Source organism: Lytechinus pictus, chromosome 7, assembly GCF_037042905.1.
Source record: "Lytechinus pictus isolate F3 Inbred chromosome 7, Lp3.0, whole genome shotgun sequence".
In the NCBI taxonomy this organism is placed as follows: domain Eukaryota; kingdom Metazoa; phylum Echinodermata; class Echinoidea; order Temnopleuroida; family Toxopneustidae; genus Lytechinus; species Lytechinus pictus.
In genome coordinates this window covers 41993366-42065454 of record NC_087251.1, presented here as the reverse complement: position 1 = coordinate 42065454, position 72089 = coordinate 41993366, and the positions used below count along the sequence as shown (strand labels likewise).

At 35.9% G+C, this 72089-nt stretch overlaps 1 protein-coding gene across 5 annotated transcripts; it reads right to left on the bottom strand.

Annotated features, from left to right (window-relative positions):
• Positions 1-42570: 42570 nt before the first annotated feature.
• On the bottom strand, positions 42571-63617 carry LOC129264203 (prospero homeobox protein 1-like). 5 transcript variants are annotated; one of them, XM_064102718.1, is made up of 4 exons: positions 63251-63603; positions 55084-56683; positions 49012-49225; positions 42571-43138 (listed from the first exon to the last, which is right to left on the bottom strand). In XM_064102718.1, exons 2-4 carry the CDS (start codon positions 56535-56537, stop codon positions 42776-42778), a joined length of 2031 nt encoding a protein of 676 aa, XP_063958788.1. In that variant the 5' UTR covers positions 56538-56683; positions 63251-63603; the 3' UTR covers positions 42571-42775. The 5 variants fall into 5 exon arrangements, with proteins under 5 accessions (XP_063958788.1, XP_063958789.1, XP_063958790.1 ...); XM_064102719.1 differs by having other exon boundaries at positions 62779-63259; XM_064102720.1 differs by lacking the exon at positions 63251-63603 and adding an exon at positions 63007-63145.
• Positions 63618-72089: the final 8472 nt, after the last annotated feature.

The following is a 72089-nucleotide window of genomic DNA, read 5'->3' as shown; positions in this document are numbered from 1 at the left end:
ACGTAGATGCGTTATCTTTGCTATCATCAATGATCGTGATAAAAGATCGTTGATAAAGAATCGCTATCTTTATTTGCTGTGGTTTAGAGTTCCAATACGCCTTTAATGTTAGCTGAGTAGAAAGCACATTTTTGTGGCGGATTAATAAAGGTGCTTAATAAACGTTACGAAAATGAAACATGATTATTTGAAGTGTTGCTTTTTCGAAAAGTTATGCAATAACTTCACTTCATTAAGTGTTTGGAACAAGAACGTTCAGCATAACGCACTTCAATTTGGTATAAAGGCAAACAAGCAGAAATATCTGCATTGTGTTTCGAATGGGCACGAGGCTTGAAATGAATTGTAATCAACTGTGATTAAGTGGAAAGTTTATATTTACATGCGTAATAAACCTGTCTGTCATTTGTTGAAACTTCAAACCCTTAAGACAATGGGATCGTTACCGTAACAGACATATCGGGGGGGCAGGGGGGCGATCGCCCCACCAATGAAAATATTGGGGGGGCAAACATATCATTTTGCCCCCCCCCCCAATAATTCCGGATATGCATTAAAAAAAAACAAGATTGTAATGTTCAGCAAGCGAGATTGAGATACACAACTCGTTCTTTATTTAAAATCGTGCTCAAAATGTCCGCTTTTCAGATTGGAATATAAAAATTTTCAGCTCGCGCTTCGCGCTCGTTTCTGTAGCAAAAACCCATACTTTTCATGATTAAATTGGTGAATGTAAATGTCCCATTTTCAGTTCTAAGCCTCAAAAGAACTGCTTCAATTTGCAATCATCTTTTCTTGGATATATAGCTTGTTCTTTATCAAAAACGTCCAGTAAACTGTCATTTTTTCAGATCGAAATATCAAAATTTTCAGCTCGCGCTTCGCGCTCGCATCTATTCTCTTTTAGATACAAATCTTAATCATTGGTACCAAAAATGCTTAGAATATCAAGTTTTCAGCTCAGAATATAAAGAAATTTGAGCTCACTCTCGGCACTCGTACTATCTGTGTAGTGAGATACGTGTCTGTGTCTCATGAGTCATAAATATATATAGATATATATATATATATATATATATATATATATGTGTGTGTGTGTGTGTGTATATATAATATATATATATATGTATGTGTGTGTGTGTGTGTGTGTGTGTGTGTGTGTGTGCGTGGGTGGGTGTTTTGTACGATCGAGCGCCTTTGGAACGTTAATGATTTCGCCCCCCCAATCTGAAAAATGGATCGACGCCCCTGTTTGTACTTATCGGCCGATCAGAATCAAGGGAAGTTGTCAGACAGCAAAATGTTACGCGCTCTCCAGGAGACACAAATCATGTTTAGTAGGAGTTTCCCAAGTCCCTTTCAAGCATCCTATCGATTCCAACGCCAAAACGAATTAGAAACAACACCACCATCAAAGTCTACTCTCAAAACAATTCCTCTGTTTAAAGTGACACGATTCCAAAATAGCAACTCCCCCCTATTCATTGCAGTAGATATCTAGAATTGAAAGAAACGATGATATTGTAATAATCTACTTAACACAACATAATAAAATGTCCAGCACAATTGCGCCTCTTTTTTTTTGTTTTGTTGTTGTATAAAGGAACCTCTTGTGGTGCACCACAGGGCTCTGTTCTGGGACCAACTTTGTTTTTTTTACCAAGAGTATCAACATGATTATTTCGATCATTGATTATTTGTGAATGATTGCAATATTTTTGCATTCATCCTCCTTCAAATCAAAGAGAGGTAATTTTCGCCTGAACAACAGGCAAGTTACATTGTGCAACTAATAGGTGCGATGCTAATAAGTAGACAATCTGTACAAAAAAATGCAATTTCATGTAATTTTACGGTGAAAATACTGGGGGGGGGGGGGTCTTATATGGTATACCGTAATAATTATACGGTACAAAGTCGTGCAGCAATTCAGTTTCGTTATAATGTTTTAAATTGAACAAATTTTACCTTTCTTGGTCTATTACAATTATTTCACCCTATATACACGTAATGATCTTACTATGATTTTTGTTCTAGATATTTTTATGCTATATACCTTAGATATACTTAGATATATTCTCCTTATAATAATTATGGATTCCATTTTATAAAAACTAATATACAGAAGTAATTATTCACATTTTGATTTAAAGCCCATTGGCTTGTTGGTTTCATTCTTTAACACATGGATTTCAGGATTTTCTGAATAATTACTTAATTATTTAAATTTCTTTTCTTGCACGAATTTTGTAGTATATGCAGTGTCACATATCAAATTTATCACTATACCTTAAGACATCTGAAGACTTTATCCAGTGATTCTCTGATATTTAATTTCCATAATAGTCCTATCTTGCCTATACCACCCTCGAAGGATGTCCTCAATCCTTTCATAAACCACAATGATACACAAATGTTGAATTTATTATGTTCAAATATTTACTGTGTGTAATCACTAATCATAATCTTTTTGTGAAGTTGATTATGAAAATTTTTCACAAATCTGCTTTGATAGCAGTTTATGTTTAGACCTTGGTTATCATAATATGAATGCTGTGATTAATTCATCTTCTGTCATTTTACTTCTTGATTTCGTAATGTTTAGGATTTTATTTATGCGACCTTGCGAATCAGTTTTTATTCAAGCTCTTGGCTGCTAATTCACACATGTCAACTAAAGCATTTAAATAATCAGATAATATTATGGAAAATTTCGTGTAATAAGTGAACAAAAAGTGGACGTGTCTCAATCGCCAGATTTCTGAGTTGCATACCACATTAGATAGCCTGCATAATACCACTTCCTTATACAACCAGTTTCCTATACTTCACATGATCTTTTGGTAGATTATTTCTGTTAATTAAAATCGATGTTTGTATGACTTACACTCTTAAAAAGGATTGGTCAAAGTAAAGAAATATACTCTGTTGGTCGGTGTCATACCGCTCAAAATGGTCGATATCGACAAAAATTCTGGTAGATTTGTGACCAATGATTTTCGATTTTGATTATTTTTGTTGGTTGGACACTTTCGTGAAGGCATGTTTGACCATTTGATCAATCATTTTTAAAGTTTTGCCGTTATGGAATAGCAATAATGAAACCTACTTGAAATCTTCATTTCAATTTGGAACCGTAATTTTCCGGAAATAAATCTATTTGTCTTCCTATTTACATGTTATTCCGTGTTGTCATTCAATAATTGACCCCGGAAGGATTGGCCGTGGGCTTCGCAGGATGCAATCGTGCGTACATTGATATCCCATAAACATAAATAATGACTCATCTTATATTTGTATACAATGTGTTATTCATATAAGGGACTCCCCGTAACATACAAAACAATTTCAACCTACCACCACAAAACAAACAATTTCAACTGATAGCTTATATCCAACGCATATATATCAACATTCTCGATAAGGTTATAAAGTATGAAAGAAAAGTAAATCAATATCGAAAAACAGAATGGTAGAGTCTTTCTTAACAATGCAACTTAATTTTAAGAGGTTCAAGGACACAAAATGTAGAGATGTTACGTCAAGTTCTATTCTTTATATTCTATTTTCCATTTTATCTGTTTGTTGACGATGATAAGTACTATCTGCTGTTTGCATATATATTTTCGGAGTGTTGACTCTCTGAAGCCGCAGAAAGGGGATGTATCTTCATGGCGATGATCAGGAGACTGAACCACGATGACAACAGTTGGCGTCCGTGTTCGGCTGAGCATGAAGTAATATAGAATACACACTCATTGTACGCAGACGACACCCACCCTAGCTTTTCCCGCGCTCCGAGATGGCGCGCTAATTAAAGGATTCAAACCACCGAGTTTGTTTGTCGTCCCATTACCTTTATTTCATTGATAAATCTCCTGAGTAATTTACTCATCCTTGAAAGACACGAAGCAGCCGAAGAGCGCTCATGAAGTAGTCATCCCCCGCCTCTCTTGTTTGTTCTTTTGTCCTCCGTATCTCATATTTTATTGATACCTAATCATCTTGTCAGAGTATTATTACCACCAGGCGAAAGCTAATGACTTTTGATGCTGTTCAATATTCTTCCAACTTGTGGGTGTCTGAAAGAACGAATATCAATAATGCAGGGTTATCATAGAACACAAAGTAGTTTTTGAAATGAAGATTTGAAGACTCTGCATCTCATTTTTGCTATTACGCATCAATTTGTTATCAGCCCCCATCACATTTTCCTCCCTCCATTTTGGCGGGAGAAATTACGACATTCACTTAAAGAGCAATTGTACCGTCAGGTTTTCAGTGCTCCATACTCGCAGGCCACCACACTGACATGACTGAGATGCGCTCTAGCAATTATCGGCCAACGTTGATTCATAAATGTTTCATGTAGGCACGCGTAAAAGCAACACTAAAGAGCCCCATTAGGTAATTGGGCAGAAGTGTATCGAATCAAACTAAGGATCTCGACTTTCATCAGCTTACAAGTCGATCGGATAATCACCAATCATCAAAACGCGCTCTCGCCATTATTTTGGAGCTTAAGATATTGACACCATTTTGCGCTATCTGTGCCTGCATTTCCTGTCAAAATACCTTGTCTGTGGAGGCACCTTGAACGTGAAAGGCTTACAGAACGGATATGAAAATGACGTCTATCAACATAAAACCTCTTAATAATAATGAATGAAAGCGTATATTTATACATACTTCCAAACATTAAAAAAAAACAATTATAATTCACACTCAAGTATAACAATAAAAGATATACATTGTAGAAAATGGAATTCCCAAATATAGATTATGTTTTTAGAGTGTTTGACGATTGCGAAAACATACTGGCGAATCTCGTCAGTAAATTATTGTAACCGATCACAAACATTTTGAAGGAAATTACAAACCATCAGACGGCATTCGAAGTAGACAGTTCATGGCTTTAACCTATTTCTTTAAGTTAGAAATGGACAATAACGGCACGATGATCGTCTGCTCCCGCCATCCTACTTCTAACCATGCGATAATGAGCATTATCAATGGATTGTCATTACAATCTTCATAATGTCTGCAATTAATTTCACGAATATTTGCCGATTCTCTTTAATTGTCAATTCCTTCTTAAATCATGAATTTGCGATCGCATGTGTGGCTTAGCAGTGACGGCATTCTGTTTGAATATAATATAGCGGCATCAGCCTGATTCCGATTCAGAGAAGCCGGGTTTGCGGCCCGGTTTTCGGCTCGGAAACTAGTTTGACTGAAATAAAGATAAACTTGAGTCAAAGCAAGACTATTATGGGTCGGTGTACTTTCGGTGCGCGGTTTTCACTGATAAGAGCCTGAAGTTCTCTGCCAACATTACTGAACATGCCTGTTGAGTATCAGAGATAGAGAGAGAGAGAGAGAGGGTGGGGGCCGGGGGGGGGGGCTCACTCATTAGGACATAGTTTTGCACTTATAGACGCAATATAAACAGAAGCGAACTTGCAGAACAGAAACAAGCCAAGCATCGAGTAGTGAGGTTGTGGTATCATCTCAAGCCGATGCTGGCGAACAATGGGTAACAGACATGAAAGTCGGTACGCTTTTTGCACTATGACGCCGCGTTAAATGCCGCTCCGGGATCTTTCGCGCCCACCGCCATCGTCGATCGTATCGAGCGAATGATGGTCTCCCTAATAACGCATTAAATCCAGCTTTCTCCAAATGTTTCAATTAAAGGTAATCTCTCGACAGCGTTTAATAGTTATTGAAAGTCTGTAGTTACAGCACTTTCCCCCTTTATCAAAGTGATGGTTGGTTGCTCTTACCTCTTCTTTAAACGTGTTAATTGATATACAGTTGAAACCTTGGAGTCATTTTGGCTCTTGGTGAACTGTAAATGTTTTCTTGATTTTAATTCTCTCTGAATAAGCAAGTGCTATCTAATAATGGATAATTGAACCAAAATATTAATGTTGAAGTTCTCTTTGTTTTATGCCCCGCCCTACTAATGAAGCTTTCTATTTGACCAAATAATTCGGTACAAACAAAGTCAGTAGCGGTGATCATGGTATCCTAGATTCGCAATTTTCCAAAGCAAAGCATTTTTTTCCCTCTCAGTTTTAATAGCCCAAGGAATTAACGAAAACATTGGAGCAAAGGGCACACATGAGATTCCTCTTTACGACCAATTTGAATCATTATTCGTTAAAACATGGTCAAAACAGGGGCGTGGGCGTTTTATTTCTATCTTAAATCGTCCTCTGTCTCCCTCGAAAACAAGACTTTTTATTTCTCCTATTTCCCCCTGAACCGTCTTTATAATAAAGTTCAATTCTGGGTATAGCTTATGCCTCGTTACAAGAGAACCGGCAATCAGAATTTCCCGCCAAGTTCACCGTTCCCTCTCTGTGCGGTACCTAACTGCACTCTTTGCATGGTGCGCGTTCGAGATCTTCAAAGGAATCTCTTTTGGCCATATGTCGTCAAAGTACAACCTCTCAGGGTTCAGGCCATCACTCCATTTTTACTTCAAAAAAATAAGAGTGATCTCTTGCCTGCCATTTCCCCTAAAATATCTTCGAAGGGTAGAAGAGATGGTGAACGTCATTGCTTTCCAATACAAACTGTAATATTGTAAATCTTCGTGAAGGAATAGTTCATATCGTATCAAAAGATTGCGCCGCCTTCGGTGGGATTTAATTAATGAAAGAACCAATAACATATACCTTAAACATCGAACTTTTTTCCACTTCGACATTTGGATTTTATGAAAATGACGGTATCTTGCTACATAACTGAAATAAAAATTGTATTGGATTGTATTTCAAGATAACAAACTTACGAATTCTTTAACCGATTTCTCTACGTAGTTAAAGAGATCCTCCCTTCCATCTTGAACCCAAAAGATTCAAGGCCAAAATTAAACATGCAACAATAGTACATTAAGCTCACCTATTATTGAAAGATTTTAATTACTCACTTTCGGTTTATAATGAAGTAAACAGTTGGTCAAAGTCAAGGGAAATAGTTAACCACAGGAATGCCTCTAACGAATTTCCAGCAAATATTTCCTGTTCTGATTTGATTCTAAATTGTAATTAATGTGATTTGGGACAATATTCTTAGTCAAACCGTAAGTTTTTTTATAAATCAAAGGGGGCTTATTGTGTTTTCAGGATACTGAATATGAGTTATCAACATACGAGTTTTGAGAAAGAGAATTATAAATTGAACAGAAAAGAAATATTTTACACCACTTAGGAAAACTTAAATACGAATGAGATTACCTCAAAAAGTTTCCTTTAAAAGCTGAGCGCAGACATTAATTGTGATTAATATGAAATACAAAAAACACATTTTGACTTAAAAGATTCGCATTATGGACATCATTGAAATCAAGCAGTGTATTTTGGTAAACAAATACTTCGAATATAAACCCCAACTGGAGTTTAAAAGCGAGCGATCCAATGACAAAAGCTTCAGCTTATTTTATTTCTTTCTTTCAGATTTTGACCAAATTAAACAATATTATTCAATGTCTCCTGTCATGGTAATTTAACCATTGAACTGCCCTATTGTGTTGTTCTAATTTAGTTAACTAACTATTTTAATTAAGTTAGAATTAATATCTTTTGTTTATATTCAATGTGCTCGTTCTAAAACGGGTATATTACATAAATTAATTTGGACCACCAATGGTAAGAGAACAATGTTTGAATAACTGATGGAGCTAAAAGACCCATAACGGGAAACCAAATTCTCCCCAATTAAACTTTGCCCTAAATTCTTTATAAAGGATGACGGAGATATACATCTGTTTTCATGATAATTCATACAATGAAGATACATTCATTTCTGTAATAATAGACAAATAATTTCGGTGCATATATTCAATTCTCTCTTTGATCAGGATCAATCAATTTATCATTATACCGCTGCATATCTTGAATTATCACTTTCGATCAGTAAAGATTTATTTATCATGGAATTCGACCCAGTGAGTGAGTTTCTCCAGTCTCCCCACTTTGAGCCAAGAAGCGAAAGCTGAGGACAGGGGGAGAAACGGGGTCGATCTGTCATCGTCCCATTGCTATGGGAACTGGGGATGTCGTCCCGTCCCCGACAGCAAATCACATTACCCTTTGCGTGCAGCCCTGAAATTAGGAGATGTCACAAAGGTTGAGAAAGGTTTGTTTAAATCGGCGTAGGAAGCGTCACCACATACGATGGTTGGTGATACTTTACCCACCCCCCTCTCTCTCTCTGTCTCTCTCTGAAAAGCTAATGAAGGGATTAGGATATTGAAATACATGTATAAGGTTTGATAATGTTCTTCGAAGCAAGAAATAATGATGATCGATCTAATCGATTCTATATTAAATACAACGTTATCCAACCTTTTACCGTTAGCGTCCACGGTCCACTGCTATGGCATAATTTGAAAGCTAGGACAAACATCTTAATAAAGTTGACGAGACAATACCAATTATAGTAGTCATTTTTGTATGATGCATCGAGAATGGCTCGTTTCATTCACCAAAAAACAATAGTTTTCGATGAATTTACATTTACTAGTAGTAAAGTACACTTTACCTTTCCCATGGTATGATACTGCATTATTGTAGATCGCTATATAATTCTGATAAAGTAAGTGATAAACATTATTAGCAAGTAAAGTATTATGAGTACACGCCTTTGAATGGAAATATATTAGAAATTTTGAGAATATAATAATGATTTAAGATACTAAGGACAAATAATTACAAAGATTAAAATGAGCTTATAATGAAAAGCGATAAACAATCTGAACCCCCCCCCCCCACGCAGACGAGACAACGGAAAATGATTAATAAGATAAACGAGGATATTTAATATTTGGTTCTTACTGTGTTTTAATATTTTTTTGTTATCAACTTTTCAATTTCGTGATCTTTTGCCACATGAGTTAACATTTTATTCCATTCAGTTGGGCTTGAAAGTCTGAGTGAAGAAGAGATTTCTTAATGGGAGGAATAATAGCACATTATTCTGATACTTAGCAGTGATCATGGATAAGAGAATATAAAAGCTAATATATTACTATTGACCTCGACAACATGGCATAGCCTTCTTAATAAGCCCTTAAATGACAGAATGTAGTCAAACAGGCGAGTGACAGTTGGCATGATTCTGATGTATGTTCTTTACTTTGAATTATGAAGATTATTCTCTCTCTTTCTCTCCGCCCTTGTTCAGGGCCCACTGATTCCAAGCGTGTGATATGATAGACTGAAAGCGTGTTGTACACTCGAAAGATCTCGCCAAGATGAGCATAATATTTGATTCCTCGCTCAGATAATTGTAATTCGTGGAGGGAAACAAGAAAGAACATCAATCAAAGGCAATTCGTTCCTTGATGAGATCTTTACATATATCGTGACAATTGCCACAAAATAGCCGCCGAAATGGAGATGAAATCTTGGATGTCGTATTCCGAGTTTAATCAAAGAATCGAAAAGGGGAAGTGAAAAACGCGGGAAATTACGATGTTCGATCGTGCAATACTACACGCCACAGTGCATGCATGGTACACGTATCAATGTATTAGCTTTACTGTGTCGTTAATGAGAAAATGTGTAATGCAACAACAAAAGGCAGGGATAAAACGTGCTCTCTTGGCCTCCTATACCAATTCCACTCGTACCGTTAGACATACAAAATAAGATTCTGGTGGATAGTCGATGCTTACTTGATAAGTCTCTTGATTTATTTTATTGACTTTATTTCAATTTCCACGCCATTTCAATCAGTGTAGCTCATAAGGCTTAACAAGGCCTGACGTTGATCATCGAGTCAAGGAAATGAGAAGTTGCTTACTTTATTACGCTAGCAACAAGTCGACCACCTAATTCAGAAGCAATGGAAAAGAATGAAGATAGCAGAGCGTAACGGTCTATGCAACATCATTTGTTACATTACAAATAATTCATTCACTCTTAACCAATGAGAGAGGTGAAAGAAAATCATGATTATCAAAAGGTCGTAGTATAGGGCTATAGAGATATATTATAACGAGGCCTGTTTCAATAAGGTTTTCTGTTTCATAGCTCTAATTAGCCTTTCCTTAATCTCACACATAAGTCACTTTTTTAAGAAAAAAAAGTTATGAAATCGACTCATTAAGGGGGGGGGGGGCAACTGACATAATTTAACATCTCGACGTTTTTATACACTTCTTTGCCTATCAAAACCGACGCAGAACACCGCAGAAGAAGCTGTGTAGGGGGGATTATTCAAACTGAAATTTGTTTTACGGAATCTTCGTCTACAATTTGCAATGTTCGTGAGTTAAAACAATGTTTATGTTTTAGCCTAGGTCAGTCCTATAATCAAATTCTTTACAAATTTGGTATTTTGTGAAATTACTCTCTCAATGCCAAACCCCTTCTTAGGGTGAGACAAGGGACCGGTCATTTTGGAGTGGGATTTGCATCTTTTGAGAGTGCTTTAAAACTCCTTATGGAGTGAACTGTGCGTATTTACTTTTTACATGTTCACTCCAGAACGATCTATAATCCACTATCACACGATGCAAATCCCACTCCAAAATGTCTGGTCCCTTGTCTCACCGTCTCTGAAGGGTGTGTGATTTGGGACCAGATTAGCTCTTTAGCATTTAAAGTGTATAGCAGTTAAACATCTGAGAATTACAATTTTTGTTGTCGAGAGTAGACTAATCATTGACCATAGCAACCAACAGCTTCTCTAGCCCTGTTTTGAGACGGTCTGTAACTGTTTCGTACCAAGGAACCTGCCTTGATGATAGTGGGATAGCGACCTATATAGTCAGGCGCCATGCAGTGCGATATGACATGTGTGTATACGGTAGGTCTATATGCTTTGTAAAAAAGTTGGTGCCACCAATATCATGAATATAGTTCTGATTCAAATATCCAGTCTGTACGTTGTATACCTGAAAATCTTTCGAAAGCTCAAAGTAGGTCCTAATGCAGTGCAATATGGAGATCGTATAAAAACGACGCCGGCTTGTGCCGTAATACATTCCCTGGCCTGGATGCCTAAACCATCGGCAGCAGACAAATACCGTGTTTACACTTAATCGGCAATTGGTTCTGAACCAAATGCCGATGCAGAATCGGCATTTGGATTGCGTTTACACGTTGTTACAGCTCGCGGTTCAGAACCGCGAGCCGATGCAAAACCTGAAATGATACGCATACCTACAATATACGGTTCAGAACCTACTACTTTGGTGGTGCAAATTGCCGGTTCTGAACCGCGAGCCGATTCAAGTTGCTCGCGTTTACACGCTATGAAAAAGCCGATGCTGAATCGGCTCGCGGTTCAGAACCGCGAGCCGATTCAAATGCCGATTAAGTGTAAACACGGTATATAACGCAAGAAGTCAAAAGAAGGCATGGAGTTCCCAAACCATTTGGGGTAAAACAGTATAGGCTAGTCACATGAACGACCTACTACAGACCGATATTATGTTATTTCCAATGGCACACCGTCGATCGGTTTAGAGTCGGTATCGTTCACGTGAATGTAAAATAATCGAACCAACCAACTTCTCTCTTTCTCTCTCTCTCTCTCCTTGTCCCTCTTTTTATGTATTGTTTGTTCGGGAGGGGAGGGGTTGGGTAGTGAAGCGTGGCTGAGAGTGTGTATTCCCTCCCTCCCCACTTTTTTATAACTTCCTCAAATTATTTTGATTTAATGGTATTGCAAAGGAAAACTTCATGTTCAATTTGAGATTTATCTGTAGATTATAAGTATGTTTGTGTCTTATAATAATATTCAGAGAGATTTCTAGAACATGTAGAAAGTTTTATTCTGTATAACTATTCCCTTTGTGTTTATAAGTTGTTAAAAGAAATATGTACAGATTGATTCTAAGTTTGCCGTTGGAAAAAAATCAATTGAATTGTTTTTGTATGACTTCTGATTCAATAATGTTAATGATCTCGTGTTAATCATTATTTTCACAATGTTATATATAATGAGGAAGAAATCAAATATGAATAAAAAAAAAACGATACCAACAATGCTATAATCACACAAGCGAAACCGCCTCCAATCCAACTAATTATCTACCATTGATAGCAACATTTATCATGTTTATCGCTTAGGTCACCCTAGAGTCCGTTTGGTTGGTGTGCCCATGGGCCTATAGGTCCATTCTTAAACTCAATCATCAGTTCAATGATTTAAAGGGCAAGTCCACCCCAACAAAAATTTGGTTTGAATAAAAAGGGGAAAATCCAATAAGCATAACACTGAAAATGTCATCAAAATCGGATGCAAAATAAGGAAGTTATGACATTATAAAGTTTCGCTTAATTTCACAAAACAGTTATATGCACATCCTGGTCAGTATGCAAATGCGGAGACTGATGACATCATCCACTCACTATTTCTTTTGTATTTTATTATATGAAATATGAAAAATTATAATTTTCTCCTCATTGTCAAGTGAAACAATGATTAATTCCTCCCTGAACACATGGACTAGCATTGTTGAATACTATATGGATCAGTCAAGTTTGTCCTCATTGTCAAATCTGTAAAAAATGAAATATTTTATAATTCAAACAATAACAAAGAAAAGAAATAGTGAGTGATGGACATCATCGACTGACTCATCACTGTATTGTGAAAAATAGCGAAACTTTAAAATACCATAACTTTCTTATTTTACATCCGATTTTGAAGAAATTTTCAGCATTATGCTAGTTTGATTTTTCTCTATTTATTAAAAGCAACATTTTTCTGGGGTGGACTTGACCTTTAACTTGCATCCAAGCAGTATTTTCAGTATATTTATACGAGTCTGGATTTTCGTCATAATATATAGGATCGCCAATTTTAGAGGGTGACGACATTAATAATTCTCTGGTCACTGAAAGGCTTAGTAGAAGAGAAATCAGATAACGATCTGCATGCTCTTACTATATGAACATGATGAAAGGATGAAAGATTATAATCAATCAGAATTAGATTTCAGACAAAACTAAGTTTACTTTCATGATTTCTCTGACATACTGATGTCATCACTTTATGGACACTGCTATTATAATGAGAGGACAATACCCAGTGATTGTAATATGTTACAATAATTCTAATAGAATCAGAATCGACAAAAAAAAATCCTCCTCTTTTGACATAATGTCGCATCCTTTGTGTATGTCCAATAAAATGTTATGGTGATTGAGTATACCAGTCAATGAAAGTGTAAATGAAATGCCCGTATTAAGCAGAATAATGTTAATCCCAATTGAATAATTCTCTTTTTAGCTATATATTTTGTTCCAGAATATTATGATCGTTATCATTATTAAGTCCTAACAAAGAATACATCTTCAAATTATACAATTTAACATGCTTCTTTAAATAATAATTAAAATAAACACCAGTGATGTCTTCTTCATAAGATAAGTTTTCTAAATGCCCCATTTCTTATCATTTTCCCTCTTCACTATCATAATTTATGATACTAGAGACCGTGGGACTGGATACATTGATCACCTAATCATGTCTTACAAAGATCATCATGTATGAATATAGACTAGATTGCGTGCATAGAGTCTTATTTTCGACAGCTTCTTTTCTTTGATTTCAAAATCTCCGACAATGAATTTCAATAACTGCCGCTGCTCGAAGAAACCGACAGACCGTTAAACCATGCTGTAGCTCTGAAAAGAGATAAAGAAACTTGGCCTTCCAACTTCTCGTCGTAAACATATTCATCAAAACATCTTTTCATAAGCCGCCATTGAACTCTTATGATTAAGGCTTAACGACGAGGATTCTTGCATTCCAATATTTTCTAAAGATGTTCCGGCCTAGCTGGCCCCTCAGTTCGCAAAAGAGAGAGACGCTATTCACCCCACGCCTATTGTGAAAAACCTTGTTTCTTGCGGTTCGTTTCTCGCAAGAAATGCGGGCATGAACTTCCCTTTCAGTTCCAGAAAGATCATAAAATTTATTCTCAGATTGTTAATTTCTTGGTAAATGCCTCAATTTTTCTTTCCATTCTTAGGCCTGTGTCGGGTGGGTGCATACGCGGTCAGATTGGATCAGGTCCAATAATTTCCTGATACTGGTCCTATATTTTTAATGTTCCCTCAAAGAAATATACAGTCCAATTCAAGTTGTTTACCAAATTATTTTTCGCTTTGTTACTGAGATTGATGTTGGCTTAACGTCAGTTTATGGCTAGTCTTAATTTTTACTATACTATTTTTTAAATTTAATCGCATCGCTGTAATTTTCTTGATGTTTGTAATATCAAAATGATTTACTAAGTATGGACACAGTTATCAACATAAGGTTACATGCACATGATAATTTGCTCCTTCACATCCCCACTCATAATACAAAGATAACTTTGGGAGATCGTGCTTTTGCCTGTGCAGCCCCAAAATTATGGAATGGTTTGCCACAAGATCCTGTCCATCAGTATATAGAAACGTTCAAACTTAGACTAAAAACCTATCTGTTCAAATAATTCCCATACATGTACATTTCTTTTCCCCTTTCCCTCTTTTTCTAGATTTGTTCTCAAGCATTTCACACGCTCTTAATTGCAGCGCAGTAGAATATATGCACATAGTTTCTGCGCTTATAACTCAGTATATCACTATTATTATTAACCACATACGTCATGTAGCCAATAAACATGAATTTGGGACTTAGTATACAGAATTTACCAATATGATTACATCACCCATGCCGAATTAGCCAGAGATCTTCAGAAGGGGGGGGGGGTCTAGAGGAAGGAGCCAGTAAAACGATGCAAAAAAGGGAGGAAGATCATCTCCATGGGAAGATTAATTTAGACACGAAAAGTAAATGTAGGAGAGGCATGAACATTAAAGGTCAAGTCCACCCAAGGAAAATGCTGACTTGAATAAATAGAGAAAAATCAAATTAGCATAGTGCTGAAAATTTCATCAAAATCGGATATAAAATAAGAAAGTTATGACATTTTAAAGTTTCGCTTATTTTTCACACAGCAGTGATATGCACAACTAGGATAGTCAGTCGATGATGTCAATCACTCACTATTTCTTTTGTTTTTTATTGTTTGAATTATACAATATTTCATTTTTTACAGATTTGACAATAAGAACCGATTTGACTGAGCCATATAGTATTAAACAATGCTAATTCCACATGTTCAGGGAGGAATTAATCGTTGTATTACTTGACAATGAGGAGAAAATTAGAATATTTCACATTTCATATAATAAAATACAAAAGAAATAGTGAGTGGATGACGTCATAGTTTCATCATTTGCATACCAGCCAGGATGTGTAACTGTTTTGTGAAATTAAGCGAAACTTTAAAATTTCATAACTTTCTTATTTTACAACCAATTTTGATGAAATTTCTAGTGTTATGCTTGTTGGATTTTTCTCTTTTTATTCAAATAAGCTTTTTGTTGGGGTGGACTTTTCCTTTAACTATGCAAGGTAGCTTAGCAACAAAAAGAGAGAGTTAGAAAAAAAAATGTCAGCAGTTAAACTTGAAATTTTGAACTTACTGAAAGGATATAATTAAATTTTGGTAGCAAAGAGGCGATTGTGAGCGGAGAGACTTGCAGTGGGTAACTTTCACTGGTAAATTTCGCATTTTGAACCTACAGTATGTTCTTTGAAAACGACCCTGAAGATAAAGGGTATTTTTTGTATGTTTTCACTAAAGAATGAATAAAACTTACTATGTACTTGAATTAGGCCCATGATTGTATGAAACTTTACATGCAAAATCGGGGATATATATGGTTTAATGCTTTACGTCTGTGAAAAATACAAATAACATTCAATTCAGTTCACTTAAGACTGTCAGCACTGGCCAATATCATTATGAACAAAACCTGAAATGCACTTGTATCATTTAATAAAAAAATGTCTTACGTCGACTCTTATTATGTAAATAAAAAATGCAAATAATTTTTCAGTCACATTCATTTTAACATTTTGAACGAAAATAAAGAGAGTAATTTATATCCATGATATCAGTGCATTAGGTAAAGTTAAATGATGTTACTTGAACGCTACTAAATTATACAGCGACCAATAAAACAGGCAGTTTTGAAGACAATTCACGGTTCATATTGACAAAAAAATAATGCATCTGATGTATGGAAATAAAACAAGGATATTCATATTGTTCACTCCACTTTAAGTGGAAGTGGATTGCATGAATTAAGTTGAATTGATTAATGATTACGGCTTGAGTAAGCTGTATAAGTATACCCGTATATGTGAAGTAACACCTTGCATTTTGTTAATAAGCATCGCTTTGTTATATTGTCAGTGAATAGAATAAATTACAAATAAAATATAGCTGCATATTATATACTATACAGGGTACTAAACGATTTAGTTTTTCATCTGTATATGCTTGACCCGATCAAGGAGCATGAGCATGGCTAACATACGAAATATCTGAGAGGAAAAAGAAATTATGATTGAAAAACAAAATGAGCAGGGTAGCCTACACTGTTAGAAAATCATCCTTAAAATAAAAGAAGTTCCTGCAGCAGTATCGAGAACACCTGTAATCTTACCAGATTGCGCAATCTTACAGGAAATTGGTATTTGGTTTATGGAACCTTACAAATTTCTGTAATTCAAACACTTTTTCCCCCTTTTTAAACAGACCTGTTCTGTTAAATTGCAGAAAATCTCCTGCTTTATGAATTTACAGAATGATTCTGTTATTGCTTTCTGCAAAATCTTCTTTTATTTTTCTGTAAAATCAGGGGTTTTTGTAACAGTGTATGGGAAAGAGATAAAGAAAGGGGATGTATAATTATAATGGAAATGTGAGCAGGAGGGGGTATATATATTTTTTTTTTATGAAGGGGCGGGATATACGACCTAATGGCAATGCGGAGCTGATCACCGGGTAGGGGACGGGGGGGGGGGGATGGTGTCCCCCTTTCGGTGATATTTCTAACTCTCGTAATTAATGTGATGTTTTCGTGGTACTAGTATTACTCACTCAGTATTATGGAGACCACAAAAGCAGTTTATGATAATATCGTTTTAAATCAAGTTTTCCTATTATGCAATGATATGTTTACTTGGCAGCTACAAAGTGGGGTGGGGTGATCGAACAAAAGAGTAAAAAGCAGAAATAGCATATGGAAATAGAAAATGAGAGAATACAGAAAGAGAAAGGAATAAAAAGAGTGAATATGAGAGACAAAGAGGGAAAATGAGAAAGAGAGGGAAGGAAAGGGAAAGAGGGGGGGGGGGGGAGGGGAAGGAAGAAAGACAGTGTACATGGTGTAGGCCTGTGTGTGAACACTTGTTGGGCAATATACTGTCCACTTTGTTGGGTAATGTATGTTGGTAAAAAAAATTATATTTTGGCAATTATTATCAAATTGAGCAAATTTATTACCCAATTATTAGTTTTTATTACCCAATTTGGGCAAATTTCAACCAATAGTTGTGTGGACAGTATGTTGCCGAGGGTTGGTTAATAGTTGGGCATTTTTTTGCCCAACTATTTTGTTTGTGCAACCGAGAGAGAGGAAGAGAGAGAAAGAAAGGGAGAGAGAGAGGGGGAGAAACGCGCACATCCTGCACACACAGACATCCAGACAGAGCGAGTGTGCAGGTGGATTGGTGTCAAAAGACAGAAGATGGAGAATACAACAAATGATGGGGTACTGTATACAAGACGCATAAAACCAGAGCCGACCAATTTCCTTTGCCAAGTTCTCATTATCAGAATATTAACCGGATGAAATAATTAAAAAAAAAATATGGCGGACCAACCCGTGACCAACGATGCATTATATTTCATTTTCCAGAGAAAGTACATCTGGCGACAAGCAACAAGTGTTTGTATCTAGCTGTATTCCTATTCAATCTACCCCGATTCTCCGGGTTAGCAAGTTGCTTGATGCCATGGCTACCTGTAGAATATAATCATCAAGTCAAGGAGCGCTGCATGGAGGGAGATATCCATCCCCTCGTCGTGGTCGGCTGCGCATCCCGGAGAAGACCGCAGCTAATTTACCCTACCCAGGCCAAATCGTAACGCTGGCATTGTCCTACCGTCAATTTCCTTCATCCTTTCATTTCCCATATAGACTTAATGAAGTACGAAAAAGAAAGACCCACAGCGCGTCAGAATAATTTGAATTAATTTTCGCTTTGTGATATCCTTGATACATCTCAAATTATTGCTCGAATCCTAACGCAACGACTCCTTCTTATTTCCTGTTGCACTATACGGAGGTATCATGAATTCGTGTTTTTCATTATACCACTTATATATTTTCTTGTATAAATCGCCAAATTGGCATACACACCACAGAATGATTATTTATCACGGTTTGATTAATACGAGGATGAGATATCAGTGTCGAAAACTAAATATCCACAGTAAGCTGGGTTTTTTTTTTGGAAGATTTAATTTGAAAGCCAATGAATGTCATTGTACTTCGTATTCTAATGATTGATGGTAAAATAGAAACTTGAAATAGATTCATGAATCTAGTTTTGAATAGCTTTGCATTTGGTCAGTAATTATGTTTGCATCGATATGATTTCGACTTTTTGTTCCTTCTCTCTTTTTTCTTTCCTGTATTATACGGATATATATGAATAAGTCGACAATATTTTCTTCATTTCCAAGGGGGATCCACACTTGACAAGCTTTGCTTTTAGTGGACACCCCTCATTTCCATTTATGCTCAATATTATACTGTTTTTTGGTGTGTGTTTTTATACGAAGTAAGAATGCTCGTCTGTAAAATTGTACTTGATTTATATTACTTTGTATTATGTTTTGAATGGAAATGGAATAAAGAATTGAAATATACGTATAAATTTACTTGTTTGTAAATTAAAAAAAAAATAAATTAGTGAGTCATTCAGGTTACATAATAAGTGTACTGTATTATCGATTATATTGAATATGTATTGTTACTTTGATTATATTTTGAAAAAAATTGTTGAACGGAAATAAAATCTAAATCTAAATCTAAATCTACTAATCAATGCAGAAGTGCGCCAGGATATTACATCACAAATACGACTTAAGAATGTACTTGATTTTCCTTATACATGAGGAATAGTTTTCTGACTATTCTGAGCCTTCCGATTAAAAGTGAATTTCATAATTAACAAACCATCGAATGTGTTTTTTTTCTTCAAAATGCCAGAATCGAAATGGAAATAGTCACAATGACTTTCATTAAACAAAGCAACATGAAAACCATTTTTTTTCATTCTTAACAACTTTTTTCCTTTTTTACCCACGAACATTACCTCGCTCTCTATTACAATGCATTTATGTACTAATGTATGTGCTTATTTTGACGTCGCGACATTTTCTTGTACAATTTTCTTATACAAGATCCATCAGTCACAAATAATTGTCTTCTTTTCGTTTTCGTTTTCATTAGATATGTGACATAACAAATGTCATGTCAGAGATATGTTGAAATGAACTATCAAATGTTTAAAATGATAATCAAATGTCTTACAGTCTACACTGTAAGAACGATACGTTGCATCGTCATGATCGTTGCACCCTTAATAGTATTATTTTCCAAAATATCAGATTATCTTATTATTATGAAAGGTACAGACCAATGCAACACTGAGAACACCTTATAAGTTGTAACTGCATATTTTAGATAGGGGACTCACCTGTAAAAAGGTGCAATTTTGCATCCTTCGTTCTGTATGATGCAAAGTTGCGCCTCAACATGTGCTTCCAATGAGACATTGAAAGTGCAAAGTTGCACCATTAAATGTACTTCCATGAGATATAGAAGGTGCAAAGTTGCACCTTTGAATTGTGCTCCCAATGAGACATTCGTAAGGGTGCAAAGATGCGCCTATTTTCTTAGATAATATTATTCCTTACTTATGGCATTAGCAAATATTATTACAGGCCTATGCCTACAGCTCTATAGATTACTAATCACTATGAAATAGCTACATACATATGATTAATATTTCGCCGTGAGTTTGCAGATTTGTGTATGTTTGTGGTATTGAATGAAGTCCTTGGGTGATTCAATCTCGTGGAATCTCACCGACGATCAGAAGATTAAACAGCTAAAGACGTGATCAAGTATTGATAGCATTACTCAAGGAGAAATTATCCTTATGATTTGATTTCTTTCAAATTTCATTTTTCTTGATGTTCTGACGGCTGCAGAATGCGTCAGACGGATGTAACTGGATTAACGTGAGCTAAGGGGTTGATGGAAACATACCTGACCGATTAAAAACACATTGAAAGTAAGAAGGAAGGAAGAACGTGATCGCAATGTTGTTACCACATAATAAAATCATTAAGAAAGTATGCTCCGATGAATGTACTTTTGAGCTCACATTTGATTTTGTTACCACATAATAAAATCATTAAGAAAGAACGCTCCCATCATGAATGCACTCTAAATCACATTTATTTGCAAATCGCGTGAGTTTTACGCCCTGAAGTATTCATCACCACTCGACGATAAGGTAACGAATATATTCATATTGCCCCCTCCCCCCAAAAAATACCACGAGCCAGTATCATGTACTTATATAATGGAGACAAACTGGAGATACTTGATTATCATCTTTAAATCCGAATTTACTATCAAAACACATATATTGACCAATACTGTGCAATTGTGAAATGAAATCACACACAAATAAAGTAGTAAAAGAAAAAATGCGATTATATTACTATCATTTACAGCTACTTTTGTATTATTAAATTGAACGAAGTCAAATTCATAGAAAGAGCAATTATCTGGGATCAAGATCGGAATGCGGAATAGGGTTGACTCTTACCCGATACTATATTGCGCAACAAAAGGGTTTTTAAAAGAACTATGACGTCATAAAAGTTTTTGAAGTCATCACTAACTTTAAAGATTGTGAAAGAAGTACAAGCACCTTCCCCACGATAGATGCCTAAACGTATTTCCTATAAAGTTTACGGATCGCGTGCCGAAAATGATTCTGCCTTGGCAATTACTGGTAGTGTGGCCTTCCAGCCCATGTTTCATAAACAACAGATTACACATTCCGGCAGTAAACAATTACTCGGAGACCTTAAAAAGACCGAAACCAACCTTCCTTCCTCTCATCTTCTAAATTAAAATACCAAATGAGCTCTTTAACAAAATCTATTATTTTACTCCTCTTCTCGTTTTTTTGTTTTTTTTGTTTGCTACTCAGTTTGAAAGAAGAATGGATCTTCATATTCCGGTTGACACATAAAAACAGAATCATTAAAAACGAAGTGTAAAGAAACCTCAGTCAGATAAGCTACGATTGTTTTTGTGTCATTCTTGGTTTACATCCGATTGTAAGTTGTTAATCCTATATAAGACGAATAGCCAGATTAAGGGATTAATCTAAATCACTCAGTGATGAAACTTGATCGTGAAATACGATAATTGTGTGTGTTCTGCCGTTTTTGTCAGTCCCTACATGAAAAAGTACGCCATAAGAATCGAGTGTCGGGCAGTTGCATTTTCAGTTGATTTTTTTTTCTTTCCAAATTTTAAACCTGAGACATTGAAAGGAAGGCTGTGAAGAGTTGAGTTTCAGCCAGAGCAATTTCTTGAAACAGATATGACAATAATCAGAAGTTTTTTTCATGACAGATAAAGAAGCAATAGAATTAGTGTATTCTTCCTGTATGAGATGATTATCTTCTCGGTTATTCATTACGCAGTGAAGTATATGAATCATTCTAATAAACACACAATCAAACACCCATACGACCAGCGATATTCAATATACGAGAGAGGACGACTACATTATATCCTTGCTTGAATCTAAGGGACACTGTGAATTTTTGGGAAAAATAATTATTAAGATCTTATTAGCTCCCAAGGCAATGTATTAATACAGTCAAGTTCATCTTCATAAATGTCTCTACATTTAACATTGAAACTGTAAACCCACGCCGGAGCCGAGCGAACATTATTATTGCTCTTCTAAAAATGTGTGAATTTAATCATTATCGAGATAAATACGCCTGTGAATGTTTGAACTTTCGATTCCTATATAACTTCATCTATCATAATGCAGGGACTTTGGAAATTTTATTGGAGAAAAAGAAATAGAGATGGGAAGGTCAAATAATATTCGTCTTCAGCCATATTCTCTTTTACTATTTTGAAAATAAATATTTAAATTATTAAATGTATAATACTTTAAATCGATTCCATTATACAAACCATTCTCTTGGAAGCATGATTTCCGAACACCTCCTTGTGAGGAATTATTTGCGATTTAAATGTCAATTAATCACAGTGATTTATAGTTTTTTTTTAGACAACGATTGTATCTTAAGTGTTCGAATATATACTTATCAAACATATCAGCAGTATTAAGACATATTAACACCTTAAATATTTACCTAAAATCATTCATTCACACATCCATTTACTTTTCTAAGTATACTCCTCATTCGTATTAATTTTTTCACTTATCCACTCACTAAAACCGGTACACCTCTATCCCCGACGAACTCATTCATATACCAACTCAACAATCGATTCACACCCTCATTCACTCACTCATCCACAGTGTCATTACCTCGACCACTTTATCACCAACTTACTCACACGTTCACCCAATTAAACTCAGCACCCCATTCACTCATTCCCTACCTCATTCACCAATTAAATGCACTTCTCAAGCACTCACCCACTAACTCAACAACTTGTTCCCACCCTCACACACTCACCACTCACTCACTACCTCATTCACTCCATTCACTCACCCACTCACCCACTAACTCAACAACTTGTTCCCACCCTCATTACTCACTCACTCACTACCTCATTCACTCACACACTCACCCACTAACTCAACAACTTGTTCCCACCCTCGTTACTCACTCACTCATCAGTCATTCACTACCTCATTCACTCCATTCACTCACACACTCACCCACTAACTCAACAACTTGTTCTCACCCTCATTACTGACTCACTCACCAGTCACTCACTACCTTATTCAGTCACACACTCACCCACTAACTAAACTTGTTCCCACCCTCATCACTCACTCACTCACTCACTACCTCATTCACTTACCCACTAACTCAACAACTTGTTCCCACCCTCATTACTCACTCACTCACCAGTCACTCACTACCTCATTCACTCACGCACTCACCCACTAACTCAACAACTTGTTCCCACCCTCATTACTCACTCACTACCTCATTCACTCACGCACTCACCCACTAACTCAACAACTTGTTCCCACTCTCATTACTCACTCACTCACCAGTCACTCACTACCTCATTCACTCACCCATTAACTCAACAACTTGTTCCCACCCTCATTACTCACTCACTCACTCATCAGTCACTCACACACTCACCCACTGACTCAACGACTCAATCACACCCTCATTCACACACCCTCTCATTCACACTCTCACTAAATACTTAATTTGCTTAATCACCAACTCACTAACACGTTCACTCACTCCTCCATTCACTTACTCACTCACCCACCAACTTACTCACTACTTCATTCGCCAATTAAACTTACTTTTTAACTCACGCACTCACCTACTAAATCATTCATACACGAACTCAACAACTTGTTCATACCCTCACTCACTTATTCACTGATCCCTTCAACATAATGCATTCACCCACCCACGAACTCATTAGCTCTTCACCAATTAAACTAGCAACCCCATTTACTCACTCACCTACCCTCCAACTCGCACAATAACTCAACAACTCGGTCACACCCTCATTCCTTTACCAACTCATTGAAACACCTCGAGTGCCTTATTCACCAACTCACTAAATGTGTACTTTTATCACTCACCACCCTATCCACACACTCACCAATTAGATTCACTACCTCATTCATTCACTCACATATCAATTCAACAACTCATTCACATATTAACTAACTCACTACCTCATTCACCAAATTAAACACACTACACTATTCATTCTCTTGCTCAATTACATACTCATTCAAACAACTCATTAAGATTTACAACTCATTCCCATCCTCATCCACTCACTAATTCACACATTCACAAACTCACTTTATCCACTCACTTGCTCAAAGTAACTGACTCTACTGAACTCACTAACTGCCTATGTACTCGCCCATTCACTCCTACACATTCAAAAGCTAATTATATTTAGTATAATTTATTATTCACATCATATATGTATCAGTTGATCTCAGTGGGAGAATTCAAAATACTTTCACTCACTCGGTCAACCAACCAACCAATCAAAATTCACTCCATGAAACTAGGCAATACAGCAATACAATTTACGTTTTCTTACCATTTTATTTTCGGTATCCCTAGATGCCCAAATACACCATAAACGAAAGAAAATAAGAGAAAAAGGAAATAAAAATCAATACCATGAGATTCATCTGACATCATATATACATATTACAGCTACCATAAAAGTAGGGTATATCTAGAACAAATTGTACCTAAAATTCCTGACAAAACAAACAATGACATCAAGCCATTTATAGACCCGATAACACTCTAGATAATACATCATTATTTCATATTCTGCCTACAATAAATATCCATGTATCAAATATTATAATGTAAATACTCAAAAACAATTTATGTCAATCCAGTTAACAAGCATGTGAGCACACCTCCCATTGAAACCACACTTCTTTCTGTCTTACTGGCGATAAATAAATGAGACTAAAAATAACATGAGATGTGATAACCCAACCCCCAATACATTGCTTTTGTAAACAAAAAAGCTTTGCTATATATTACAGTAAAATATAAAATATGAGTTTCAAAATAATAGAACAATTTTGTTGGGGAGATGATTTAGAAGTGGTCATCATAGCTTTGCTACTTCATGAAAATTTGTGACAAGAATGCTGTATTTTGGCAAAAACAGTTTACGTTTCTCATGGCAAGCTTTTTTTTTTAAGAGTTGGTCAAATTAGAGTTTCAGTTATATTAATTTAAAACAAGTATACTTATGGAGATACACAAAAAAAATATGAAATATCCCAATTTCAATCATGAAATCGTAAAATCCCTTATTAGAAACCTAGAACAAACCAAAAATATAATAAAATTAAATATAGGATGGGAAGAAGTGCCAGAAAAGCATGCCTCTTTGAATATATGCCAACTCAGAAGGATCACTTTAATGCAAAACTAATTTCATTCTCAGTTTACATCATATGTCTATGCTAAGTCTTATTTAGAATACAAATATACAATCTAAATTTCACACAATATTAAAATTAGGTACTCATAAAAATGTTCACACATAATGAGGCACATTATTAAATCTTTCAGCCTAGTTTTGTACAAGAACACCATACACTGCCAATATTTAAGAGATCCTTTATGAAGTTATTTTGAAATAAAATGGACAGCCACTTTTATGAGCAATGTCAAATTACTGAATAAAAAAAATGTTTTTCAAACATTATAAAGAACAGTGAGTCATAATGCCACACATTTATGTACTTAGTCCCATTCCTGGACATAAAACACACCAAGAATCAATTCGAAATAGGATCGGTCAATCAGAGTTGAAAGAAAATCTATGCCCTTTCCTTATTGATTTGAATATTTTGAGGTAGACAAAATTTACATAGCTAGCGGATTCAATGTGAAGGAAAGAGTTACACTCTAAGAAAAATAGGGTTCAACTCTGCACCCTTATTGGGTGCAACCCAATGGTACACTGGGAGGACCTTATCCTGTTTATAGGTGCAACTTTGCCCCTTTTAGATCAGAGGGGTGTAAAATTGCACCTGTAAACAGTACTCCAAGTGTGACATTGCTAAATGAACCGGCAGAATTTTTTTTGCTTTGAAATAGTGAACATAGAGAAGAAAAGGAACATCAACCTTATCACACGATCTAGTATCTCAATCAATAAGTGGCAAGAGTCAATTAATATGTGGGCTGTAGCATGCTTCCATTATTATCCTCAAGATAAAATATGACACAAATTGTTTAGTACTGTTATAGATTCTCAACTAAACTAGGTGAAATAACCACAATCTGATTGATTGAAAAACCCTGTATATCCAAGCCAGTATCATTAGAAATTCAAACACAGCAAATTTCAACATCCTAGTGAGATCGGGTGTGCCCGCAGTCCAACAAAGAAATATAAAAGGAAGAACTTGGGCATTTTCTATATTAATTTCTTTCCAAGAAATTGTCATTTGTATTGACGGCATAGAAAAGATACTTGTGAAAATGATTTCAGTAAATTGGGTGACTTCAGAAGTTTGTCCATTAATTTGCTTCTACTTTAACATCATGATTAGATGAATAGCTTTTAGGTAAATTATTACCTATTGATTCATAGCAAATACTCAAATAAAAGACTGATTTAATGTGAATTGCTAATCCTAGCAAAACTCTATGCCCAGCTCTCCTCCTGATAAATATATAAAGGGATCGAGGCACTCATACTCAGAACAGTCTTGACTACAATAAATATTTCAATGCTGAAGAATCTACCTCTACATTCTACTGGAATGTCAAATACTATATTTTTTCAACAATTTTTGTTATCAATAGCTAGAAGAATGGAGTATAAAAAAAGAGGCACTGCCATGGAAAGAGTCCACACCACAGGCACTACAAGTATATAAAATACATTTGAATATTACTTTCAAATATACATCAAGAATGTTTACACGAGAGAGTTTGATGAAAATGTAAAATTACTTTGAGTGCTTGAGTTTAGACTACCAAAGGGTAGGAGAGAAAGGATAGGAATAAGATATACATGAATTAATAGAGAAGGATGAAGAAATAAGACGCAAGGATTGCAAAGTCCCAAAATGAAAAATAAAGAAAAAAACAAAAAATGAAAATAAAGTGATTTATTGCCGACCCTGCCTGAGTGGAAGTAATCCTATTTACAGATTGCAGTGACGGGGCAGAATCCTGATCAACATAATTTAAAACAATGATCATTATGATTATTTTAAAGGGATTGATGTTATTCTTTCCATCTATGACCAAAAAAAACCACACAAATAACTGGGTATTAAAGACCAGATCTAAAAGCAGTTCAGAGTACTCACAATTGCTTTATCATCAGCAAACAGGGCAGTTTCTAAAGATCATGATTTACAGTTTCATAAATTCACAATACAATCTATGATCTCCTTCTAATCTGCCATTCAAAAAAACAGTTAAATAAAAGCACTTCCAGTGAATGCATGTACACGGATCAGGGCAAATATACATCTTCATATCCCTTTTCCTAAAAAAAAAACATCACACATGATCTGATAATATATTTACAGCATATCACATATAATTTACCAGTCTTCAGCAAGTGTTAATCAAAGCATGGTTTAGTAAAAAAAAAAAGACTAATAGGGTAATATACAAGCAGTCTGAAGTGCAAGTACCCGAATGAGAGCTACTTCACTTCAGACGTGCAGACGAAAGCTCTCCGGTAGCTATCTTACGGGAGACTGACTTGAGTGCTAATTGCTCAGTACGTAAACTCTACTCGATCTTGGTGCTATGCACTCGGCTAATGTCTATACTAAGCAAAGCTTTGGTTTCTATACCTACCTACACTCATCACCTGGTAGACATATCAAAAAGCCAAGTAAACACAACTCAAATAAAAACACAACAGAAGTTCTTGAGAGCACGTATTTACCGACTTTTTGAGTTCCTATGATTTTCTTTGTCGCACAAAAGATGCAGCACGTTACCGGCTTTAAAATGTTTAATTGATAGGTGTCCCTTTCCATCAAATCACAAACTAATATTTCATATTGCAGCATACATTGATTTGATTATGATTGTCTGTGAATGACATTCTTCTCTAACCCCAATTGCTTTCTTCCTTAAGGTTTGCATGCATCTATCTCTGTGCTACATAGGCTACATTCAAATCCCTAAATCTCGAAGGATGAGCTCTAATCTGGAGAACTAGAAGGAAGTGTCTATGATATTCTCATGGCATCACTCATGTGAACTTTCCTTGCAACAAACTCTTTAACAGGCCAAGAAAATCTTCGTTTTCATTTTTTTTGTATAAATATTTCTTGGCATCCAGCAAAGAATGATGACACTTATTTTTTTGGCACAAGAGGTAACAGATTGAGCAGCATATGACATGACAGGTCTTCTTGTTTATGATTCAGTAAGAATCATCTCGTTATATCTAATACTTTGGTCAATTTCCTCTTCAAAATTTCTTGGTAAGGAAAAGAAAATTGACGAATTCAATAGCAAATGCTCTAATTCACTTTCAGATGCCATCCCCATTTCCTACACAGTAGATGGACTCTTTCACTTGCTCATACACTGATCTACATGATCTTAATAAAGTGTAATGAGATATACTATTAAAACAAATTGTTACTATTTCTATAATATAGTTTCTTTGTAAGAGGTTAGTTATTTGTCTAGTAATTATTCACCTTTTCTCAAAGAAATAAAATGTATCATGTGACCAAGAGTTGTGAGAAAAAAATGGCAAGTACAGTGGACTCATTAATCATTCTCTGCATGGTCTAATTCAATGCAAATATCATTAAATAAAATAACATTATCTACTGATTGCTTGACATAAAATACTAATTATCATCAGTGCATCCACAGATGTATGATGATAAAAGGTAACCATGGAATATCTTTCTTTTCTCTCTCTCTCTCTCTCTCTGAAACATTAAATTGATGAAGACAGCAGTGTGATCAATATCACGCCACACCTTAATACGCCAAAGAAAGCATCGCGGTGTTCTGATGTGGCAACTTGGAAAAAAATATTATTACGTCTTCCTCTTTGGCTTAACGAATCAGGCAAGCTGGTTCAGCATTGTGGGCCTGGTTCCATGGACTCGGGCCAGAGTCTACGCTGCTTATCAAATTGGCAAAGCAAATCAAAGCAAGGCATGATCCTGAAGTGGTTTCATGCAGAAAGCCTGGCTTCATGCTTACTTCAAAAGAGTTTCAAGGTGGGGATATAAGAGCATGGTCAACAATTAAAATAAATGTCATATGAATTTTTTCTTCAATCTCACTTTTGGCTCCGGGTAAGTGGCTATGACAGGGTCGTTTATATTTTAATTTCTTTCTCCCTCCTCCCCTTTTCTTTCTTTCTTTTTTTCTTTGTGAAGGTAGATTATGGATGACGACCTGGGTACTTGACATGGACAGCAGTTGGTTGGTGGGACATGGTTTGCAAATAGCCAAGGTGCGAATATTATTGGCTTCATTAATCATACTTTGTGTATTAGACATGTTGTTTTCATGACTGCTTCATCATCAATCTAATTCATACATGCTTCCTTTAGCACTTCAAAAGCTGCCTTGAGAGAGGGAGAGAAAAAAAGGGGGAGGGGACTTGTTGAATTTTATGATTAACTTCAATATGAAGCACTGAATCTTTTTATTCAAATCATAAAAGCAAATAACAATTTTATGAGATATGCTTATATAGAAAACACACCCAAACAAATATAATTTTTGTTGAGTGTTAAAATCTGAAAAGAAATCTTGAAAATAAATCTAAATGGTTTCTGCTTGATTAATTTTGGGACTTTATGTAAAATACAAATAAACGGGGAACAGATAATTCAATCTTTGTATAATGGTAACTTAGTGAATATGATGGTGGCTTTGTCTTGCTCTCAAAACTGAAAATGCTTTGGATTCATTTTATTTCTATTGTGGACATGATTTATTCAATAAAATGAGGAAGAATGATTTTGATATAGTTCATGCACACACATATCCATAGAAATATGAACTAATAATAAAGTAGTAATATATAGGATTATTTCTAGTTATCAAAGCACTGCATTTAAATGGCAAATGAAACTTTCAAAGACTATACTAGAACTATAAACTACAAAACTATTTTTTTTCTGAGAATCAATTCAGAATATGGCACAATATTCACAATTCTTTTTTTTGCAATCACAAACAATGCGACTGCTTCAGATCGAATCAGCATATAATATGGCAGGCTCTTGTATACATGGTTTCGTTCTCACAGCAGCGGAGGAAAATGGCAAGCCTAAGGTTTTAGGAAGCAAGAGGAGTGTTTGATATAAAAAAAATTGTCAGACAGTGTCATCAATCACGGTGGTCATAAACTTGTGTTTTGTGATTGAGATGAGTTTTAAATGGTGGGGATACATGAACAAAAGAGATGATAGCAGATGTACAATGGGGGCATGCTTTGCCGACTAAGGACTGTGGTCGGTATGAATAGGTTATTGCGGTCTGTTGGTCGATAAGAGCACATAATGCATTCAAGCCCCTATGGCGCAGGGAGGCTTCTCGCCCAGGGTCTGCATTGGGGGTGCAGGAGATAAATCAACTTTGTCTTCCAGCCTCTTTGACTTCATCAAACCATCTTTTGAATTCATGACAAATCATGAGGGAGCACACCATATATTCGACAGGGCTGCGTAAAATGATTACCGGTTCCTTCTAGGATTCAAGTATTATTCGCATTTCACGGAGAGCATCCTTTCTAGGAAGCGAGCAAGTTCGATTCTCGAGCAAACAATACAAGCAAGGGTGGAAAGAGTTAATTACTCTGTGTGAGATACAAAAAAAGTTTGGAAAATTGTCAAGCATAAGGCAGAAAGACATTCATCATGCAAAAATGCAAGGGGTTGTTTATCACTTAATCAAACTCCATACAACTCTGCAACTTCATTCAAAACCTTGACATTAAATATTTAGCAAAAAGGTGACAAATTCAATTCAAACCGGCCAGCCATCTGGGGCTTTGTTTGAAAAGAGCCCTCGTAAGTCACAGCTTTCATTATTATGCAGGGGGTAAGAATCAATTAGCTATCACAAAAAGATCTTTGCAGTAATGAAAGATATCTAGAGTGGAAAACTTGACGAGATCTACGTACATGAAAGACATGGTTTCTATTCACATTGCTATACACTTAGAGGAAGCAACATACCAAAAATGTATAGTTCATCTCTTATTGTACAATAGAATAAACAGGTGGTGTTCAGACAAGAAAGAACTACTGATCAAACACATCCACACAGGATAAATACATAGTAAGAATATAGAGAAGACTTTTTTTTCAAAATGGAATATAGAATTAGAAATAGGAAGGGGAATAAGTACAAATACAAAATATCAATTCACCAGAAAATTCATCACAATTGGCTTGCCTGTGGTGGAATTTGCCACAGTTTGTCTCTTCAATATCATTTCCTTCTCTCAGTCTCGATGCTCTTGCTTGAAGTATGATGTTGCTATTGAATTATCAAGCTTTAGTTTTCAGATGTTCCTGCTTTTATACGCAGTTCTATAAAAATTGCAAGATATTTCTGGATTCATTTTGAAAGAGATAAGTTTACATTTTCCAGACTGCTCTTGGTTGTCAGAGAGGCAGTAGATCAAGGCAGTTTGGATTCTTGAAGAACGGAGGAAGAGGTTCATCCAGTTTGCTAATCACCTTGTAGATAGTCTTCTTCCAGGAAGGTTCGGTGTCTTTGACGGACTTAATCGCTGTGAAGAACTCACGAAGCGTCGTGGTAGACACATGCAAGAAGCCTTCGGGTACCTGTAAAAACACACAAGATGTATGAAATCGTTAAAATGGTTGAGAAAAGAAAATGGGCATTGATTCTTTATCGATGAGATTGAAAGATGAAACATAATTTTGTGTGCGGTGTATACAAGGATGATCATCAGGGCAGGAAATGCATTAATGTCAAATACTTGATATATACATTTATAAAGAGGATGATATTAATCTTTATGTTTCCATAATACGGCCACGCATCTATTTCCAAACACATGGACATCAAGGTTTTCATTGGTAATCACTGATACAAATCAATATTCTGTTCTTTTTTTTACATAATTCCTTAAGTTATATTATCATGGAGAAACAGAAGACCAAAAAAAAAATTCTTTCATTTTCTTAGCATACATTATTCATTCATTGCTAAACCATCTTTGAGATCAAAGGAATTTTATCTGGAGAGAAGCACTAAGCTACTAGCCATCAAGAGGAGGCATGAGTCAAACATCAAAGATCAGCTATCTCACAAGATCATGGACTTGAAATCAGCATTATGAGATATTGGCTAAGCCAAGTTGATCATCAAAGATCACAACATGTTGAGTGAATACTAACAGGTGTGGACTCATAATGACCAAACAAACATATTTCACTCTTCAGATTCATTATTTGTTTATTAGAGAGTAGAAATGCCAAAGAAGTGTCACAGAATTTTCGTAAACAATTGAAGGTAATTAAAATTGAGAAAGTCCAAAAGAAGCATTCTCAATCAGTTAATGAGACACATTAAGTGATTAACAGTTAAATCATTCTTATTATGACTTAATGAAAGAATCAACAAAAATGACCTCAGTCACAATGAAACATAAGATGGTAACATCCTTCCTTGGATTTAGAAGCTACTTGCATGCCTAATATCTTCAAAATGTCTCATTATTTTAAGATCACACTGAAAAACATGGCATTTAAGTTGATATGAATTTGCTAAATTAGGAAGTTTTAACCATGGGCTTAAGTATGAACCTTGGTGAATGCAAAATGGTGCTCTTGGTAAAAAAAAGAAGAAGATGATGATGAAGATGGAATAATGACAAGAACATCAATAATGATGCTGAACACAACAAAAACAGCAATGAAAATACTTGCAAACAATTATTATAAGACATGGGTAATAACATCCAAAATCCTGTTGAATTGCATAGAGATGTTAACAGGATATGCACTGCTGTACTCAAGATAGAAATATCATTGTTATCAAAGTTTACATCACCAAAATATGATATGTTACCCCCATGCATGTCATTATTTTAGTCACCCTTGTGCCAAGAAGCACTTTTCTCATTCCTTTCCTATGCACAGGAATAAATATATTATTCTCAATTGCTTCAGGTGGACATTAAATTTCAATTTTAGTTAGTAAGATGGAAGTCATTCTTCAGCTCGATCTCCGTGTGTCGCTTTTCTGTCATAGTTGACAGGTGATTCATGATATTGTCAGTCATCACAATTCATGCTTCTCACAAAATTAGATTCAATTGGAAATAATCATCAAGGGAAGTGCAGATAAGAAGAGGCAGTTACTGAAAGAAACAAGAGATAGAGCAAAATAGAAAGAGACAGAGACAATGAGAGAAATATCAGAGAGAGGTTGATAGAGAATGAGGGAGGGAGAGGGGAGGGGAAAGGAGAGGGAGAGAGAGAGAGGATGAACCTAATCATAAAGACTAGTAGCTAGTGAAATAGAGGCTAATTTATTAATTATGTTCTATCATTTTATCCACATTCACCACAAGACAATAATTGCATTTTCATGTTTTATTTCAATCCATTTGCTAACAAAGCTTTCTTGACTACATATAAGGCTGCCCAGAAATTAACCTCTTAATTTTCAATAGATAGGCCCTAATTCATTAAGTCAACAAAGTTTTGTCATTTGGCCGGTGGATGCTTGATATTTCTAATAACTGTGATATTATAACCAAGCAAAAAAGATCTTACAGGATAAGGTAAATTGGCAACACGACGGCACTGCGGACAGTGAGAGATTTACATTGAATTTATTTCCTGGCATTTTTTCAATATCTCTTTTGTTGAGACTTTGCTGCATGGGTGTCGGTAAAGTAAATCAACTTAACCTTGTTCCGCCAAGCCAAGATATTAGAACGAAATGAGAAAAGAGCAGAAGGTGATCCGTATCATCATCTGTCATCAAGTCTACCACACCTTAATGACATGTGTGTAAGAACCTCAACAAGAGTTGACACAATATAGTAAATAATACCAGGCTGAAAACATGGAAGGCGTAAGAATTCATAACAGATGGTTAACATGATGAAGAGATATAAAGATGAGAGGCAACAGAATGAATACACATGACGAGATACATGCCAACATGAATGTAGCAAACAGGAGTCATTGTACAGATAAAAGTTAAACATAAGAGGGAGAGACAACAGAAGGAAAAGAGAAACTGAACGACAGAAGATTGTAACAGATAGATGGGGATTTAAGATCTTTATTTTCTTTTATTATTATCTTTGTGTTGAGGGGGCAGAAAGCTCAGATTATTTCTGCTTATATTTACGACTGATAAAAATTAATGTACAAGTAGCTATGGTAGATTGTTATTTTTTATATACCATACAGAAAAGATATGTTGATGCCATCCTTGGTAGGGGTAATTAAAAAAAGAGGGGTGAGAAGAATGGAGGCGGGGGTAGAAAGCTTTAAGTTATTTTATTTGATACATACAACAGATTTAGTAGCTATATGCTCTATTGTTTGTTTATTTGTTTACACCATACAGAAAGTCGTGTTGATGCCATCCTTGGTAGGAGTAATTTAAAAAAGAGGGGGTGAGAAGAATGTAGCTGCTTGATGAGAACCACCCACTCCTGATTGAAGACAAGTGTTGAGGCCATGCTTCCTACCAGAGCATTGGATCCATCAACACAATGGTAAATAAAGGAATTAAGGTATGAATATGAAAGAAATAAAGAGCCATTGGGGGAGATGGAGAAAAAAAGGTCTTTCCTAATCTATCCACCACCGTGTCTAGGATGCCAATGAAGTGTTGACAAGCAGAGGAGTAAGGAATCAAAACAATGAAATGGTTTGTAGCAATGCACTGTGTGGTTCACGGTCATCTGCAACACTTCGCTACACTGAAGGAAAGAGAGAGATGGAGAGAGAAGGGGATAGAGAGGGGGAGAAAGGAAGAGAGAGAGGGGGGGGGGGAGGAGAGAGACAAACAGGATGCAAACAGAGGGAGAAGGGGGATATAGTATGAATGAAGGTTGGCAAAATGGAAGATGAAGAGAGAAGAGAAGGATGTTGACTGAGCCAGGGCAACGTGGGTGCCCTTTCCTGGAGAATGATACTGGTATGCAGAAGATGAGTTTACAGAAGAGACATACCAACCAAATCAGTGAGACAGGGAGAGAGAGAGAGACAGAGAGAAGAAAAAGTACTATGAACCTGAGATGGTAATGGGAGTCCCTGACAGAGGATGGGCAAGGATGAGTAGTCTACCAAATGAGCCTTCTACAAATAGGCTCTAATTTGTGGGGATGACACAAACAAGGATGTAAAGACCAAGGGGTGTGACTGACAGGGACCCTACACTCATATCCATTGTAATCCAATTACACCAGCCCTTTTGCTTCTTCAAGATGCCCTAAACGAAACAACACCCCCGACCCTCCCGTCTGATTCCGTGCGGCGCTGCTTCCGTCCCAAATACCACAGCAGCCGACCCAGCCAGCAATTCTGCAATTCATTGTCCCAACTGTTTATCTCCTAATCGGCAGTCAAGGATCCCCTTATTGGCATACAAAAGTGTAATTTTCCTCCCCCTTTTATGCAGTAATTTTCTACCAATGTGGCTTGAAGGAAAATGGTTAAAGTGACTAAGTGGCATATTCCTTTCCCTCTGTAATCCTAGGGCATTAAGTAAGCTTTATCAGTGTCTCCTAACCATAATGCACTTATACCGGCAAGAGTATTCATTGGCAAACCAAGGATCTAAATAAAACCCTAGCGTTTCCTTAGCAACACAAAATACAGACCTGTTGCATCTACTTGTAGATTCCCCACAGAAAAGTACAGACGAAGGGCAAAGCTTAGTTGAGGACTAACAAATCAATTAAGGCTTTATGTACCTTGAAACTCTTTCTAAGCTCTCATGGATCACACTCTGTCCGATACCACTTTCTCGGTAATCACTCCATTTTTTATTAATAAACTCAGATTTGCGGAGTGGTGTATCCCGGTAAGGATCTAATAGACGCTGTTTAATTTCTCCTGCACGCTACCTAAGATTTCCTGATATTAGGCGCCAATGCTGAGGATTTTAGACACAAGAAGTGCAATCAAATTGCAATATATTTTTGAAACCTCTAAATGGCAGGATGGTATGATGCGGTAATTGCTTTTTTATGACGCGACTCCCAATTAGCTAGACATTTAGAGACTTGGAGGTAGATATGGGGAGCTGGAAATGAAACACAAGTAGCTGTTGGCGAAGGGCTAATTTCTTTCAAACTGGATGAAATTGATTTAATGTTGACTTGTACAATATGGGAATTAATCCAGCCTCAGCACTTAATCACCACGCCTGTTGATTTGTCGTTGATGGCATATCACTTGTTGGACAAAGTTTCAAGGATGTCCTTTTGTTGATTTCAGTCTTTATTATAAGTAATTTATGATGACATATCAACATAGTGAATTTCAACTGGGGTATGAAAGTTTACATCACAATCGTGATTGTAATGCCTAACAAACTAATCACGCAATTATCAACTATTTTCTCTGACAAATTGAGAGACAGAATGGTTTGGGCATTCATTTAAGAAAACTAGGATTTGGCATGTTGGCAACATTTCCTAGGGACAGAATCTAGTTGTTAGCGCCATGCGAACAACTATAACAGGCCGAAAGTAGTACCAATTTTACAGGGATGAATAAAATAAACTACGCTGAAGGAAATGATATCGTGGCGCTTTTTTTGAGTGTTTTAACAAACCACCCTGTAATAACCATGTACCCTTGATATTGTGAATGGGTAGACGGTGAACATTTATCAAGATTGAGACATTGGTTATGCTCATGACTCAAAAGTACTTTGAACTCTGGCTTCCTTTGAACCTTCTGTTACATCAATTACCGACCCGCTTTCTTTCCTCTCTATGTTAATGGGAGTGCGAGGGGTGGAGGGAACAAACAGAAAAGTACAAGATGAAGGATGGATGGATGGAGGCAAAGAGAAAAAGAATAAAAAAAAAAAGAACAAGATTCCACACGGCACAATTCTGAATCCACCAGCCTTGCTTTTGGGCCATCAGATGCAGCCTCTTTCCCCATATTCTTTATACTTGTTTATTTCTTTTATTACCCCCATTAACAAATACAACCTTGACTCAGTCACACGTTGGAGGCTCTCAATTGTTACACACCCAGCTTGTTGGGAGAGCTATGCAAGGGAGCTGGACGCAGCAATTAGATTCAAGAGTAATCTGTCATGTCTTATTGTATGCCAGGCCGAGTGAAAGATGGTCTGCTGTTAAGGGCACCCATCATCAAAGCCATCGGGCTGGAGAATGGTCGGTATGAATACCCGTCACCCATGTTAACCCGGGGATGGTTTTCTCATAAGGAAAAGTACCGGTGAACCAAGCCTCTTGGAGGTGTAAGAATCGGTGAGTGATGGGGGAGGTCTGACATGGCCAACCCTAGAAAATATCATGAGGACGGGGACGAGACGGAAAAAACGGCCGAGGGTCCGGGCCAATATGATCTGATGAGGGAGGTGTGACAATAGCAGCTGGTTCACCACACTTCAGAAATTGAATCAAGATCACCATGAGACACACAATGCCACTAACACCTTAACTGGGTCTGGGGGCCGGCCAAGTCTTTACCAATCAACCTTGTGGCAAGTTTGTGCCACCTCCAATTACCTGGGACAATGTTGATTGGTGATGCTGTGGGGTAGGGTGGGGTGGAAGGAGAGCAGTGAGTATGCTTTCTGTGAGATGCTCTGAGCATGGGCAGTTAGGGTCTAGAGGAAGCCCGACTGTGGGAGTGGACAAGGATGGATGAAGGTGATGCAAGTATACGGTATCATCAAGGACACCAATTAGAATGATTAATTACTCTCAATCTCTTTTTACCATCATCTCTCTTGACATTGCTAGGAATAAAAGACTCCAGATGAAACCTCTTTTGTATCTTATCTATCTATTTACTTTCTTTGATTTCCTTTCAAACAGTAATGTCGCTTGTTTAAGAGAACAAAAAATGTCATTTCAACTTAGGAAATAATACTTGACCTGATGTTTTTCTCTTTAAAACTGATACACAGAACTCATTCAATCAACTCAACATCCTTCCTGAGAAGAAATCCTATCTGTTACAGATTATCTTCAAATCCCGTAAGAAACAAGACATTTTTTTGCTAATCCATTTTTTCTCTCGCAAAAACAGATATCTATGCCAAGCAATAATTGTATGTCTGCCAGTCTTATTTTTCTCAATTTACATTCTTCTAATCATCATGACCAAGCAAATCGAAGTGGATACTCTTATCAGGAAATGTATTTACCATTAAATTGTATCTTGTTTTTACTTCCATGGACAAGGAAGTGGTGACATAAGAATGAGGATAAGAAGGAAACATAAACACAGATCCTTTTCTTTCTCAGCAAAATCGGTGTCACTTCCTCTTTAATCTGTGAAGACACCTTTCTTTGTACTTTCTTCAAAGTATCTGACTGACCATGGAAATTATGAGTCAACTATCATTATTAATTGGACCTATCTTACTCTGATATGAACTGTCCACTTGTCAAGGATACATCAAGAAACCTTCAGGATTCTTAGACAAGCAACAGACTCCCTCTCCTTCTGATGTCAAAAAAAAAGAGGTAGAGAAAGAGTGGCAAACTTAAAGATTGATTTAAAAAAAGTTCAAATCAGCCTGAAAGAGTACCAAATAAAGTTTAAGGTGGTTCCTTCTTAACCTGAAATATTCAATACTAAAGGGAAAGAGTCCTTTGTATCATATGGTACAAAGCAAAACTTACATAATCTTGAAACACACAATCATTTAAAGAGCATATTAATGTAATGCCAGTTAACACCTAGCAAGTAGAATTAAGAACCAGAAATTCTTTCTCAACAACATCCGGGTATCAATTTTTTAATTCAGGATGGTTATTTTATCCCAATCATCTCATCAAATCATAGATAATTATAATGGAATTAATATAAAAGTTATTGGATAATATACTTTATCAGCCCTACTTTTTACCTATACCTATACCTAAAAATACAAATATAATTATTATTACTGTCATTACTTTCAACCAATTTTTTAGTTGAAAGTCAAGAAACCAAAATCTTAATTAATAGTTTGAAAAAGAAACTGGTATGAAATTTCTTATTACTTTAAAAAAAAAATAAGTTAAAAAAGCATGAAAATATGATGCCTGCTGATAATAGAAATGGCAAGCCAATTAGAATTCATCATTACAGCTTCCTATGTGGACAATAATTTGTTACCAATTGTTTATTTTGAGTACAGCTCTAGCAAGAGTGAAAAACTAGAGTCTTCTAATTTCTTTTCGGAAAGGATAATACGCAAGCAAGGTCAGAGTATCATTGATTCAGGAAACTTTGTTTTAATGATGGAGTAAAGTGAAAAGATATATTCCAAATAGGTATCTTCCTCTCACTGACATATATCCCATTAGTTATTTCTGTTTCTTTTTCTTGACACAAAACACGCACTTCCACTGATGAAAAGGCCAGGTAGATACAGAGAGCAAGAAAATGCTATTTTTGTTTCCTTTTCTTTGGCTTCTGAATAGTACAGAAGGCAATGTCCTTGCCAATGACACGCAATTTGGGAAGAAAATTAGATTTTTTTTCCTTCTTATTGGCAGATAGGGCTACCTGAACACCCAGCAATAGTGTAATCAACCTATATATGATTTTCACAAAGACTAGGAGCTAATGATTAAGAAAAATTCCTGCTTTATGGACCCTCTCTGTCAAGAAAATGACAGAATATGAGTGAGCTGCTCATTGGCTGAAAAGTAGAATAAAGTAATGGGGTGGGTAATTGTCTTGATCATAACATCCATTGGAATGAAATGTCATTGTACTTTTTTCGGAAGGAATTCAAGATAACCAACTTTTTGTGTTTTTTCCCCCCTCTCCTTTTTCTCGTTTCCGCGGCATCAATTTGGGAAGCATGTAAAGATGAGGACATTAACATCGGACCGAGGAATTTTTATTCATTCATGACTGTGTAGTTGGTGTCCCAGATTACGTGAATGACAAAGTACTGAGAAAGTATTATCGAAGATTGAATTGGTAAAAACATAAATAAAAAAAACAAGTCATGAGGAGCATCTATTCTTTAAACAAGGCTGATGACCATAAGGATGGATTGGGATTAGAGGGAAATTTGAAGAAAAGAAAAACAGATAATGAGAAACATATACAAATTGAGAGCTAAAATACCAAAATAACAAGATGAATTAGGGAATATAGAGAGAGAGAGAGCAAGCAAGGGGGGGGGGGGGGGCAGGGACAGAGGGGAATATGAAAGGAGATACAAATAAAAGGGAAACAGATTTACTAAAATGGAGATGGACCAATATAGTGTAAGGAAATCAACAAAGATATTGTTAAATATGAATATATTGATTGAACAGTCGTAGATTGATCAAAATGACAGACCAAACATACAATTTCTGGAATTTAAATCTTCACCAACCCACAGATGCAAAGAAGCATGATTTGTGTATATTTTTGTCCATTGATATTCACCTAGCAATGATCAGCTGACCATAGTGCAATGCACTATTATTGCCCATCTAACCTAAGTGGGAAATGCTCTATGAGATACCTTCCTTCCTTTACTAATTCAGGATTTACAAGCCGTTACACAAAGGAAAAAGAGGGCAGCAGACATGTTCGTTCCAAAGAAAACGTCAAGAACCCGTTTTGGATCCAGTTCTCAAGAGAACTTGCTGAGATGTAATCTAATTATTCATACTTTAAAGTTTCATATCTATGAAAGATATATGGATGACTTAACACAGCTAAGATTCTAATCACTTCTCAGATAACAAGCACTGAAATGGAGAATATTGATTATCTTTGTAATAATGGTAGGAATGAATCGTATCTTAACTCCCAGGAGATATTAGCATGTATTCATTAATTCATCAATTATTTTTCACATCGATTGATCGATTGATTATCAACATTACCCTTATTCAGATTACAGCCTATTATTTTGTGAAGCACTTTGAACCTAAGATCGACAGTCTTTTGCAATTGTTTCCTTTAAAAACACAGCTCCGTCTTCTTTGAAAAGAGGGTTGAGCATTGAGATTATGATTTTAAGTGCAGGTAAATAAATTACTTTATTCATAGACCATTATTATTTGACAAGAAAGGACAGTATGATGGCATGATTATATTGAAACAATATTCCAAATGACAGGAAAGAGATTAAGTAAAGTATTGTTAATGACAGGAATACCTTCAGTACTTATTTCCAAGATATTACTGTTTTTTTTAATATTTGGGATAGTTCCAGGGTAATTGCACAATGAATGCTATAAATCTTGCTGTTTCATTATTCAAGAATTCATGGTCACTTCCATGTTCATTAAAGAGTTATTCATAGCGTCAAAGTTAAGGTTATAAAGGCTTTATGAGAGCAACTTGAATAAACAAACAAATAAACAAACAAACACAATATCAGTGATCAGCATTTGTAAGATAACTGGGGCATGCTGTCAACCATGAACTTTTTGGCAACAGCCTCTTTTCTATCAACAAAACAATAAGCATACTTTTGTATAGTGCAAAGTAGTTCGATTTCAAGACACTTAGGTTGTAAAAACTATGAAAAATTGGAATAAGGATTAAGAAATCTGCACCCTTTCTCAGAAGAGTATCCAATATTAGATGTTACAGTACATGACGAGACATAAGTAGGTTTATACATCAAATATATAAGTATGTTGATTTATCAAGTATGTTTATTTATCAAATCATGAAAATTGAGACATGCACGAAGTCACTCTCATTTTCATGTGCACACAGATGTGTCATGTCATGGTACATGTATGAAATGCTTAAACAAAGATGACAACACCATCAAAACAAACAGCAATCGTCATTAAATATGGATGTGATGGACAATGCAGCCTACCAATGCGGTTTAAAGATCTGGGTTTTCAATTGGAGAAGATACACTTAGTCATCATTAACAGAAACAAACATATCAGCCAGAAACTGCCAAACAATCGATGAATAAACCAAAAATACACAAAAACAAGAGACAGATTAAGAATATCATTCACGGAAGCATCTTTCTCATCTTAGCCTTGTTCGGCTGAATAGTCACGTCAACAAGTTAAAGTAAATATTCAAGTCCTTTCAAATTAAGTTTCAGTGGCTGACAATGGTCATGGAAGATTGATTCTCATTTTTTATTGATAAAAACCTATTTTCCTTACTGCTGGTTAAGGAATGTCCTTCCGTAAACAGATCAGTTCAAATATAACGAGGACAGGGTATATCATTTCTTCCATCATTGATTAGTTACGAACAATTTGAGAAATTACCACAGAATTTTCGATCTAAAAGGGACAGTGGGAACTTAATCTCTTTTCTTTCTTAAAAAAAAAAAAAAAAAAAAACAACGTTCCTTATTAATTGTTGACATTTACTTGTATATAGAATATTATATTTGTTGGAAAATTTGACCAATATGTTCAAAGACAAATCATTCTCAAATAATGAAAAACATTAATCAAGAGAAGAATAGATTGATTTTTGTTTTCAAAGCAAATGACATGCATACAGGACCGAAACACCACTTTGTCTGCTTTCTTCACACTTGTGAATAATAGATATATCTAAATCCTGAAAATAGATGTGCCGGGGGTTGTTTTGTGAAATAAATTCCACAAACACCCACACTCGTCTTTCAAGTCAATATAGCAGAACAACAAATAAATAAGCAAAGAAATAAAACATTTTTTTGTCAATAAGTCTATCATAAATATGCCAAATTGCCATTTACTCATAAAGAAGCTTTTTTATTTCCAAGAAAATTAGGCCAAAAAATGCAATGAATATTCATTTTCCTTCATTTTCTCAAACATTTCTTAATTCTGGGATTTTTATAGATGCTGAAGAGTAGCTATAAAATAAAAAAGTTAATCTATGAATAAACAGTTCATCGGTTTCAAATGTGAATGTATTCATTTTCTTTAATGAGAGAAAACATTGAAAATGGACTTACTGTAAATTCATTGCTCTTGTTGTAGTGGAGATTGAGGGCCCGGTAAAGCTCTGAATCCCGGGTCACCTTAAGATCTTCAGTGCTCTCTACACCATCACTGACGGCCTGACGGGCAAACTTCTCCATCTGAATGTAATAGAATTCTCTGAAGTTACTGAACCACTTGATGATCTGGGAGGTGTTGTGACGGTTGAACTTGACGTCTGGGAAATGTTGACGCAGAAGAGCAGAGCTTGGGTAGCGGACGAAGAAGAACATGAGCTTGGCCTTCCGCAGGTGGGTCGGTGTCAGGGTACAAGTTATCGAGTATTGGTCAGTTAAGGTAAATACATTATATTGCATTTCATATCCACATGTGTAAACATGTTAATCATGCTGATACATTCAAGAAAATACTACCACTTTGGGAGGGAAGTATGATATAAGAGTCAATGACAATTTTATTTTCTCTTTGAAATTATTTGCAAGAGTTGCATCATTTGATGGAATAAATGAGATTCCTATATTTTGGGTCATCAAGAAAGTATATAAATGCAATAAAATCAAACAAGCAGTTTTAATGCATTGTCTGGAGTTCACTCAGATATCTTTTTACATTTAGTCATGCAATTAATCTTGTTCCTTAAAGGGCCTCTAAATGAATCAAGCAAATGAATCCAAACAAAAAAAAACACCCCAAAATATTCCATATTTCAAGGAATTACTAAAAAAAACTATCCCGGGACAGACAAATATTTTGTAAATCTGTCAACAAATAGGAAGAACTAAGAAAAAATAAGCAACACCAATAATGGCGTACTGATAAAAGATGGTAGCAGATGCAATAAAACATGACCAAGCAGAAACTATTTTCTTACAAAAAAGACATGGTGGACTGGTATGAAAAGAAGGCTTTTCTATTCGTGCCAGTTTTGGTGGCAAGATATCCAAGGCCATTTTCATCCTTGGTCTCCTCTACACATTACGTGTTTACACCTTTTCTTGCACTGCTGAGCAGCCTTCGGGCAAAAAGAGAATATCTCACGCTATATGCCAACTCAAAGCCAATGAATAAGATTCTTATGTTTGCTTTATGATTTTCTTTGTATGGAAGAATGCACGGTTTACTCTGCATTTGGATGCGTTTCTATTCACCCAGAGTTTCTTCAAAAAAATATGATAAGGGACTTAGACAGACTTGGGGAAGGAACTACAAAACAAGTTAAGCCTCATATTGACTTGGTCCGTGAGATTTACAGAGTTAGGGAGATGAAAGGAAGATAAAAGAACAAAAAAAGAGATACACTCTCACGGCAAGTACAAGATTACACAGCAAACAACGTAATCTTTTGTACATGACGTTCTTTGTGCTAAATACGTATAGAGAGAAGATGGCTAGAAATAAAAGAGAGAGAGAGAGAGAGGGGGAAAGAGAAAGAGAGGAAATTAATCAGAGTGTAATGATAATGATGGAAATTTAGCGGAAATATGATGGGAGAAGAGAGGTGATTTGCGGCACACCGGCAGAACAGACTTGTCGTTACTTTTCGACGCTTGCTATCAATTAGTCTAATCACAGGGGTCATGCATGGCCTCTCACATATCCTTCATTTTTGATCATTTAATGAAGAAAAAGAGCATGTACTCCCCGACATCAATTTGGTGAAGTTCAGAAATGAAACATTTAGAGGAGCTCGGGGGACCCCATCACACCAAACAAGGGAAAATCTTCCTGTCAATTGTTCTCCGTCATAGTCTTGGGGCTTTCTAATCTACAAGCAAACAATGAAAAGATGATTGGATATTTAAAATGGAAACCTGACAATTTTTTTTTCTTTTTCTGGGGGTATGGTGGAGGAAGAGGCAAGTGGCGGAGGGTTTGAATGGGGGGACGATGGCTGGCTAGCCATGTAGAACCGGCCAATGCCAAAGTCTCATCAAGAATAACATGTCGCATAAAGTCCCACCCTGATCCTCAAGCTGTGCTTCGGCTTCTAGGTACGAGCAACAATAAGGGTTTGAGTCTGTTACGGATGAAGCGGCTTCTTGAAAGGGACTCCCAGCAAAAGTGCAAGAACCTGGGATGAGATAAGCCAAATGAAGGCAGAGGGTTTGATCTTGAATGGGCGTCGGCACTGAAGTGGAAGAAGGACGTAGTGGGAGAGAGAGAGAGCTGTTTACCCCCAAAGCTTGGCTACGTCTGAATGGGAATGACCACACAGGGTTCATTCTTCATAAAGATTAATCGTTCTAGGGAAGAAACAAAATAGGGCGATGAGATATAGATATATATATACTTCCATCGATCTGGAGTTATGATGGAGATCCACCTTAACAAAGGCTCTCGGTGGGAAGTCAAAATCAGCATCTAAAGGAACGATTCTATTCTATGAGAAAGACACTAAAGCAAAATGTAGGAAAAGTGGCATAATAGCTTGGGAAAAAAAACTATGGCCTTGTTACCACAAAACAAATCAATTTTTGTAACCAATGAAAGAGAATAGGACAAAACCGGGAGTCGTTTATATGGGTCTTTCCGAGCATCACAAAAGATGAGACTGGGAATAACAATTCACTATATTGAAGAGATAGATGCCTTGTCTTTTGAGATACCAACAGAAAACCACTACTTCCTCTCTTCTTTGACTGAGAAGAAAGAATTATTTACTAATAATTGCTCATGATGCTGAGGTTAACTTATTCTCTCCTTTCTCCACAGGGTTAATAAGTAACTTGGTTACTGTTTCTATTCTCTATGGCAAATCATTGCCTCTATGAATAGACACAATCAAACCATCTTTAGCCAAGGCTAAGTAAGATTAATATCCAGTTATCCAAAGAAAGCTATGATTGATGGTATTCTTGCAACATCAATAAAAATCAATCTTCATTTGTGGAAGATATCAATGAGCAGAGTGACAATTAAAGAGTGAGAGAGAGAATGATATTGTGGTCAGAAGAAGTACCAAAGTTGATGGAAATCAAGTAAGATTTTGGTCAAATAGAAAGAATTATGATGCATAGACTCAGGAAATCCTTTCAAAATGCCACAATTCTTAAAAGAAATAATCACTGTATAATGGAACCATCGGCCCTACTGGTGGGAAACAAGAAAACACCCACGAATTTGTTTTATTGAACCATCTACTTTCCCCCATATTTCCCAGCTTCCTAATAATTCCATACATGCATTCATACAAACCCTGACCCTCAACTCAAAGACGATGATTTTTTTCTTCATATTTTCATTAAAGAACTATGAAATTTTGCTTCCATCCAAGAAATGTAAATCATTGAAATCATGAGAGAATGAAAAAGAATTAATTTCAATTGATTGCACAGCAAAAGAAAATAGAAAGGAAATGGAAATTGGAAGCACTGTGAAAGGAGCGACAAATAAGGCATTCCGTCTACTTTATCCTCCATTTCTTGAGGCAGTCTTAAAGCGTAAGCAACTGATCAGGCATAGTGATGTCCCTACATTACCCCTCATGCTTCATAAAACAAGAAGAATCCTTAAGGAAATCAGGGGACAAAATGCCTTTTCAATCTTTGATGGGCATATGAACAATAATTGAGAAATACTTTGGCCCCAAATCAGACAAAAGACCTAAAACCCCTCAGCGGCCAGATAAGAAAGGGCTCCTCATAATTTTTTTTTGAGGTATGGCGACAAGTTCAGCGAGTCAAAGACTGGCATTTGAAGGAAAGAATATGAAGCAATGCCGACGAGAAAGTACATTGCCCTCTGACTGTGATCATCATATCAGCCAAGATTTATGAATCAATTCAAACTTTATTTCGTCAATTTCAGCTGAGTATAGTGAGACTGCGGTGAGACCAATAAGCAACACATACACTAAAGAGAGCATGGGAGAATGAAATCAACTTGTCTGGAATGAAATGACATAGGGAAATGAAAGTCAGACAGAGAGATAAGGGAGAAAGAGAGTGAGAGAGAGAGAGGGAGATGGGTAGCTAGTAGGGGAAATACAGGGAAAGATGGATAGATAGATAGGTAGGTACAGTATATAAACAGATGAAGAAAGAGAGAGAATGAGAGAGAAAGGGAAAAAGAGAGATGGAGAGAGAAAGAACAGAGATTGGATGAAAGAGAGAGGGAGAGATATGGAGGGGGGAGCATATCAGGAGAAATAAAGATATGGATTAATCTGTCAGAGTTCAGGAGCAAACACACCTAAAGAAATATCAATAATAAGCCAGAAGATAATATAAATATGGTCTAAGTTTAAATTTTAACCAGATTCAGTAAAATAGGGATGGCAAGCTCCCCAATGATTTATAAACTTTGAGCCCCCCCCCCCAATTAAAAAAAATTAATAATATAAAAAAGTAAAAAGAATTTGAATTCATACATCTCAAACACCATTGAGAATGATTAGACTGTTGTTGGGCTCCCATTTATACTCCTGAAAAACCCTTGGGTAGAAAGTAGATATTGCAGGGAATGTTTGTTCATCATTTGCTAGACTTTACTGTGTTTTTCTTTGTTTTGGGGGCATATTTTGTAAAACATGTATTTATGTGGTGATTATAGTCTTGTATATAACTGTGCTGTTTTTTATATGTTGTTTGTGACATTCAAGAGATGTGGAATAAAATTGAAATACTATTTCTATAGAAGAAATATAGGCAATTTATTTTTCCTTGCAAAATGAGTGTTACATGTGATTTCCATTTCTCCATTCATCACTTCTAGTATCAAACTAGGAACCTTTCCAGAGATATAAACCTTGAGAATTTTATTTTTATTCTTGGAAGTGTTTGAATGAAGTGAAAATAAACGTGAAGACAGAGTGCATTGTCTATGTCTTAAAGGCCATCTTAACAAGGGTTTACAATGCCAAAACAGTCAAGTCGAGTCAAGACTGAGAAGTGATACAATAATACCAGCTTTCTTTTTCCAAGTGAAACAATGTGGCCAAGATCGATCACATGATATTGTTGGTTGGTTTCCGAGTGCTTACTTGAAAGGAGTCTTGAGAGTAACTCTAACTGGTTTGCTTGGCACGCAATTTCCTGAATGATAGCATTACCAGATACCAGATCCAAAACATTGATCTCAACTCACTTCCTTTGCATGGCTGACCGTCAAGAATCTTGTCTCGAATCTCTATTTTTGGTGGTTACGTTCGGCCCGCAAGTCGTGGGAAAGGAAGGAGGAGCAATCACAATAAGAAAATGACCGCATACATTAAAATTTTAATCAAGTGGGAAGAACAAATTGGGAAATGATAGAGAAAGTAACAAATATGACATCCAGATGGGACCAATTCACTTCCATTATGTTTATTTCTTGTGGAAACTGTTGATATTAAGCCTCATCGTGGCAGCTTGTAATCATTTGGGAAATAATTACCGTCAGGTGATTGTCATCTTCTAAGAGAATAGGAATAGCATGTACGGCTGATATGGACTTTCTTTTCATTTTCAAGATAAAATGTGTCACATGGCGGCTGCTGAAAGGATTCTTACAATGACAGGATCCTCGTCATAATCAAAGAAATGTACAAAACGTAAAAGAAAAAAAAAGATTTTGTTGGATTTATATCATTGATGGTCCATTTGTCAAAATAACTAATAAATCACTGTTTACCTGGTAGTGAATTATAATTCTCCAATTCTCATCATTTATCAATGAACGAAATGTTTAAAAGATGCAAATTCTAATAGCTTGAATAATATAACATATGCATATGATTCCTCTTAGGGTAATAGTGACTTTATCATCATTATTCATTTCGGCAATGAAAAGTATAAGAAATTGGTACAGTGTAGTACAACACATAATAAACATAACAGCGTATAGATTGAGCACCCACTGGACTGCCAGGGTCAAATTACTGTAGTCAATAAACTGAATTACTGTAGTCAACTTTAATGATATATCAAATCGAAGTGCTAATATGTTTTGCTTTACTTCCATTTGTTTACAAAGAAGACAGCTAAAGCAATTTTTGGTTTGTTTGATTATGTACAACATTTTCATATGAAATATACAAAAAAATATTTTCTACTACTCTTTTTGGAAGTAAGTGTTGTGGGCCGCTCTTTTAAAAGAAAAAACAAATTATACATATAACACCAATGATAATTTCAGCAGGTGTTACTTCACCCCCCCCCCTCCTCATCCCCTTCTTAACTTTATAATTTGTTAAAAGAAATATGAGAAAGGATATTGTTCCATTGACTGGCGAGTAGTCTGAGAGATCAGCCGAGCTGGGTCTGTCGTGCATGTGAAGTGGTGAAGTATCCCTTCCCTCTGGCTTTATCATCGGGTAGCCCGGGCTCTCCCCAGAAAGATGGGAGAGGTCACCAGGAGATGACCGGTGGTCACTCAGGTAGTTGAGGGGAGATAGATGAGAGTTGGGGATCAGAGGACTTCCGGCGTACCTGGAGTCAAGAGGGAAAAATAAATGAAATGATGGTAATGATCAATACATTTGGAAATCTACAAGTTGAATGATAGTATGAGAGAGAGACAGAGAGTGAGAGAGAGGGGAAGAGAGAGGAGGAACTCAATATCAATGAAGAGACAATAGATTTTCAAAATAGACAACAGGAGATAGATAGATAGGCAGACAGACAGACAGATAGATAGATAGATAAAAAGAGGGGGGGGGGCAAGACATCGCAAAAATGTTATGTAACACAATATAGACAATTGGAATAATTCAAATATACAATGACAACAAGAGAACAGAGGGAAGAAACACAAGAGAAAGGGAATGCTGAATGAAAAATGAGACTATATATACTTAATTATATATAATATAATATCAAAAAAGTACAACATAATTATGATTATGACCTGTCTTAAGTCTTGGAAAAGGATAACAAAAACAGAGGGGGAAACCCAAAGACTATTCTCCCTTCAAAAGAAGAAGGAAATGATGATCAATTATAATGCTATAAAGTGTCGCCTCAAAAAAAGGACTTTGTTGAATGGAGATACTTGCATCACCTTGAACTCTTTAACATGGTACTTGACTTCAGGTTTTCTATGATTTATTGCAGGATGAAAGGAAAAGATAAATACTGCTGCCAAGTGTTTGTTTTTAATCTCATGAAATGATATTACGGATGGATGATATGAAATATTCATTGAACTATATACTTGCAGATAAACTCTAAAGGAAGTAAGGAACATCACTCATAAACTACTCGCCCAGGTGAGCCATATTCCTGAAGATGGGTTATAAACATGTCACGGCATAAAAGAGAGTAACAGCCAATGAATGATCTTTCAAACAATGCCGGCTGCAGATGGGATCATCATACACAACAATAATAGATCCCTTCTCTTCCTAACACATCAAATCCATCAAAAAGAACTCTAAACGGAAGAAAGGAAAGTGAAAGAAAAAGCAGACTCTGTACAGATTTCCTGCGAAGATGTTTTTGCAACGTGAGAGCCAAAAGCCCCGACGGCCTGCTCTTTGCACGCCAACTTGTTATATCCTGTATGAGAACCCTCAGAGATAGGTTTGCTTTGCTTGCAGACCAGGTGAAAGAGAATGACAAGGGGATATCATGTCTTAATCATCTATAACGACCAGGAAGGATACAACCTACACACTGGTACACAGTGAGAAATGGGGCAGGAGTTGAAATGCGAAAGAGGGGAGAGAAAGAGCATTCGGAGAATAAGCAAAGACGGGTGTGATTATGCTATTCATTGAGATGTGTTAATAAATCTTGTTTTGAAAGCCATTCATTCCATCCTATTTCTATTCGTATTGTGTGATTCTTTGAACTTTCTATTCCCTAATAGACAAACATTGAATCTGTATCAAAAGCGTAGGTTTGAATCCCTGAGGCGACAACAAGAAGTCGTGCAACTTCATGTCACATTCTCTTAATTGATTATGTAAATATATACATGTATTTTTTTAAACAATGGCAATTAATACCGGTAGCACACAGGTCCTTTTACTTCATTACAGCAAAAGTATCTATTCTCTCATCTAGCAGTGTATTTGCAAAGCCATATGAATGTTAAAACCTGTAAATATGACATATGAATCACCAGGTTAAAACCATGAATCAATACAAGTTTATATCTCCTATCTAGGTAAGCATTCGGATGAAAGATACGACACAAGATATGACAGGGTATGAAGTACAGATCTAAGCAGTAAGATTTTGACCTAATCCGAAGTAATCTTAAAGTGCGTGGGAACATGAGATAATATGAAACACCAGTATACACGCTCACAGCCGAGTCTAGTAATACATTCTCCTAATACCCTTGATGAAATTTTGTGTTTTAGAAGTCATTTTCTTTTAATCATGTTCAAGAGTAGCCAAGTCACGGCAAATTCCTTTTTATTTTTTCCATTGGCTGGCTTGGGGATATCCTACAACCTTAATGATATCGGAATTACTGGAGATTGGCAGGCAGTGATTACAGCCAATACTTGGGATTAGAGATGCAATAATTAATTCTCTGTCATCTTCATTGGAATTACTAAGATTTCTACACGATCTGGAGTTAGGCAGGTTTAGGCGTTTCAAGATCTTAACATGCACAGTAATATGGATAATTTGAGACGTTATGGAAATTGTTTAAGGAGAGACTCTAAGTATTGTTTTATCCCACAAGATTGCATGTGCATGCTTACTTGATAATGCAAGCAATCATGACTAAATCAGAGCCTGATGGGGGTACTCCTGAGTTTCTGATGACTTAATTGCTCACTCATTTTCAGGCAAGTCACACACACAAAAAATGAAAATGAAAAGCTTTGGGACTTGGGATTGATTTACAAGAATGCACTTTTTAGGGTCACAGCCACGTGTAGAGATTTTGTTTTGGAGGATAGGAATAATTTATGTCACTCTCCTCGCCAACATTTGATCTTTTTTCTTTATTTTTGAAGGGGCAAGTAGCTCAACAAGTCAACTTTTACTGACAAATACAATGAAGTACTTCCTATACTAATGATATACTGCAATGGGAATTCCTTTTGTGTATCGAGAGACCGAGACAAATCCATCGTAAGTCGGTGATTCAACTGTATATTGATTGACGCTGCTTGCGAGGCGAGCTGAAAATAGAGTTGTTTGAAAAAAAAAAGAGGAGCTCTGATGAAAGTTGAGCTGTCTGAACTAAGATTGGCTGATCCGCGGAAAAGTCTTGGCAAGATTCTCGGATTAGGAGGCATCGTGACAATTATGAAATGAATGCGTCTTGTAGAACCTCAAAATATGTGTTTTTTTTCACTTTTTCTGTTGGCCTTCTATACGCAGGATGTGGTGATTTTTTGATAAATTCTTTTCTGATCATTTCTAGGAGCCAACGCAGACTAAAATTTCAATTGAAAAAAAAAATGGATTTAACAAAAAGAAGTGGAAATGGTCTATTAAAGGATTACTGTCGGTGAAATAAGATTTATAGTACTTCAACTGAGGTACAATTCATCCATTCTTCTTATTTTGATGTTTCAACACCAAAAGCTGTTTTTTTTCTAAGGCCCGTTAATGACATAATACGAATTAACCTCAAATTGGAACAATCTACGTGGAATTGTTGGCTACCAGCACTATAAGGAAATTATTAAAATAATCTTCTGCAAATTGAATGCATGAATGATTGATTCTAGTTTCCTTCTAATGGGGATAATAAATATTTGTCCACTTCAGTCAATAAAGGAGAAGAATTTGCCAAATATCTCTTTTTATTTGTTCCACAATGATAAATCTACTGGAACATTAAGGCAAATGAAAAGGCAAAGAGAGCTCTCACCACATATTTTGATGGTTTCGAATTCTTGTCCAAATAGGAGATAGGTCACAGATATTGCACATCCAAATAAACAGAATCGCAAGAATGTAAATCAATGAATCATCATATATCCAATCAACTTCAAGCATCTGGCTTGTTTTTTTTAAAGGAGTTATTGGCATGTATTCTGGGTAGCTAAATGATTAGTTATAGACCGCACTTAAGGCGGAGCTACACCAGCCCAAGTTTGCTCAATTTCGAGATTTTAGCCCGATTGGCCCTCTTCGAGATTCAAGAAACCCCGTCTCCACCATCGCAAGAAGAGCAATTCCTGCTCGAGCAAGGCATCGATGCATTATGGTCTGACGCCGTGAATAAATAATCCCGAATGCGTCTGCACCTGCGAATTAGCGGGATAATTCGTAAAATAGCGCGCTATTTTGCAAATAATCCCAAGTTGACTTGGGATTGCAATCTCGAGATTAACCCTGCGAACTAGCGCGATAATTGCGTCTCCATTACGAATAATCTTGAGATTGTTCAGATCGGGATAATTTGGCAGATCAGAAATAAAGCGCTAATTTGAAAACTAAAGCTAGTGCAGACGGCCCTTTAGTGTGGTGATGTGACTAGAATACATGAAGTGAGACCATTAGACTAAATTAACATAATATTTATAGAATGAAGGTTTTACTACTACCTAAATAATTCCTAAGCTGTTAAGTACTGTTTCCTATTTAATTGCACACTTGAGAATAATTCATTTTAAAAAATCTTTCACTTTAGGACTGAGGCCTTGGAATGCTGGAAAAGGGCGTCAAGCATACAAATACAATTAACCCCATAAGGGCAAAAAAAAAAGGGATTAATATGAACTAGGATGCATCATTTAATATGCTGGTTGATGAGGAGAAAAAGACTTATAAGAGGGATTGTAATTGGAAGTGATATCCCATTTCAATTCAACCAGAAAGCAATATTTTATTCTTCTTTTATTTTCATTTTTGTGGTTAACAGCTGGCAGCATCGTGGATTAAAGGAATAGTGCGCTTTTTTTTTACAACTGATAAATTTTAAGATACCATTTTGCACCTACAGGCACAGCAATGTATTTTCTGACAAAAATTGTGCTTTTAATAAATCCCCCTTTTTTAAATGCCCTTACACTCTTGAAAATAAGTACTACAAAAGTATTAAAGTTTAAAAAGGAAATGCGACCATAATCACCAAATACTATATGTACATGATATATTTCTTGAATATGGCTCTTAAAATTTTGATGAGGATTTTATGCGAAATTGCTTGTGAAACATAAATGTTACAAAATTAGGATACAATGACGGATGCATACATACAGACTTTTTACAAAATAAATTTTCTTCACCCCCCCCCTTCCCAGATAATGTTAAGTTCTATTGAAAGTACTGTAAATGTTCAAGGTGCATAATAATTAATTATCGAAGAACATTACTAAGAACACATCAGGTTTGGTTACATTTACCCAGCACAAGCAGAAAAAATCATAATCTAGGGTTAAAACTATTGCATTAAATTAGCTTTTGAAGGAAAGTAATACTTTGGAAACACATAGTCTTAAAAATCCTAGAGTTAACATGATCTTTTCAGCAATTTCTTATTAATTAGTATAGTATATGGAGGGGACAGGCACATAAATCATCATTGTATTAAGTGTGAATATAAGGTGATGTAAGGGGGTAGAATAAAATAATTCTCTTTCTCCGGTCGATCGGATTGCTTTATTTCATTTGAAACCATTGCAATTGAACAGATGGAGAAGAAAAATGATATTCATCATACTTAAAAAAAAAAATAGCAGAACTTAATACTTCATTTAGAATTAATTATAATTTCTTAAGCATTTAATCTACTGACTACTGGTATATATGTGGTCTCTGTATAAACCTTATGAGAATTAAAATTTTTTAGTAATCAATGAGTTGAAAGTGAAATGAGAAAAAAGACAATTAATACACACATCACAGACTAGCATGGATTAACCATGATTTAACATTAATGAAAACCTTCATGTGAGACAGTACGTGCACTTTGAGATGATGTAATACTGGGATTTTGAATAACAGATAAGAGAAGAGAATACACAACCATTATTTTTTTACACTCAAATATTTGTTTAGTACTCACATACAATACGGAGCATTTTTTTCCTCGTTAAATTTCTTTTCGCAATATATAGAAAACTAAGAAAAGTATAAATATCATGTAGACATGCGTCGGGAAATTCAATCACGTGAAAATGTGTATGTTCAACTTTGGAAATCCTTGCAGCTTGAGTTTCAAACGTTAAAATCATATTATAACATCTGTGGTACAAGCATGTAACATTTTTGCAGTTAATATCACTTCCTTTCCCCCATTTTAATGTTCAGTCTGGAACTTCCCCTGCTTAGCAATTTTTTGCCTCAATTTCTGTCACATAGTAATCATGCAATATCTGTTTAGATAATAAATGAGAATTGGATGATAGAAAGAAGAAGATTCTTACATGTACCTGAGGCTCTCAAAGTGCTCCCTTGGATCCGTGGCCATGGTTGGTGCCATGAAGCTGGCAGCTAGGGTAGGGTGAAGGCTGGGGTTGGGTATGGCCACGGAGGTGGGTAAGCTGACCGGTAGGAGAGGCTCAGGTTTCATTGGTAGATCTCCAGGATGGAACCCGCTGCTGGCGTGAAGGGGTCGGTCATTGCTCCTCACCCTCTTCCGACTCGGTACCACCAATGACATGGCTTCTGTCTGCTCCAATGGTGTAGGGAATGGCCTCATAAAGAAGCTCGGGTGAAGGAGGGTTGGCGGGGGAGGTGTCGGCTTGCACTCCTGGGCTGGGGCAGGGGGGCTCGCAGCATTCCGGGCTAGTACTGGATTTCGGCCCTGGTTACTACCGATTTCAGTCTTGGTGTGGGTTGAGTTGTTGTGGCTGGTATTTTTGCTGCTGGTGCTTTTCGCGAGTTTATTCATAACAGAGTCTACAGCATTGAGGAGGAGAGGGGGCAACTCTTCCTTCAACGTTTGTCTTACGATATAACTTGTCGTGCGATCAAGAACACAACTTCCATCGGCTCTTCGTTTTCTATCGTTTCCATGACGAACAGGGGAGCTGTTTCCACTGACACCATTGACCTCGTATTTGGGGATTGCACTACCTGTGTCAACTGGTTCATTTAAATCGTCCATGTCGTCTGAGTTGTCTGATAGATTACCATCGTCTTCCGTATCAAACATGTTGAGGTATTTCTCCTGAAGTGTATCAAGCTGCGTTTGAAGGTGGGATAGGATCCCTTTGAGCTTAGTTTTCTCTTGTTTGCGGGATGGTTTTCCTGGAGAGTCTTCGTCTTCAGAGTCCCATCGCTGGGGTTGCGGTTGGTATTGCTTTCGCTTTGGCTTGCGAAGACTGTCCTCTAAACCCAAAGGTTCTTGGCCCCCTACTGCTGGTGGTGAGTGCCTCATACTTGTGATAATGTTTTCGACTCGGGCGCGTTTGGCTTTGAGACTATCTGTTTCTTGCATTGGACTAGTTGATCCGTTACACTCTTCCCACATTGCGGTTTCTGCAGTGGGCATGGCTGTGGAATCTCCACTCTCACTGGGTACCTTTGCGCACTCCAACTTTCTAGCTTGCCAATTCCCACCAAGTTCAGTATCTGCGCTCTTCACAATTTGCTCTTCTAAATCAAGTAATCCGCGACGATTCTCAGTCAATCTGTCCTGCGTCAAAGAATCTTGTGATTCTGTATCACTGCACAAACTGAAGGACTTGGCAGGACTGCCACGATTCAAATTTAGCAAGTTCCTCAAAACTTCAGAGTTGTGTTCGACATTTTCCTGGAACACACCGTTGATGCTGGCAAAACCGTTGACTTTTGTATGAAGACTGCCTGTAGGTAGACCGTGATCAGCTCTGTGTCGCTTTACTTGGCGACTGGATGCATCCTCGACCTTATACATTGGCTTGCCAAACAACGTTGCTGTCTCCTTGACTGTCCTCTACACCGAAGCACTTCACCGGTCCAATGTCTCTACAGTTGGAACGAGAGGTGTGAGTAAATTCCGTCAGCTGACAGCTAGTACTTCACTCGGCCGCAAATCACTCACTGTGTGAGGAGAGAGAGAGAGAAAACACCAGTTATAAATAGGCTAACAATACCACATTCTACCTGATGGGCAAGTACGCATTCATAATCAACGAGCAAATTTAAGTACCAGATGCACTTTTTTTCAGGGGCACGGAGGAAGCGAGAGCCCTGTAACACACGTCTTACCCAGATGGCTTCTTACTCCTTTCTGCTTGTCACCAGTAGGTCTCGCAGAAAGATTGTTGGCTCTTCAGCCAATTGTTTTCAACATAACCCTGATACTTAACTTCCTCTTTCCCCGGTATCCCGTACACAACCCAGAAGATTGGTTTGTGGGAAATGAGCCGCTGAAGACCAAGATAACGCCTACTTTACTATATCCGACTTCGCTAACCATCCACTACTGGCAACCAAAACCAAAAAAAGATATCTAGCATAATACTCGTTTAACCCTCCTAAATGAACTATTTCAGATTTTCTCTGCATAACTCATTGGGGGTTAAAGTACTTTCGATCAATGCAGCAAGGACGCACTAAGATCATGCTAAGTACAAATTTTGCTACAGAGTTGCTACTTCCTAAATACAATTGCAGATTAGGTTTCCTCTTTGGCATGATGTCACTAGTTGATATTCTACCTTATATTATTTCATTCTTATTTTTTTCACAGGATCACTTCTTTGCTAGAGAAACAAAGATGGTTTAGATAGGCGCCTTTGTGTCTGGGTTTTTTTTTTCTTCCAAAAACAACCTATTGCTGTTTGTAGATAGAGTAAAAGTACAAGTGAAGGAAAAGGGCTGTATCCTTATCTCAATTGTTTAGCATTTATCACTCTGGCAAAGGATCACGGGTTACGTTTCTGCATATCATTTCTGTCTTTCCTTCTTTCTTTCTCTCATACCAATGATAGGTTTCAAAACACAAAATGCATTTTATTCAAAATGATTCTGTAATTCAAAATTTCAGAAGTGCATAGCATAGACTGTGCACTTGAATGGGTAAATTAATAAGTAAATTAGAATAATGAACATTAGCAATTTCAAAGAAATAAAGGTGTCAATAAATGAACCTGACTACAGTTTTATCAGTGCAAGAAATAATCTAGACTCTCCAAATGTACATCTAGCATCACTTGCATTGCATGCTAATGTTTTTTGCTGTATTTGTTTTTTAAATATTATCTTGCTTTGGAAAATATCAAGTTAATTTCAAAACACTTATTTTAGCTGCTCAGCTCCCATGTGCATACAAACTATTAAAACATTTGTATCTTTGTTGAAAAGTTATCAGGAGGCTTTCTAAACTACTTCTAGGGAAAAAAAAATCAACTACTATTAAAGAATGGATGATATAAAAACTATTAACTGCAATTACTTTTTACAGGCATGTACACTGCACCTATTAATATTTGCCAGAAGAAGGAGAGATTTATCAACAATTATCTATTCTATAAGAAAATTGTTATTCAAGGGCATAGATAAAGGTAGAGGCCAAATATAATAATGCTATATACAGTATGTCTAGAAGAAGGGGTTACTTCTTTGCACTCTAATTCTTATGCCCTCGTCAAACAATAGACCAAGACCGATGATATCAAAGCTTGACCATTGACCAGTAGCCCTGGCCTGAGATGACCAAAGACCGTAGGGTGATTAAACCCTTACAATATAAAAAACACAAGTGTGACGAGCAATTTCTACCAAATTAATATTCACTTTTTCCAGCTTCTTCATTCAAAACAAGTTTTCAACAACATATTTCTCCCTAATTCTTCTTTAAAAAAAATATTCTTTACAATGAATTTAATTCATGAAATTACTGTTCAAAAATCTACATTGAAAATATAAGAATCGTAGGTCTGCTTTGGGGCAAAAAAACCATTACACAAATGGTACTCAGATCTTACTACGTGATATAATACAATCATCCTTTATGATTCTTTTTTCTGTATTCAATTATTTTTTTCATACTTTCAATGTTTTCATTTCACATTCATGTCAAATCATCAAAGATAATAAAAAGGTAAATATGGAATACCATACAAGTTTAACATCTATAGCCTCTTAGTCTTATATAATTCAAATGCGAATGAAAAAAGAAAGAAAACTCATTCCTCTATTGTCAACACCCTTATGATTTCATACAAAATTGATACTGTTTAAATGTTTGATACTGCTCTAATTAAAAAAAGGCTAATTTTTGTTTAAAATGCGACAAAACTAATTTTTGTATTTGATTTCTGCCCCTAGTTTTACTTTGTATGTAAATGTGGATTAGTCACCCTTTTTCACAAAAAATAAATATAAATAAATAAACAAGACTTTCTGAAGGGGTTCTCTTTATTTCCACCTAAATATTTGTTTCCCAGAACTAGTTGACAAAATTGATAATCACAAACATCCATTGCCTTTGCCAAAATTATGAATGAATACAATCATTTTTTTTCAGTTACAGAAAGCCTTACCTTGAAATATCATTTGGACATAGTGTGCCAAAAATGGAATTTGACATAGATATGACCTATACTCATGCTGTGAAAATAGAATGTTTAGAATGGCAGTGAACTTATTCTCGGGGTTTATGAAGTGTATTAAAAAAACTTTTGTGTAACACTGATAGTATTACATGGTATTGAATGTTAAAAGCTGAAAGGGATTTTGTGAAAGCGAGCAAGAGATTTCATACATGATGTCTCAATCAAAGTAGTCACAACTTTTCAAGATAATGTACATTGTAAGGGGTTTTTAGTAAGTAATCAACACATTTTATATTAAATGTACACTGTTACAAACAGCAAAGGTTTTCCAAGAATCATTTTCATGAACTATATCTCTGCTATATCAAAATTAATTATAAAGTTACAAAATAAGATGCAAGTTCTTAATGATAAGAATATATTGGTTATAATTGAATATTCAATCTGGGCTGGGAGTTAAAATCTAAGTCCTTAAAAACTTAAATCTCCTTAATTCTTCCAATCTTCATACTTAAAACATGCAAAAACAGAACTGAAGCATCTTGTGTTTTCGTTTCAACAGAAGTTCAAACTTTTTACTTAGAGTTGATTTTTGATTTTCTTCTTTTTAAATAAAGATTGTCAAATATTTTTCTTCTATTTTTTCTAACCAGACAGCAAACATTGTCAGATAACATTATTTAATACACTATCTTAGATAATGTTTTACATAATATGTTTAGTCAATTCTGATTTCACTTTGAAAAGTATTTAGGCACCAAATTAATATCCTGGCTCAATTTTTATTGTTAATTTTTTTATACTAACATTTCTTCAGTCAAGTAAGTAGAAAAGTGAAATAAACGAATGAAGCAAAAAGAAAAAAAGAAAGAAAAAGATACTATTAATCACATTCTAATTTCAAAACATCTTTTTTAATGATATGCCGTGGAATTGTCTTAGAAGGATATGGCAAGGAAGAGAGAAAGAGGGACACACACACATATTTGATGATCTATATGATGTCACCTGAGCGTCTTCATTCCTAATATAGATCAGATCCTTCCAGCTACTGGGAGGGTCTTGAAGGGGGCAAGCTTAAACATCTTAAGAGTTGTCAAGTGGTTAGTTAACTGGACATTGTTTCATATGCCACACCAGACCTTGACTGGATTCGTCTTTAGACAGAACAAAGACACATCCCTCGCCTTGAGATATCAGGAAAATATCCACACTGGGAGGGATGGCTTATCTTATCCAACAAGACTTTGGGGGCTGGGAGAGGCGATAGTCCAAAGATTTAAACAGAAATCTTCAGGTAATTTGACAAAAAATAAGAGAAAGAAGAGGAAATGAAAAAGCTGGATCTTGAAACGCACATCTTGCAATTTCTCTTATCTTATCTCCTGTCACCAGTTCCTGACCCAGACTCCAACAAGGAAGGAGATTATGCTTTAAAAAAAACTCAAGAGGATTTTTCAAAGAAGGAACTACCAAGGCTGCGACTACTGTTGCCGGAAGAAGGACTTATAAGGAATAAAACCATCTGATCACGTGACATAAGATGTGCCGAGTTACATAATGGATGTGCCATAAGGAAAGAAAGAAAGGAAATGAAACAGCCATTGCTGAAGATTGATGTAGCAGCAATAGCTCCATGGTAGCAGCATGACTCCTTTCAATAAACTCCACCCCAACCAAGAAGTCACCCTCATGTAAACTAACTTTTATTGACTGAGCTTGAAGAGCTAAAACCTTCTAAGATGGCAGTATGACTCTGTCAACAATCCATATATAAATTCTCCTGGCAAACATACTTTTATCAATCTTTGGTCCACAAAGGGGAGTTTGAACAAATACTAAAGGTTGAAGCTAAGAAGCTCAAACACATGTTCCTTAAACTGATCTCAAGATATCCCCCAAGTTGTTGAGAAGTAATAATGGGTATACAATATGAACGCACCCAGACCTTTGTGTTGACCTTTTTGAGGTAAAGTCTGCATTTAATATCCATCATTCATCTACATAAAATGGTATAAATGAGATCTTTACATCATCGCCCACTTTTTTTTATGGATATAGAGGGTGGGAATGTGATAGCAATGATTTGTAAGAGTGATGATTGATTTCAGATGGACATTTTTCTGGAAAAATTGGTATACATAACTTAAATCACCTGCAAAACGTAAATGAATATGAATATGATGAACCCTTGATTAATAAAGAAATTATAAATATAGGTATTAGCATGACTTTTTGATTTTTGTCAATCCTATAATCCAATATTTTGAGTTAAATAAGTTAAGACAAAAAAGGATCAATTGAATGTTATGAAACAATCATAAACTACATTTCAGCTTCAATCAAAGGATAATGGATTTCAATCAATTATAGCTCAAGTTCATTTAATAAATTCAAAATCTTAAGGTGTTCACAATCATCATGAGTCAATTTCTACAAGTATTATCAATTTACATCTTGAAGAAACTGAAATTCAATAAAAATTTCTATGTTTGGTTTCTGAGAAAAGGAGAAGGAAATACATGCATACTCGGTAAACTAGTTTGGTTGCAAATCAATTTTTACGAAAACAATTAACCGAAGCACTTATGAGGGTGTTTTTCCCCTATAAAATTTGTGATTTTTTTAATGATTGCTACATTAATTGCATTAACAATCACAGAGATGTCTGGAAAAGTTTTGTATCTAATCACTCCATGCAGATAATAAGCAGAAACAAATTCAACTTTATTACCCATATTCTAGTTGAAGAGCAATGGAAATTGAAATCAAGCTTTTGTTACTGGTAGAATTGATCTCTCTCGGAAGATTTCTGTTCAGTTCTTTTCCTTCTCATCCTATGAAACAATGGATAATCCACTTAGAAGTTCTGGTAGCTATAGTTTTATCACCGCCTGCATGGTGCGGATGTACATTTCAAGGAAGTATACGGTATCTTTTACCCCTTTTACAGGAAATATACACAAACAGAACTGTATCAATACAAACCCTACACAAGGCTGTATCTGAGATAAAAGACTGTCATCCATAAATCATTATCTTAAAAGAAACTACCACTTGTATTCTTTCATTACATGGTAAAATGACCAGCATAATCATCAATGGGTGTTCTCTTTCTCAAGAAAGAAAGGAAAGCACACACCTCCTTATAAAAAGCAGACGGAATCAGATTAAGCTACTTGTCTGCTAGTAGTCATATGACATCAATAATATTGTTGATTTATTGGTCAGTATATTACTTTGAATTTAAATACTGGTAGGAAGTCAAGGTTTAGCCAGCAATGATTTTAGTTTACTGAGTACTTCTTTTCAGTAGGCCTAGATTTTATTAAGAAGTACTACAAACTGAAAAGCTAGATATTTTGTATATGCATTTTAAAGTTAAGAAAAAAAAAACTTATTCATTAATGCTATGGTTAATAATTAATAATCTGTTTCCATATCAACATCAAAGCATGACGTTTCTTTTCCAATTTAATTATCATTTGTGAGGGAGCTGCTTAATTTCTCTAGAAATACAAATTTTATTTATCATATCTTAATGTATTTTGATTACAAAATGAAACTTTCCTGTTATAACGTTAAATTATTTGGCCTCGTATTTGAATGTAGGAAAAAATACATTGAGATACATACCTTATCAATTGATCCAGTCAAAGAAATAACAAATATATTCATTTGATCCACAAGGCACAAGATGAGAGCAATATCATTAAAAATATTCTGATAGTGTTCAAATATATTACTAGATGCTGACAAGAAGAAGCAATTTCCTTTACCCTGATTAAAAAAAAGTTTCCTTTTGCGTGAATTGTAAGAATACACTGTAAGTAGGTGAATATTGGAGACAACGATGGTACTGACCACGATCAACCGGGAAGCTAGCGGGAGCTCGAAGGACTGACTGCCTCAGACTGCTGCGTGATTGAGAGAGAGGGAGAGCATGGGTAGGAGAGCATGCTGGCTGGAGTGAGCAATACAATTCACCACCAATCAACGCACTGTCTGCACCATCACCAGTCAACCTGTAGCACCCAAGCCTATGGGAGGAGGAAGGGGGAGAGAGAGAGAGCTACCTAGGTAAAGCAGAAAGATAAAAGAGACTCACCGGGCGGCCGCTGAAGCTGGCTCCTTCGCAATGGTCTCTATTCCTGTTGGCTTAAATCACTATCAACAGGAAGTCTACAAGGATAAGTCATCCAATTTATAGAAACAGGAACTTGAGTGATAACAACCACCGAATAGAAGTAAAATATACTTCAGCACAGCAATCACAATGCAACAGCCTTGATCTCGGCGATGATATTGGGGCTAGTCCACCTGAATGCCATGCACAGCTTTAGAAATTTGTTTGTGGGTAAAACAGGAATAAGGTGATGGCATATGAGAAATATGATAACACTTGCGCAGAGCCGCCTGGATATAGAGCGCAGTAGCAACACTGGTAACTGGAAAAGCAATACCCCCAGAACAATGGGAAGAAACCATGCATGCTGTCTGAGGTATTGTTATTGTGAAGGGGCGGAGCTAGTGGAGCGGTGGCTATTGATCGGGTCGGAGGGGAAAGGGGCGGGAGCTGTCCACATACCCTCATCTTATAACAAGTGGCTGATGCACGCATGGTCACATGATCTTCTTACCAATTTTCTTACACTCCCGAATATATCCTCCCTATAGCAAACAAGGAAGTCTTGAACTTTGAGCTAAGAAATGATACTGCAGCCTATCTGATTACTTGCTTCTTAAATAAGAAGCTGTAAGACCCATATCTCAATATCGCCTTTAGTTTTCTCACAGTAGCTGGCATTTGTTTGTAGAAACGATTGTTACCTGGGGAATAGGCCACCGAGGGTTATGGATATATAACTTCCAAAGCAAGGGATTATGATATTTGCTTTATAATGAAACCAGCCATGAAGACATATGAAAAATAATAAGAAAACAAATTTTGGAATTAACAAAGAAGTATTGACGACTATACCTCTGCATGGGCGATCCCCCACATAGAAATGTCTTGGGGTATGGGATTGTGTTTGAATGGATTGGTAAAGGAACTAGGGGGATGGACCGCCTTTAAGGAATGGTGATCAACAAGATTGGGGTGGGTGTCACAATAGCATAGCCTTTTTATTAGCCTTCAAAGTATTATTCAGGACAAGACTTCTATGGCATCGCAACAATAAAAGAAAAGGAGCTTCAACAATGAGAAGTATATAGTCTTGACCTGATCGGGTCAGGGTGCCTGGCTGGTTATTCTTGTAGTCATAATTCTTCACTTCTTCTTTACCCCTCTCATAATCCATCAGGTCTTTTTTTGTCATGCTATAACCCACTTGAAAAGAAATATGAATAGACACTGAAGAGCAGAAAAATAATCCGGCGCCATTGGGATTCAAACAAATGCACTGTACGTGCATAACAAGATATTAATAAGGCGAGAGAAGAACGCCACCGTATGGAAGACTGAACACTGTTAAGCAGCTGGTGAGGAAAAAAAAAGAGAGAGAGAAGATCTATTTCATATCTTCACAAACTAGAACATCCCTTGAAAACCGCCACCTGGATGACCAGCTACATATCTCAATAACACAGAATTCAGGGCCATCTATATACCCATCCACACTCTCGAGATCTTGAACAAGAACGAAGGGGAGAGATGGGAGAATAGGAGGACTGTCCTCGGCTAGAAGAAAAGAAGGAGAGGGAAGACTGGCATAGATGTGATGGGATGATAACAGCTGGAGGAGAGAGATTAAACAATAAAAAAATGATACAAAGCAAGGGTAACAAAGATACAGGCTACAGCCATTCACACGTGCACACTTCCCGAGGGTTTGCTTGGCTCCAGTGTCCCTATCCCCCTTCCCTGAATATATCACTGTCATGGTTCAATCTCTGTCACCCTTCCATTATCATCCCGGTTGTCCACCTATACAATCTCTCATCTTCCCCTCAGTCTTCCCAGCTCCTCTTCTGTTCTCCTGCTTCGCCTCCGATCATTCGGCCATTCTTTGGGATATCATTCATCTAGTTGCACTTAAAAAGCAATGAATCAACAGGGCGTAGGGCCCGTTTCGGACTAAGGAGAGACAGAGAGTATAAAGGAAGGGGCGCACATGGATCAAATCTGTCTTTATTCTTGACAAATGCAGAGAAAGACGCAGGCATTTGGTCACATTAATCTTACAAACATCCATGAGACAAGCAGTCTCTGCTTCACAATCCGAGCTAAACTTCTACTTCACAAATCATGCAGAAATCTGATGCTGAATTTAAAGGCAAAGTCCATCCTAACGAAGGAAGGGCAAGTTTGGGCTCTTTCAAATGAGTATAATAAAATCATAACTTTTCAATGAAATTTGCATCAACACCATCCAAGGAATTTGTGTTTTAAATTGAAATTTTAAAAGATAAGTCCACCCTAAGAAAGCTTGGATTTGAATGAAAAGAAAATATCAAATAAACGTAACACTCAAATTTTATCAAAATCGGATTTGAAACAAGAAAGTTACATGTTAAAGTTTTGCTTATTTTCACAAAACAGTTATATGCACCTCCTTACCTATACTATGGGAACTGATGTCTCCCACGCACTATTTTGTTTGTATTTCGAAATATGTTCAATTTTTCCTCATTATAATGTGAAAAAGGGTTTATTTCATTAAATATGTGAGATTGCAATGGTTGTGACTTATTGTTTTAGAATGAGTATGCCAGTACTGTCAAATTTGTAAAAAAATAAAAAATAAATGTTCTGTATTTCCTTTAATAAAATATCATAACTTTCATATTTCATATCTGATTTTGATTACTGTATCTTTGGTTGACATTTTCTCTGCTTTATTCAAATACAATTTTTGTTGGGGAGGGTTTGCCCCTTGATTCCTACTATCTTCTTTGCACATCTTCAACTCCCATTCATTTTTCTTTTTCATCAAAAGAATAGGAATAGGAATCTAATTCATCATGAGGGGGGGGGGGGGGTGGGGGGAGGTAATGTGCCTGAAGAGGTAAACTAACACATTTTGATTAAAAATACTAGACATCAATGTATGTAGCTCTAGGTAGAACATTGTCAAGCATTAAAACCTATGTTCTCAGTCACAAATTAACTTCCTACCACAACAAATTAGCAAAGAGAATTGGAAAATGAAAATTATGAAGTATTTAATGATTCATTTAAAATGTTTATGGCCTTTTAAAAGCATACTCCTTATGAATGTATTGTGTGGTCTGAGAACACTTGATCAATCGATTCTAGTATATATCACATTTCTAGTTTCCCATGGTTTATTTCATTGTATTTCATAGATGAGGGGCTCTGATAACACGAGAATAGACAGGAATCACAATGAGAATGTAGGAGACATCTGGGGTAAGGAAATAGAACTCTATATACTGCCCTCTGTTGTTCATAACTATGTAGTGAGTGTTATAATGATCTGTGTACAAGCCGATACCAAAAAAAAAAATGAAAGGTTTCCCCACATATCATCTCAACTTGGTATTCCAGTTGGGTTTATCAACTAATAATGCTTTTTCATCATTCCTAGGTGACATGCACTGCAAAATGTAATAAAGAAGTTCACCCATATCTATTTTTATCACCAAGTTAAAATAATAGGGAAATAAAATGTATAAATGACAAATTATCTGTTTTATAGAGTGTAATTATTATGATATCAGACAAAATAATAATTTATATTTACCTCTAAAGGTAATACCGTTGAGTAATCACAAGAATTATAATTTGAAAGGTGACCATTTTCTACTCTTTGTTTGTTTCTAAAAAAAATAATCACTTCATTCTATTCCACAACAAAAGGTATCAGTCACTTATCATAACAATACAAATAGAGGCAGTATGAAAATATTTTTTTATATGAAAAGAGGAAGATATATTTCTTCCTAAGTAAAAGCATAGAAGTAGAAAGAATGGTAAAAGCAAGCAATGGTGAATGTGAAACAACCTGAGCGATAATTTTTGCAAAATCCAAATTTAATACCGAATCCAAGAAATGTGTGATGAAGTCTTTGGTGATGATTATACTTGTCAACAAGTGTACAGTATAGTATCATGCAAGTACATCGAATCTATAGAGTATAACATCACTAGAATATTTCACTAGATTGTGATAAAAGAAAGCCCAGTTTCTGAGGGCAAGCCAAACTGCAAGTACATCCCTCTACTTTACTCGGAGCAAAAGCATTTCACCCTGAACCTTCTTGTACTGCGGCTATCAATTTTAATGCAATTCACTTAAGCTAATAACCCACCTACTGACTTCATGTATTATTTGTAAGGAGAGAAGAAGGGAGCTGACGCAGCAACTCAAACAATCGTGAGATCAATTTCTAGATTCTGTAATTACTTGACGATATGCATAGGGTGTCTGCATGGGAAGTCAAGCAAGAAGAATAGACGGCCATTTTTCCTCCGCTGCCGTCGTCGTCAGGAGTGCGGCTAGTCTAACATAATGAGAAAGGAGCAGCAGCAACAGTGTTATAAATTAGATGGATTAACTAATCTGCCAGAAAGTGCTGTTGCTCTATCTTGCCATAAATTTCATTATCGTAAGCAAGACCTCAAATGAGAGAGGAAAAGATAAAGAGCTTTTTAAAGGAGTACTTTCCTGATGAAACATTACTTTATTTGTTCATAACTTATTGTAATTTGACTAGATTATAAGTTTTTTTTTTCTCGCTCATTTTATCAATTTAATCTATTTATTCATTTGTTTTTAAAGCTATTCATTTATTTGTTTTTATTTCTGATTACTACTATTATTGTTATTCTTTATTTGTTTATTTATTTCTTTTTTTGAGGGGGTATTTCTTGATTAATTATGAGAAGTCATTGTGTAACAATTTGCAGAACTCTAGAAATGTCTCTTATGCTTACCAATGTGTCTTTACACATCAATATTCAAACATTAATACAAAAGAGTGGAAATCTTATCCTTATCTTATTCAAAAGATTTGGAATCAATAAATATGCCAATTTTTGAAAAGTTTGGACTATGAGTTACTTGCAAAATATAAAGGCCCAGTCAAATGCTAAAAAAGATACATCAACAGAAAGATAAATACATGTATGTAAAATATGAATGCTCAGTACAATTTGAAAATTTGCTTTCTTTGTCTGTATTGATAAAAACTGCACTCATTAAAAAATAAAAAGTAAATGCTTATTGTGAGTTCTGCACCACATATATTATGTCTATATTGTTATATTCACAAGCAAAGTTTTCTTGATTTTTTTTACCCTTAAAGAAATAACAAAATAATTGAACTTTAAAAAAAAATTGCATATGCGTATATTCACAAAAAATATGAATGGTATAATATCCATAACCAGGCCTGTAAGAGAGCCTTTTTTTTTATTTGGAAAGCATGAAAATTAATTATATCTCAGCATAAAGAATCAGTTCAACAGTCACTTTGAATGTGATAATGCATGAAGAAAAAGGTGTTCTGACAAATGCAAGAAAGGAAACGATCTATAATTCTGATATGACTGAGCCTTGTAAGGAAAGTGCTCCCTGTCCAGTTGTCTTGAATCAATCTTGCGGTGAATCTTCTTCGAACCTGGAGCCAGGAAATGGGCCTACCTTGAAAGCTTGCTTGACATATTACAAAGTCAAGACAATCCAGAGTAACTTCTGTTCTGACATAAGGTGTGTTTCCATTAGACAACCAACAAACTAAGGCTGTAATCAAATATTAAGTATATCTAATCTCAATTCAATTCGAAAACTTCAGCAAAGGTCCAGGATCATGCTTAATGAATCTCAAAAACTATCATTAAGCTTGATGATGATTAGTGGATCAACTCATCCCACTAAGTCTCAGCTTATGCTGGTTATTTTAATATTTTAAGATATCTTTCTTTTCTTATGATGAGGGTTGGACTCCAATATGGATTAGCCAGCTTTTTGCATTCTTATGAAAAGCATGGACACGTTGATTGCTGCAAGCAATGTCTAGTTTGCTGTGATGGAACTTAACAAGAATAATAGACCAGTTCGTAGTTACTCATGGACAATTTTAGTCAAATGACCTTTCATTTCTTTCATTATGATAGGCAGATTTCAAAGCAAGATAATACGTAAGCTTGCCTTACATACCAGGACGAAGAAATTGAATAGACCAGGTGACTAGAATAGCACACCAATGAACACTTTATGAAGGTATTTGTTGCATTCCTACTTTGAATGCATATCATAGCATGTTGCACAATGTACTTGGCAAACTGTGAAATACCAGTCGTTGTGGACGCCTTGTTGTTTTTTGTGGATGTAAATGAAAACCACTATTCAAAAGAATATATGAATAATCAAGACATCAAAGTTGGTGCTTATCTCATTAGATTTTAAACCACCATGTCACTTTCGTACAAATGACCTTCCTCTGATCATGGGTAGAATCTTTTGATCATGCGCAGAAAGGAACTACGAACTGGCTTATAGGCCCAAGCTGGACGTTGATGCTGATGAAAACGGGTCTCTTGCTCTGATGTCTTGACTCATAGTATCCAACATCTGTTGAAGATCTTCCCCAATGAGAGCAAAGGGGTGCAAGGAAGGGGGAAGTATGGACCAATTTTGATGAAATTTTTAGCGTTATGATCGATTTTTCTTTACTGATTCAAATCAATATTTTTCTGGAGTGGACTTGACCTTTCAGGGACTTGTCTTTGGGCTCCATTCACATTTTATAAATAAGCAAACAAGAAAAAAATTGACTGAAAAATATGGGTGAACACTTCCATGGCAAGTCCACGAAAAATAGCTATTATTTATAATAGTATAATCAAGAAAGACAATAATAATATAGAAAATACATAGAAATTAATACATATCTTACCCTTTTGCTGAAGTGTGAAGTGTTATATCCACCCTACCCCTCCCCTACGGTCATTGATTTGAAATTAAAATTGATTGGTGGTGATTTTTTTACCTGATTGCTAAGAAAGCATGAATGCTTGTAAGCAAGCAACCAGAGGACCGACGGCTTAAGGTCCTCTCCGAAGGACCTGGTACTGAGGATAAATGCCTTACCAAAGGGCACTAGCGCACCAAATGGGAATCGAACCCGGGTCACCGGAATACGAATCCCCTGCTCTACCGACTGAGCTATCGCGCCTATTTGAATTAAATTTAGAACAGAAAGAAACAATATCTAGAAATAAAATTAAAAATCAAATGTGTTATCCAATTGAAGGTGAAAACAAAATCTATTGTGTATAAGTAATTTTTGCTAGATGAAAGTCTATTCTAGGTCCAACACTTATAAAACCCTTAATAGGTATATAAATATTTCATCTAAAAAATAAAAAATGAAAATAAATAAAACTGTTTGAAGGTAAGACAGACAGGCAGCTAAGATCATTTAAGGATAGTTTTAGAAATTATATCAAACATAGCCCTTTCCTGATTGATAAAGAGGGAGAGGGAAATCAGGGAATTTAAAAAGATAGAAAACTATAATAAATCTTCACAAAAAAAAACAATCAAAATTAATTTCATAAGATTCACAATGAACCAATTGGAACAAAAGTGCTGCAAACCTGCAATGGCCAAACAGAGCTCAACTCGAATGAATATCAGCTACTAATTAAAGGAATACAGGTTGAAATATCAATTTCATTATAAGTCCAAAGATAAGAAAAATAGAAACAAGAAAGGGTACAAGTTGTTGTTTTTATTTCCGCAAGATTAAAAATATCAAACAATACTACAAATAGAATGTACAGTATATACAAATAAGATAAAATTACGGCTAGTAGCAAATATTCAGCTGCAACTACATGTATAATTGTTGCTGCTGGTCTTCCATGGGGCCAGTGCAATGTACAACAATATATGTCCAATCATAAATGAAATATAATCCATTGATAATAATACAACAAATTAAAAAACTAAACTAAAACAAAACAAAGTAAAACATATTTGAAAAGAAAATATATATACAAACATAAACAAGAGGTACAACTTAATAAAAACTATAGTGAGTAAAGTTCATGAAGGTGATTTCTAAAGTATACAGTCTGAGCACGACAAAAAACGAAAAGTTGATTGCAGTACTAGTATGATTACCACTAAGAATGAGAGGGAATTTACTTCACAGCATCATGAGCATAAAGAATAGTCATATTCTGAGACCGACTATGAAAGAATACAAAAGATGAGAATACTTGATGTCTCATTTATCATGCTTTTAATCAGTTTTTTTTCTTCCCTCCTCCTCCTTGTTCCATTTCACCCAGTGATCATATCAGCGAATATGATCTCACTCCTCAAAATAAAAAAAAATCACTCTAGATTGCTCTCTTCAATACACGTCATGATGACTTCTCCGACAAATAAAGCAGTAATATATCACAGCTAGAGATGCCTTGGTTCATTTACACTATATTCATGATAACATCTAGGACTGCACATCGGCCAATTTTAATGAAAATGAAAATGAAAGTAGTTTCAAGAAATTCTCTTCAATCAGTAAAAATTTGAGGGAAAATATATAATCAAAAATAAATATGGAAATAATCATTTGGGGTGCAAAAATAAGGCTACTCAGTGGCCCACTGATATATATGTCCAGTGATACGAAGTAAATGTAAACTTTCTTTTAATATCTGTTAGAGAAAGTGGGATCAAAATGATAACAATGATCTCTACCTGTGTATTGAATTTAATAAACATAATTCAAGCAATTCAATACTTATATTTTCTGAAATGCCTTAATAGAATTTAGAGATTTTAGTCTAGCTCTTAAGAATGAACTCATAAAAAGGTAAATAAGTAAGCAAGCAAGTAAGTAAGTAAGTAAGTAATTAAGTAAGTAAGTAAGCAAGCAAGCAAGCAAGCAATTAAGTAAGTAAGTAAGTAAGTAAGGGGGTGTTGCAAGAAAATATTTGCAATCAATTGCAAATATTCTGTTAATAA

What these genes read in the sequence shown, in the direction of transcription:
- LOC129264203 (XM_064102718.1), bottom strand. Translation starts at nt 56,537, where the DNA reads ATGTATAAGGTCGAGGATGCATCCAGTCGCCAAGTAAAGCGACACAGA. An exon ending in TTTGAGAGCCTCAGGTACAT is followed by an intron (nt 49,226 to 55,083) that starts GTAAGAATCTTC and finishes TCTTGACTCCAG; the next exon opens with GTACGCCGGAAGTCCTCTGA. An exon ending in ACTCGCCAGTCAATGGAACA is followed by an intron (nt 43,139 to 49,011) that starts ATATCCTTTCTC and finishes ACTGACCAATAC; the next exon opens with TCGATAACTTGTACCCTGAC.